The sequence below is a fragment of the Budorcas taxicolor genome, chromosome 13, assembly GCF_023091745.1.
Source record: "Budorcas taxicolor isolate Tak-1 chromosome 13, Takin1.1, whole genome shotgun sequence".
Lineage (NCBI taxonomy): Eukaryota > Metazoa > Chordata > Mammalia > Artiodactyla > Bovidae > Budorcas > Budorcas taxicolor.
Genome location: NC_068922.1, coordinates 61,876,868 through 61,947,682, shown reverse-complemented (window position 1 = coordinate 61,947,682; position 70,815 = coordinate 61,876,868). Strand labels below are relative to the sequence as shown.

The 70,815-nt window shown below is 46.7% G+C and overlaps 2 protein-coding genes across 2 annotated transcripts in view; one reads left to right on the top strand and one right to left on the bottom strand.

Moving 5' to 3' along the window:
• DNMT3B (DNA methyltransferase 3 beta) overlaps positions 1–13,840 on the bottom strand; it is a 21,117-nt gene extending 7,277 nt beyond the window's left edge. Inside the window, exons 1-15 of the mRNA XM_052650912.1 lie at positions 13,811–13,840; positions 13,483–13,645; positions 12,643–12,704; positions 11,079–11,186; positions 10,065–10,190; positions 9,187–9,396; positions 8,048–8,206; positions 6,236–6,343; positions 5,249–5,393; positions 3,479–3,604; positions 3,308–3,352; positions 2,097–2,176; positions 1,689–1,801; positions 1,111–1,294; positions 569–653 (exon numbers count right to left, since the gene is read on the bottom strand). Of these exons, the coding sequence (XP_052506872.1) occupies positions 569–653; positions 1,111–1,294; positions 1,689–1,801; positions 2,097–2,176; positions 3,308–3,352; positions 3,479–3,604; positions 5,249–5,393; positions 6,236–6,343; positions 8,048–8,206; positions 9,187–9,396; positions 10,065–10,190; positions 11,079–11,186; positions 12,643–12,704; positions 13,483–13,645; positions 13,811–13,840 (1,744 nt within the window). The remainder of the gene's footprint in view (positions 1–568; positions 654–1,110; positions 1,295–1,688; positions 1,802–2,096; positions 2,177–3,307; positions 3,353–3,478; positions 3,605–5,248; positions 5,394–6,235; positions 6,344–8,047; positions 8,207–9,186; positions 9,397–10,064; positions 10,191–11,078; positions 11,187–12,642; positions 12,705–13,482; positions 13,646–13,810) is intronic.
• Positions 13,841–38,077: 24,237 nt separating this feature from the next.
• On the top strand, positions 38,078–63,287 carry COMMD7 (COMM domain containing 7). Its single transcript, XM_052650864.1, has 9 exons — positions 38,078–38,215; positions 47,573–47,626; positions 47,724–47,826; positions 59,271–59,327; positions 59,410–59,447; positions 59,895–59,985; positions 60,302–60,351; positions 61,195–61,243; positions 62,262–63,287. Exons 1-9 carry the CDS (start codon positions 38,132–38,134, stop codon positions 62,336–62,338), a joined length of 603 nt encoding a protein of 200 aa, XP_052506824.1. The 5' UTR covers positions 38,078–38,131; the 3' UTR covers positions 62,339–63,287.
• Positions 63,288–70,815: the final 7,528 nt, after the last annotated feature.

The following is a 70,815-nucleotide window of genomic DNA, read 5'->3' as shown; positions in this document are numbered from 1 at the left end:
TTCCCCAAAGGGAGGGGAAAACAAGCCACTGGTGATAACCTGAGTGTCTTTTAAAGCCGTCATTATTTTTGGCAGGTGGACACTGGTAAACAAAAATACATATTAATACAAATGATGCCAAATGCACAGCCACTGATTCCCACTGCTTCCTATTCTGGTAAAAGGAAAATGTTCCTAACAATATATTATAGGGCACTTCTGAGAGATGAATCAGGCAAAGCCCCCGGAGGCAACACGTTGGCTATGCTAATTCTGTACAGGGGAAACCTGAGGGAAATGGGAAGGAACCAAGACTCGAGATACTGGGTGATGAGTTCAGAATTAATCTCCAGCGTATCTATGATATGAAACAGAAAATAATTTCCCAAGACTCCTACACATTAAAAATAAAATCCACGCCTTTAAAGGAGGACCAGGTGGGTGAAACAATGTAAATGTTCAAGGAGAGAAACAAGAACCAACGGATTTCTCAGAACAGGTGACCAATGGGTAATCCCAGGGGTCTTTCCTAACACTGAAATCAGATACCTGAAGCAGGTAAGCATCCCTAAGTGAGCTCTAAACTCACCTGTTGCAATTCCATCAAACAGCGACAAGACTCGAATAGGCCGCCTTCGGTTTGCAGGAATCGCAGGGTATAACTTGGGGGCTTCCTGACAGGTTAATAAAAAAAGAGGTCATAGAGGTGAAGGTGCAGAGGTGGGGCTGGCCTTCCTGAGGGGCAACAAGCCCTGTGTTTTAACCTTTCTGAGCTGGGATGCCCTGAGGAGCTTCAGCACAGATGACCCTTCTCCCATTAGGACATGGAACAACGAGACTTTGACACTACTCCAGACATGTATTCCTCCATAAACAACATGCAGCCCTGGAAAAGCCACTTTCAGCCAGACCTGAGACTAAGTCAAAGGCTTCTCTTCCCCTGCAGTTCTACTACTAAAACTAAGACTGGGTCAGTTCCATCTTATTTCTTCAGCAGGCCCTTGAAATCCCAAGCCAAGAAGGCGGGGAGGGGAGAACCCCAGAGCTGCCTGAGTCTCCAGCCTGAGGCTCTCAGATGCTCCTTGGACAGCGGAGCTTTGTTTGGCGGACTGGGGCAGATGCCAGGCTTACGTATTCAAGCCCGGGGTCGCTGGTGAAGAAGGCCTGCAGGCGCACACTCCAGTCCTTGCGGCGCCGCAGGATGCCGTGGCAACGCTGCGGGAGACACATGTAGCAACTCCAGGGCTCTTGCAGCTTGGCCTCTGCCGCTGTGCCTGCGCCCACCAGCGCCTCCAGGCACTCCACGCAGAAGCACCTGTGCCAGGCAGCGGGGGGGGGGGGGGGGAGGGTGCCTGTCATCCGCCGGTGCTCCTGTGAACCCACCCTCCCCATGGAGATGGCTCGTGCTGGCTGAAACCTTCTCAGGCTCCTGGCTGCCCCTCCCCACGGGCGGGAAGGCCTGTGTTTGGGGAACAGCAACCTCTTCCTTGGGGACCCATGCCATCCCCAGAATTGGCTGAGCTCTGGGGGTGATGGATCCTCCTCTCTCACGCCCTGAGCCTGTCCGTACATCCCAGTGCTACTGTAGGGATGTACAAGCACTTCAAGGACAGGCCCCCGCAGATAATTCTGGCTCTGTGCCCTGGCTCCCGCTCAGCGAGGAGCCAGTGCCCAGGCCTGGAACCCGTCCAGGGAGCCCTGCGGCTCACCGGCAGCAGCTCGTGTTGCTGCACAGGAGCAGCTCACGGCCCTCGCAGCACACGGTGCAGTACGACTGGTAGCCGTCGTCGTCGTACATGTAGAAGAGCTCGAGGAAGCGGTCCTGGCAGCAGAGAGAGACGCCTGTGAAGTCGGAGGCTGGGCACAGCCAGCCAAGTCCAGCAGGCTCGTCGGCCCTCGGACGCAGCCACACAACAGGTCGCTAGTGGCTTGGTGCTCTTTACAGGGACAACTGGCCTGGGTCTGCAGGCCAGCACCCCTGGGAGGGAAGGGTAGGGTGATCAGCTCCCCTAGGACCTTTCCTGCTGCCTACACTCGGGAGGCTTTTGTTTGAGGAAGTACGGGAAGTCACAGAGCAGGCAAGGGGCGGGAAAGTTCAGGGTGGGGATTGGACTTACCCGGCATGTCTGGCAGAGCCCACCCTCAAACAGAGGATGGAAGGACACGGGGTTTTTCCTACCACAGGACAAACAGCTATCTGTAAGAAAGACAAGGCCACTGCTAAAGCCTTGGGTGTCACTGCGCTTTACTCCATGCTAGGATTATGTAACGATTTGTCTCTGGAACCATCCTCGATCCCACATGGAGATGGCTAAATCAACAGCTCCAAGCAGAAGGTCCCACCAGACAGATAGAGGACTGGCCCAGAAGAAAGCCGCGGGGCTTGGGGCAGGTGGGGGGTGGACCTGGGTGTGCAGGGAGCAAAGAACAAGCAGCTGCACCAGCAGAGCCATATGCTTGGAGAGCCTGGCGTGCAAGTCTTTAGAGACTCTTCACAGACCGGGACTTCTGAGGAATCTGTGGTCGTGCCAATTTGCCGGTTGTCAAGGATAGGACTTGACTGTGACCAATCCCACACACAGCCTATAATCTGTGATTTCAAGAGCCGGGGTCCTTTTCCTATTAGGCTTTCCTGCCTCATGTCCCATCAGCAGGTCTTACAGATCTGACCAAGTGGGCTGGGCCTATCGAATACCAAGGACCCTCACCCCACGCCCATCCAGGAAGCAGACAGATGGCTGAAGGAGTCTTTAGGGCTGGGGAAGATCATGGGTACAGGTCCCGAGGATCGTCAGGGTCTGCCCCAAACGTGGGCTTCCTGCGTCAGCAGCTGTGCCGTCTTCTGACCCTGAAGTGACCAGCCACTTCATATGGTGACTAAAGGACATGGGGGTGAGGATGCAATAGGCAGCCTTCCTCACACATTCCAAGATCCAACAGAAGTGTACTGGGTTCCCAGCCAAGGCAAAGGAACCAGAGCTGGTTCGAGAATGACAGTCTTCCACCTCTGAGCCAGCTGCAGTGCTTGTGCAGGGGGCTTACGAGGCCACATATCGTGGTTTCAAGTTTGTGATGCTTCTGGTCCAAGCGTCACTTCCTTACTGTCCCCAAGCATCCTTCCTGCTCACCGACCTTAGGAATCATCCTCAGTGAAAATCAGACAACTCAATTCTAAGTAGCACCTGAGTAAGGTAGGTGTCCACACCTCACCCTGAGGTCAAAGCAGAGTTTGGGGCTAACCTCTGCAGGGCAGGGCAGACCAGCAGCACTGGAGCACTAGCTGGGAGCACCACCGAGGAAGGGAAGCCAGCAAGGGAGAGGGCGTTACCTTCCAGATTGCCTTTGTTGCTGGCAACATCCGAAGCCATTTGTTCTGTTAAGAAAAGACAAGGTGATGAGAAAAGATAAGGTTAGAGAGCCTTGTGCTGGGCGTTCCTCCCTACCTGCCCACAACCAACTGAGGATGGATGGGCCCCCAGCCTCCCTGCCGCACAGTCACCTCGACTCTGGTCCTCCTCTCCTCGGTCTTTGCCGTTATTATAACAATTTGTCTTGAGGCGCTTGGGTGGGGGGCAGTAGTCAGAGGTGGCTGAGTCGTCAGCTGTGCGTCTCCGTGTCTTATTCTCTGTGAAAGGTGAGGAGAAGGCAGCCGCGGCTGGGTGGGAGGAGGGTGCTGGGAGCGCAGGACCCTGGTGTGCTAGGCCTGGGTGCCAGCTGCATCTGGCTGTAACCGCTGGGTGTCACATGGCCCGTCTATGGACAACTTGGATGAGGATGATGTTATCTGAAACTCACGTGCCTAACCCACGTACAGGGCCTTAAACAGCTATTGGTGCAAAAGCATCCTCTAGATCCAGCACGAGGGAAGTAGACACAGCTCAGTCTACAGATGCAACCAACTCTGCCCAAGATGTCTGATCAGCTGAAAGCCACAGGTAGCTACTGAGAGCTGGCAGTCTCACCAGTGTGGCTGAGGGACTGTGTTTTAATTTAATTCTGATGCAAATTTTAAAACTTTTGATAAATCCCATTAACTAGTCCATTTGGAACAAGTCGGACATTGGTGAAAACACAGATCAACTGATTGTAATGGAAACTCAGTGTCCCAGTTGAGATGTTCTAAGACACTTAAAGCACGATATTGACAAGAGGACCATCATTTTTTTATACTAAATGCTGAAATAGATTAAGTGTATGATCAATATTAATTTAAGCTTTTTGATGTGGCTACTAAAAAACACTGAATTATGTTAGGCGGCTACTGTTTTTATTTCTGTAAATTCTATTTTTATTCAATCTACACAGTATTATCTATTAAGGGACATGGTTTAATTTGACTATCCCTAGGAGAGAAAATTACACAGCCATTAATATCATGAGGACACTTTAGTGAAAAAATGACATTTAACAGTGCTTATACCATAAATATTGAGAAATGAAGGGAAAAGTAGAAATCCAACCAGTGTACAGAAAGAGCTGGAAGGACGTGCACACCCAACCAGTCACCTGGAAGGCAGTTGTGAGGGTTGGAGGGAAGGGGGAGGTGAAAGTTCAGGGTGACTTTTAAACATATTTGATTCTTTTCAGAGTACTTTATGTGCAAACAGATTGAAAGAAAGTGCAGAGAAAAGAGTGCATAGTCAAAAGATGGTGAAGGAATACCGTGTTTCCTGGCTTCTAAGTTCCTACTGCCTGTACGACGAACCTTCGACTTATTAACCACTTTTTTGGGGGGAGGGACAAAACAGAACAGAAAACACGGCGTTAAATGGAAGGATGAGAAGACATCCTGGATTTCTGGAGAGAAACAGGAAAGCAGCTGCCTAAACATGGAGGCACTGCGATATTGGTCAACTTGAGGATGGATGGTGCCCCTTTCTAAATGGAGGTGACCTAGATTTAGGGTGTTTTGAGGGGTTTTTTTAAAACACTTTCCTAGTTTTCTCCAATATGCAAAACTTAATTTTTTCCCCTTAAAAAAAATAAATAAATAAGGTGCTAGTGTACATTCCACCTTGACTCTGTTTACTGAAGCTTTCAGAACAGATTCAATCTCAATTATCTGTACTTGACCATCTAGCAGGGAAAGTGGCCAGTGAAACTAGAAATGTTTGGGCTGTTTTGGGGGAAAAAAACGAACTTAGTCAGCCAGGGACAACTGACTGCTGGAAAGCCGGGGTGAAGTGAGAGGCAGCAGGCATGACTGTGCCACCCAAGGGTGCTCTCACCAGCAGTGTGGCAGGGGTGTGCCACAGGGCGTCATTCCTACCTGGTTGCTTGTTGTTAGGTTTGAGACCCTCGACCCCTGTGGGCTTAAAGCCTCCATGGGCCCACTCCAACATGGGCTTCAGCTGATCTTCCAGTGAGTCTCCAGGGCTGCTGGGGAACGTCTTGCCAGCCCGGATCCTGGCTTTCTGCCGAGACAGAGATAGAATCTGATAAATAGGCGGGGTGGGTATTTGCCTGGCTTACCCCACCCTGGGACTCCCCTTGCTGGGGCCTCATTCCCCTTCACACCGGGCCCTTTCATAGCCAGACAGCTGTCCTGAGCTGTGGTATGTGACAGGGAGGGAGGAGCAGGGACAGGCCACGAAGGAGCGTTCAGTCTCCCTGCAGAGGCACCAAACATGATCTCCTCCCTGTAGAGAACTGGAGTGGTCAGGTCAGAGTCAGCTGGGCCACTCTTAGCTACAGGAGAAGTATCAGTCAGCGTTGTTTCATGGTCTCTGAGAAAGGTGTGGAGGTGAAGCCTTAATGTCTAATTAAGCCTAGTGCTTGGTCTCACACATGCTGGACAGATGACACTGATCACTGCAAATCCAAGAGAAGGTAGAGGAAGGACAGAGCCTGACGGTTCCCATGGACAAGGGGAGGAAGCAGCTGACCTCAGCAGCTGCATAATCTTGGCCTTTTGAACAAGCTCTGGAAAAGCTTGCTCACTAATGCTAATATCGCCACTCACTAAAGCTGATATTGCCTCTTACTTCCCAGGGGTCCTCCTTCCTCATTCAGAGGGCAATTCAGACAGACATCAGCGGGACACGGGGGCAGCACTGGGAAATTATGGACAGTCTCAGACCCTTTCCTTCCCTTCTCAGCATGCCCCTTTAGACTGCTATCTTTTAACCTCTTCCGCTGGTTGCCCAGGTCCCCTCCAAGTCATTCTTGGCCACACTGTGGATTGAGTTGGCTTTCTGTATGTTCCTTGCTTTAATCCCATTCTTGGGGCCAGGCTAGCCACCCACTGCCAAGTTACCTCCAGAGCATGGTACATGGCCTTCCTGTAAGAGACCAGCTTATTGAAGGTCGCCAGGTTAAAGTGCTGGCTGAACAATCCCAACGCCACCAACTTATCTGCTGGAATCTAGAAGAGAAAGTTGTCATCAACATCCACCCACAGCCTATATCTGGGGTGCCCTGGACTTCTCATGAGTTTATCTCTGAGGATCAAGTTCACCGATATTTTAAGAGCAAATGACCTAAATAGTCCCTGGTGTGGCCCCCTTGCAGCTCAGTTTTACAATTTTCCATGGATGCTCCAACTTTTAAAGGGTTTGGTACATGTTCTAACCTCCTTCCTAAGCATAACAAATAGCTATGATTACTATTTACTATTTATTTCAGCCATTTATTAAGTGAGCTAAGGGATGGGATTAGAGAATAGTACATGGCACAGAGTTAAGCTCTTTTTAGTAATTATGATTTGTTGATACATGAATTCAACTGGGGCTAATGATCTAAAAGTCTCATTCCCACGTCCCCAGGTCATGCATGAACCATTCAGGCTGCCAATGAGATGAAACCAGGCATTCAGGTTTCAGAGCTCAAGAGACACGTAATGTCTCATTCTCCCCAGTGATGGCACTCATGATCACCTCTATTTACATTTCTAAGCCTGATCACCCATAGGGGTGTCATCACCACTGATGAAAAGAAACTGCAGTTCAACCACTGTGCATGGAAATTCAGGTGCCACCGCAAGGCCAAACTGTTTCAATACAGCCTACAGCCTACAGCCTAAGCACCAGGCCTCATATTGCAATTACACCCTGTAATGCTAAGACAACAGCATCTTACTAGAATCAGATATGGTTGTGCTAAGCACATTTTATGTCTCACTCGCCAAAGAAATTAGAAACCCTCCATGTTTCTTTTCATTTCATTTCACACAAGTCATTGCCCACTTTCTGGCAATTAGATGCTTCAAGGCACAGGCCCCAGATATTTGTCGTTTGGCTCCCCCTGCTGGCCAGGGAGGAACTCTACATGTGAACTTTCCCTATCAGGGAGACTATTGTTACCCATTGAGAACAATGTTGCTACTGGGAAAGATTCAATGAGAAAACCAGAGTCTCAACTTACTAGCTGGTTCTTCATTCTCACACCTGTCTCCTCGCTGCCAACCTGCCCACTTGTTCTTCAGCTAACCTCTGGACACACTGGATGTTCCTCACCTAACCTCTGGACACACTTTAGCTCTGGATGAGCTAAAGACAACATCACAGGAAAAGCATTGTTCCTTGCGTTCTAGTCAAAACCTAGAGTCTAAGAAGATGTCTTAAAAGGTGGAAGAATCGGATCAACCTGATTCATCCCTAACACAGATTCTCAATAAGAAAGATGAGCTTTAAATGGCTAATATCAAAATCAAGAAACGCTGAAATCTCCAAAGAACTTTCCCATAACTGTCACCAAGCGACCCTGGATTCATCTCTAAGCCCAGCCAGGGATGTCCTGGCCCCCAGGGCTAAATGATAAGTCAGAGACCTCCCTCCTTGCTATCTTTTTCCGGCTTCTCAAATGGAATACTTAGAGAGTATTTTCCCAGGTGGCCACTCTTGCCCCTCAGAACCTATACTGGTGACTCTGCCACAGAGAAATAAACCGGAGGCCAAGTGGCCATGAATCAGAGCTCTGGGCTGGTGTGAGCCCCTGGACACACGGAGTCACTGAGCCACATCCATCGCAGAGAGCAGGCTGTTATGTCAAAGGGCAACTGGGAAAGGGAAGGAAACCCTGGCTCTGTCCACAAGCCCATTAAGTAAGGCCCATCTCATCCTAGACTCACCTCGGAGAACTTGCCATCACCAAACCACTGGACCCACCGCATGCCAGACATCGCCTGCCGCTTGGAGGTGGCCTTCCAGGACACCACCATGGCAGGCCACCAGGAGAAACCCTTGATCTTTCCCCACACAAGATCTCCTATTCCAAACTCTTTCCCATCCTGCAAGAAGAAAAACCACAGGAACGAAATCGCAGTGAGATCGACTGGCTGGACTGAGAAAAAGCCTTCCCTGGCCCACCAGCCCTGATGGGCATTGCCTTAGAGTCCAGCACAGGGCTTCCGGCAAGTGCAGGCAGAGTTCCTCAGGAAGTTCCCTACCCCTCCAACACTTCCTGGTTGAAAACTCAGGAGAATTGCTTGAAAATAAGCAGCAGAGGATGGGCAGGTTTGGTTGCATGACAAGAACATGAGCTTTTATAGGTTGGACCTACAGTATGTCACGTGTAATATCTGACCTAGTCTCTGGGAAACACGTTAAACTGCAAAGTCAAAGAAACAAAAAACAAAACTGAAAACTCACACGAAGAATCGAGTAAAAACCCTGGATATTCCCACAGGCCATAAAATGGGATAGTACAAGTCATTAGAATGTGTAAAAAAAAAAAAAATTGGCCATTTGCACGTAAAAAGCTTGCCGTAAAAGGGGAGATGCCCATGGAATCATGCAAGCTATTAAAATGCATTAAGATCTACTCTGAAGTCATGTACTTGGAAAACAGATTTCTACACGGTATGTGTACATAGAGTAACACACATGTAGCAAAGCCTGAGTGGAGCCAGCAAGCTCAACTGGTTGGTGATGAACAAAACCTGATGGAGTAGACATGGAAGTGAGGCAACTTCAGTTCTTAAGTTAAAGAAGCCAATCAAAAATCGTGTGTATATGCACACCTGATGAATATAATTATGGATTATCTGTGTATATACATTTCTAAGTACAAAGATATAATGTTCAGAAAAACTTCGGAGGCAAACTAATCTGGTGTCTGAGTCAATGTCGAGATAAGGATACAGGAAGGGCCACTTGACAAATGGGAAATGCACTTGGAGAATGAATCAATTATTGTGATGAAAGTGACAAAAAGTCTTAAGTCACCTCTGGGTAACTTTTCGCTGTACTCAGCCCTTCCCAGCGGTACCTGATACTCGGTGCTGTCTGCATCTCTGCCCTCTACGTCCAGCTGCGAGGACTCCATGCTCTCCTGCTGGCTGTCCTGGGCCAGGCGGGCGTAGGGCGTGCTGCTGCCCTGCGGCACCACATCCTCGTCTGTGAGGTCGATGGTGAGGTAGGGGCTGGCAGGGGACGGCCACGGCGTGCCTGCAGAGGATCCTGTCCTTCGCCTCAGGGACTGTGAACATAAGGACGCAGAGCATGGGCCACAGCAGACCGGGGCGGGGTCGGGGGCGGGGGGGCAGTGGCCAGAGCCAGAGGTGCACCCAACTGCTTCTCAGTCAAGCAGGAGTGAAGCAGAGTGAAGACATAAGTTAACAGAACAGAGACCAACAGGGACAGTTTTCCAGGAACAAGTAAGTGTCCCTTAAGTGGGGAGAGAAACAACTTCCGGAAGAACAAGGACAGAATTAAGGACCAAGACAGGATAACAAGTGATGCTCAGAGCGGGCTTCCTGGTGCCTAGCCCTGACGTAGGAGTTGAGAGTTGCTGTAACCCATGGGGTTGCCTCTAGAAGAGTCACTGAAGATAGTAAGGAGACAAGACAGTTCTGAAATCAGTGGTTTCAGCTTATTGTTAGGAAGTGTAACGACCCAGTCCACAGGGAATTCTTGCACTTCCCACCAGGGTTCTGTCTAGGGATTAGGCCAGGAAAGAAGTCTTCAGCCTTAGGAAGAGCTTAGCCAGCTCCCAGGAGAGAAAGGAAAGGCAGGAACCTGAAAGGGAGAGGAGTGAGAAAGGAAGCAGGTTATATAAATAGCAGCCACTTGGTGTGCTGAGAGGGGCAGAGTTTCCAGTTAAGAGCCTGGGCGGGGGGTAGGGATCTGAGCATCCGGGGAACCAACCCTGGTAGTTGAGAACTCCACGGGGGATTCGTCCACGTGGCTGCGGCCCTGCCGGCCTCGGGTGGAACGTGGGGAGGGCCTGTGCCTCTCCCGGTTGGAGGTACTGCTGTTATTTCGGGTTCGGACCTGGAAGCGAGAGGATAAGCACAAGGCCTTTGGTGAATGGAGGCTGGAGGCTCAGCCCGGGGGCCCAGAGCACTAGACTTGAGAGGCCACCTCAGGCCAACAGGAGTGAAGGCGGTGATTGATTCACTCTGGTCTGCTAACTTCCCACCCCTGAATTCCCTAGTGAGAGAGGAGTAAGGGGGCAGCATGGCGGGCAGGGCTGCCTGACAATCCACAGCAGGTCCTACTTGGCCTCGTACAGCTGAAACTGGCACCTGCAAACTGAACTGACAAAATCCACATTTATTCCCAAAGACTTCTTTCCTGCAAGCATTATTATCATTGTTACATTCTTCAAGATAGATGTGAACTCCCTTAGGCTTTCTTCTCAAAAAGGCATGAACTTGAGTGTTGCAGACCGTGTTCAAATCCTGCACACAAGAGTGAATGCTTAACCGTGGGTAAACTACTGGCATTTTCTGTCATCTGTGAAAACAGGCCGATAGACATCATGTGCTGGATAGGATTATCAATGGCACACGCCGTGGTTACCAAGAGTCAGTCTGCTTCCTAACAGCAGGCTGGGTGACCATAAGCAATAACTGCCTTCCCATTTCCAGACTTTTTAGTCATAGAATCCACCTACAAAAGCAACTTGGTCCCAAAGGTAACTGGCTGGCACTGGAATCATCCACCTGTAAACTATACCCCTGGGCACTTCTTAGAATGCTCGCCAGAAAAGTAGAGACCTGCCATGTGAAAACCATCTCAATCATAATTAATGAGGTTTGCTGTCACTTTCTAATTTCAGAACATTTGTTCCAAGTTCCTCCAGGGAGATCCTAGACAAGGCATTTAATGCAGGCATGTGTGTGTTTGAAGTGCCTCAGCTCAGGGGTAGACACTTACAGCTGGGCTTTCAGACCGAGTCCTGGTTTCCCGGAAGAGCTTTGGCATCACTGGAGTGTCGGAGCCATCCCCGTCTTCTCCCTCGCCATCTCCATCACCCGTCAGGTCCTTTATAAATGAGAAATTATGAATTTTAGATGTCATATAACCAAGATAGTTTAAAAATGAAGAGTCAGTCATATTGAAAACAATATTGGTCTGAGTAGACTTTAAAAAATCTGCAGCCTCATATTGTTCAAAAGATTTTACAGGTATGGGCACAAAAGGCTTCACGATGCCCTTTGCATTGACACCTTTTCTTTGGTTTTCTAATTCCACTGGGGTTTCTCCTGAATTCAAAAATCATCATTTCATGGTTAGACTAACTGCTATGCCCAGCAGGGAGACCCGGTCAGTTTCCACAATCAACAGCATCTGGGGGAAACAGGCTTGAGGAAGATGCTTCCTGACATAATGGCCAAGAAGAAATGGCACGAGTCCTGTGTCAAGTACACATCCCGAGCTGCCCACCGAACTCAACAAAAACTCAGCACAAGAGTCAGAGAGGCGGGGAGCAGTCCGATGTCTGGCCAGAGTGTTAAGAACTTGACTTTTTCCCTTGTGAACTAAGGTCTTGAGTGGGTCCAGTCCTCTCTTTAAAACTGGCACAATGGTTCTTCCCCTATAGCACAACAGAGTTATAGTGAGAATCAAGTAATGCATGCTTGCCAAGGCAGGGCACAGAGGAAGTTCCAAGAGGTCAGAACAGCTGTTCTGAGTCTCTGTTCCAGTGCTGTCCCTACCAGGTCCCCTCAGCTCCTGATCCTCATTATCTGGGTGCTCACGCGTGGTCCTCCATGAGGACAAGACAAGCCGTATGAGGGGGAGTTCTCATTGTCTACAACTTTCAACCGTAACTCTGTCCCCAGTGCCTGATACGGACCTGAATTAGCAAAACTCTAGTATGATTCATAGGGAAACAGAAGGCATAAATAGTGTCATGAGTTTAAAAAAAAAAAACATGGAAGAGCTACAACTTGGAAAAAACTAATCAAGTAGAAACCTTGACATTGCCCATTGGTAAAAGATATTTCAATGATTGTTGAAAATCCCCTAATAAGGCAGGCAAGTTCTTTCCAAAAGGAAAAAATAAAATCCTTGAGGCCACAGGGCCATACAATCTTACTGTCAAACCACACACAGGTATATTACAAGAAATAAAATCATACATTCATTTTACTCATGAATAGATGTTAAATTCTAAAGTAGGTCCAATTTAAAACATACCATGAGCAAGCTGGATTCCTTTCAGGGGTAAAAAAAAATCTTGTTACAATAGAAATTTATCAGTTCAATTGATCATCCAGATTGAGAAAAACATTCATTTCTAAAACTCAGCATGTGACAGCAGCAAACGTCACTTTACCTGAGGTTGTTCTAAGTCTTCTGTGTACCTGGCAGTGTTCAAATTCCTCATCAGCAAGTACTTGCTGGCCATCAGTTTAAGTGGGCCTCAGGTTCCCTACTTAATATGCAAACTATAGAGTTCCCCTGAATCCCAGAAATGTGACCACAGAACCAGTACCTGAGTATAACTTAGCAGGCTGGAGACCTCCCTCTTGGACAGTCGTGAGCTTGATCTGCGGCCTGGAAGAAGGCGGAACCAGAGTCTCCTGTGAAGAAGGGGCTCCCCTCGTCTCCCTAAACCCAGTGACATCCTCAGGGGTTAAATCCTAGCCCTTGAACAGTTCCTTCCTATGCTGCCCAAATCAGTGGCCACTAACTCCACTAAAGGAGCAAGCCAGTGCCTGCCAGCGCAGCCACATTAAGTGCTCGCATGTGGCTCCTTGCGGTCATGTGAACGGTGCAGAAAGAGAACACTTTCACCCTCTAGAAAGTTCTATGGGAAGGCCTAACTTGAAGAGTTCTCTTGACAGCAGGATGAGACAATACAGGGGTTTCTAAACCAGCTGGGCCAGAAAATCTCAGCAGGGAGGATCCCAGGTGATGCGATCTCGGCGCAGCAGAGAGAAGGGGAAGAGAGAGAGGCTGGGACTGGCAACAAGCCTGAGATGCTCACTGCCTCTTCTTTTCTTCCCAGAAAAATGACAGGCCCAGGTCCAGGGGGAGAAGGCTGTCCCCATAGGAGTGTCAAACACCCCAGTCTACCTATGCTGTGTCCACCCCCTTATCCGGAACAGAAGGGCTCATTGGCTTCGGGTCACCTATTCTGTCCCAGTGGAGGTGACAGGAGAAAGGGAGCAGCTCTTCCCTGCCCTGGGGCTGGGGCAGGGGTCGTCAGAGCCCAGACTCCCACAGCCCGCCTTGCGCCTGCTCGGGGGCTTTGTCCCAGCTGTGGTCCACCGTGACCGCCCTCCTCACCCCTCCTCCCCACAGGCCACGCCACCTCTGCCACCTCTGCCACCTCGGATCTCAGGGGTGCTGATGGCCTCCAGGATCGGGGGTGAGGGCGCATCCTTGGAGTCCGAAGACTGGTCGCTGCAGCCCCCGTTGGTGAGGATAGAGTCTTCCCTCCTGCTGGCGTCCTCCTCTCCATTGAGTTGTCTGGTGTCTGCCTTCATTGTTTCCTGTAGGAAGGCCAGAGTGAGGAGGGCAGCAGAGATGCAAGGGTGGAAGGGCGCAGTGTGCCCCTAAACCTCTGCCAATGTCAGCAAGTCCTCAGGCCAAGAGAGGGCCTGGGAGTGGTTCTCAGGACCCCACCCAGGCCGCCCCCCATAGCCTGCCCCCCTCACCAAACTCGGAGGCTCAGGACTTGGTTCCATGTGGCCACTCGACCCGAAGGCTCAGCAGCCAGCACCCAGGACAGAGGAGGGGGCTGGGCCGTGGTCTGAGGCTCAGGCTGCTCTGTGCAATTAGCCGGCCACTTCAAACAATGCCATCTAAGGCCGGCCTGCCTGCCGCCAGCCTTGGTCCCCTCTGCCCCTGGCGCGCTCTCCCTGCCCAGTCTCTGCAGGGCCTCGGGAAGTCAGTGCATTATTTTCCCTCCTGACCCCTTTGTTTGCTCTCTCCCTTCCCCTCAATCTCCAGGTCCTCTTCCCACCGTCCCCTCCTCCCCCACAGAACAGCTTCTCTCCTCTCCATGGCAGCACAAGCCCCGCCCCATCACAACCTCGGGGGCCCATTGGTCTGCTGGCCTGTCGCTCACTCTCCTCCTCCCTTACCAGCTGGGGCTCAGAGTCCCAAGTTCCCAAGAAGGGAAGGAATGGAGGAGACACAGGGGGAAGGACTAGGATGGGTTAACCAGGGACATGTTACCCATCTGCTCCAACCCCACCCCACCTCTGGGCCTTTGCCTCCCCACCCCTGCCCACCCTGGTAACTGCATCATCACTAGGCTATTAAGCTAAGACCAGCTCCAGCCAGGTCTTCAGGCATGCATTGGAGGGCTGTGTGACCTTTGACCTGGCCCTACTGCCTGCAACATGTTGGCCTCAAGAACATGTACCTTACTCTCATTTATTCCTCTTAATGTGATTGTGGGCCCATTTTGTAGAACAGGAAAACTGACCCACAGACCTTGTCAATCTTCAACATCAAAAATAAAAACCTCACATGTAACAGGAAGGGTGAAGCCCCAAATGGAGGTGAAGTATTTGGTGCCACAGGAACCCTGCTTGTGAAGTTTCCCCAGCAAACAGCTGCCTATGGGCGCTGAGCCCTCCTGGCCCGTATTCCCTTTCTTGGAGACAGACTCACCACATAGTACCCAAAAACCCTAACAAGCCTCCCAGGTGACCTTCCAGAAGCGTCATCTAGGCTACAGAGCTGTGAGCTGCAGTGGGGATGCTGCCAGCACACCACCAGGGGGCGCTGTGGGGCTCAGTGGTCAACTTCTTAGTGCACCACCACCACCCCACCCCCCCGACCCCCGCACCACCCCGGCAGGTATGCAATGTCCTATGGATTCTTAATTCCACCCTGGGCATCAGTCCATCCCCCAGGTGTGGGTAGACCTCTGATGCTCCTGCAGAATTCTCAGGCACCTACTAAATTAGGATCCACATTTTCACAGGATCCCTGGGTAGTCAATACCCAAGTTAAAGAAACCCTGCCTTGGAATTCCCTGGCAGTCCAGTGGTTAATTCTTTCACTGTGGAGCTTGGGGTTTGACCAAGATTCTTCAAGCTGGATTCTGAGCAGTTCAATGAAAAGGGAAAAAAAAAAATACTGCCTGGGTCACAAATGCATACACTGACACAGAGCATTTAACTAACCCATGCGGTCCAGAGTGTGCAGGTTCACAGTTCCTGGTGTTATTTTCTCTCAATACATATTAAGGAATCTCACCAGCCCCAAGGAAAAGGAGGAATGCCTAACCCAGCCTGATTAGCAGCTTCTCTAGCCCTTTTACTCTCAAGCCCTGACCCGGAAGAACAGGTTGTCTGACCCCATGGCCAGTTCCTGTGAGTCCAAGTGGCCAGTATCTCAGGAAAACTGCTGGAGAGTGGTTCAGAGTAATCATTAATTTCCAGTGTTTTGCCTCAGGCCAAACCAGTGAACTAAGTAACCTGGATGGCCTGGCAGAGGGTGGGAAACTTGGCCATGGGGTGGTTCCACAGGGAGCTCTGGGGAGAGGGGAGGGCAGACTGAAGACAGTGCTTCAGTCAGGAGCGGGTAGCAGGTCAGAGGCTGAAATCAAGGGACAAGGCTTCCTTCCCTCTTATGAGAGGCTCAGAGTTCCCTCAGACAGTCCCCACCTGGGTCAACAGGAATCTCTCTCCTAGACAGACCCATTTAGAGCCTGCAGCCCAGAGCAGATAAAGATTAACTATGATTAACCACCTCAGGATTCCCTGGGGCCTCAGCAGTGCCAACTTGTCTGCCAGCCCGCTAGAGGGATGGACAGGTGAGCAGAGCTCCTTCCCAAAGCCAGATCTCAACAGTCAGGAAAAATTCTGCCCCTAGAACCAAACCCACAGGGACTGGAGGAAGATTTCAGGGAAGGAAACCAACCTGCTCTATGACCAACTACCTGGGTGCCCTGGGGTGAGCTAGGCAGGTAAAATATTCTTACTTCCAGTGGCATCATTCAATGTGATTTCATTAAAAGTTCCTTCCCTGTAGTTTTCACCACCCAGAATTTGCAATGACAGTAGATTCCTGGGTTGGGAAGATCAGCTGGAGAAGGGCTAGGCTGCCCATTCCAGTATTCTTGGGCTTCCCTGGTGGCTCAGCTGCTAAAGAATCCACCTGCAATGTGGGAGCCCTGGGTTCAATCCCTGGGTTGGGAAGATCTCCTGGAGTAGGGAGCCTGCTACCCACGCCAGTATTCTGACCCGGAGGACTCTATGGACTGTATAATCCACGGGGTCGCAAAGAGTCGGACACGGCTGTGCAACTTTCACTTTCACTTCACTAGTTACAACACACACACACACACACCAGAGTCCAGAACTGGCCAGATTTAAAGATGCCCAGCTCGGTTCCTCGACATTTTACACACATTATATATCTCCTCCACATTACACACATGACCCGAACAGCTGCAGGCATGTGCTACTGTTAGGCCCTCAACCTAGAAGCCCTATCACATATTCAGATTTCAGAAACCACAGGTCAAAACAAGGAAGGCTTCTCTCAAAGGCGTCCATAAGTAATCATCTGGCCTTCATGAAGATCCACAAATCTTGATCACTTTTCTCAGTATTTACTCCCATATGCCAGGCACCCTTGTGCTTTTCCTGTATGAATTCACTTAATCCTTACATACCATTAATGTTATCCCTGCATAACAGATGAGCAAACTGAGGTTAGGCAACATAATACGTACTCACTCAAAACAATGTTCCCAGGGAACTTAAACAAGAAGGCATGGATTTTAACTACCTGCTTTTGGCAACAGGAAGATATTAGCACCAGGGATTGGTTTGTAACGGTAGATAATACATCTCCCTCATGAAGTTGTTTGGCTTCTAATGAGTCAAAATTGGCATTTCCCAGATAATGTGGCCCCCAACACAAGCCAGCTCTTTTATCTAGAGGGATCCCAATCCTGAGTGGTGGCAGCTTCCCCAGGGATTTTCCCAGAGGGGCTGACATACCAGCTCCAGGACACTTGCCACTTGGCTGTTAGCATGTCCCAGGCCCCTCCTGTCTGCTAAGGGTGGAACTGACACCTCTTAACCCCCACCCCAACCCGAGGCAAGTCCTCTCATCAACCTGCTCTCAACAGACTCAAATAAATTAAGTCACCCAGCAAAGTGGCAGTGCCAAACTCATGCCCAGGCAATCCAGGGCACGTGCCTGGAACTGTTGTGCCTGAGATGAGTTATGAACAATGCACCATTCGTTCCAGGAGCTTCGGGAGCTGTATGGCTGAGGGACTTACACCAGCTGAGTATTCACCATCACAGGAGGTGGTGGTCCAGCCTCGAGATGCAGGTGAACTCTGACCCTTTCCCAGAGGCTGGGGTCCAGCATGTGACTTCGGGATGGTCAGCGGTGCTGGGTGGGCTCACAGGCAAGGTTCCCCCTGCAAGACCCTGCCTCATTAGTGCAGGATGCTTGTGTCCTGACTGAACCAGGTCAGACGTGTCCAAATGCAATGTGGCAGACAGAAGGGTGGGTGGGACCCCCAATTAGACTCAGGGAGGAGGAGGCCCAGGGACTCCCCGCAACCCAGCTATAAACCCGAGAAGTGATGTCATTCATTTCCTCCAGGCTGGTACCAGCAGCAGAGCTATTTCCTGGCACTCTGTAAATGTTAACTGCATTAATTAAACTTACAGTGCAGGAAGGGGGTGATGGTGGGCTTGATGGCAAGGTTAGCGGGGGAGGACCTTGGGCATCCCTGACCGACTCTGTCCACCCAGGGTTTAGAGATTTGTAAAGCAAAAAAGGGAAAGGGTGAAAGACATTCCCACCTCCCCTATTTAAAAAGTTCCTCCTTGGCCTGTGGGAGGGAAATCGACTCCTGACTCCTCCCCTTGAACTGCTCAAGTATTCTTCGCTGTTTCCCAAAATGGCTGAGATAGAGCACTCAGCATGTACCGCAAAAGAGTTAGTTACTCTTATGATCCCCATTCTGTAGATGAGGAAGCAAGCTCAGAGGAAACAGATAAGCAGTTTCCTTGATGAGGTTCCCAGAGTGACTGAGTGATGGAGACGGAGGCCTTAGTCCAGGAGGCAGATCTTAAAGACATCATGAAACAATGCAGTAAGCAGTTTTTAAGTTTAAACAGTTTAAAAAGTTTAAGGCCAGGGAGGGACAGCTCACCCAGGTGAGTGGGGAGAAGGGAGGCAGTGGAGACAGTACAGACAAAGTCAAAGAGGACAGAAACAGCTGTCCCCCTGGCTGGGGACAGAGCACAGGGTCCCAGTTCCCTATGCCTAATCAGGAATCTCCAGTAAATTTCATAAAAAAGATCAGGTTCACCGGGAAACAGGAAGAAAATGTCCTCACTGTCCTTCCTTCTCAAGCCTCATTCATACAGCCTAGGCAATGAAGTGACCTCATCTGATTCCGTAGATGGTTGGTGCTACAGATCCCAAAGCAGATGGCAAAACCTTAAAACCTGGAGATTACGCAGTCTCGTGTGCTGTTGTGCCAGATTTCCCGGCTTAGGCTCGCAAGGGGATGCATCCCTTCATCCATGATGACTCAAGTTTGGAGAATTTGTCAGTGCCTCCGGGTCAAGGCTGCATGCACCACTGTCATTGTACGATAATAGTTGGGCCTGGGCATATTTTTCAGAATGATCATAAGGACTGACTCCAGTAGTCAGTCTGGGCAAGTATGAGAAAAGCTGGCTATGAAGATGTTCCAGTAGTCAGTCTGGGCAAGTATGAGAAAAGCTGGCTATGAAGATGTTCCTTGCAACATTGCTCATTAATAGCAAAACTACAGAGAAACATCAGTACATCTGGATATTTGTCAATAGACTGTAATAAAATTATATACCATTACCCTCGAGATAATTTACAGGAAAACCTAGGAACTTACAGAAAGATCTGAAATGAGAGCTTCAACTGGAGTTTGGAGCCAAACTTTTTACCCTATGGAAACAAGTTGCAAGCAACTAGCCCCTTCCGCCTACAAGTTATTTGAGAAACCCTAGGAAGGTCATGCAGATGAAGACAGGGAACCCATGGGTCACCCAGAATGCCACGTGGGGCATCCTAAGGCCGAGGATTTGGGAGCTGCTACACCCACTCCTGTGGCCTTGTTCCCCTAGGCAAAATCCAGCCGAAGTGTCCTCTGTCCTCTTCCCAGGGGAATGGAGAAAGGAGACCACTATCCTCAAAGTCACTCCCTCAGCTCTGGCCCTCGCAGCAGCCTGCACCTGCTACTACTGCCATTGCCTAAAACCTCAGCCCATCTACACACCAGTGCTGAGGGGATATTGATTCAGTATTGAAGATGGCAATCTGACAGTATGACCTCAAGTGCCAAGTGTCCATATCCTGTTATACAGGAATTCTACTGCTAGGAATCCACTCAGCGCAAAGTTCTTCCCAAAACCTGTGGAAAGACTGGCACTGCCTTCATTGTCGAAGTAAAAGCTACCAACAAATGATCAATGGGAGACTGTCTAGATTACATGCAGCCACACTGGGGAGACCACTGAGAGGCAAAGAATAGGGCAGCTGTTTCTAGATGAAACCATGTAAAGTGAAAAGGTCCACCTAACAATACAATCGCATTTAATCAGTTACTGTGTACATTAAGCCATGTTCCTCCAGCGTTTTTTCTTTAACTTCTCAGCAAGGTAGCCTGTGGAAGAACAGACAACCATATCTATCTCCATGTGACTTTTACAATCAAAAAGCCAACTTTAAAATGTCACTTTTGAAAACGACCATTTAAGTTTAGTCAATCTGAAGTTTTTTTGAATGGTATAAGGTAGAGCTCTCAATTTTCTCTATAAGGAAAGTCAGACATACAATGACTAGTATGACCCAACTCCACCTCTTCTATATGGTTCCCCTATATACCTGGGATGTTTCTGGTTTCACTTCTCTTTTTGGTATTTAGCCCCTGCCACCTCTTTTAATCATGATACATTTACAATAAATGCTCGTATCTGCTTGGACAAGCCTGCCAACCTTAAAGTTTCATTGATTTTCTCGATTTCACCCATACCTGTATGTACATTTGCTCAGAACTGTCCATATCCTATTGTGCAGGTACATGCTGCCTCCCTGGTAACCTAGAAAATCCCTGAGGACAGTACCTGCCCATCCAGGCATCCCACCTAACACTGCACATCTGTGTCCCAGGTGAGGTTTCCTTCCGCTCACCTGCAGTATCTCCTCCGGTTCCAGTGCTTCAGCTACAGGACACCCAGGCTTGCCCAGGGCCTCCTTTGGGTGTTACCCAGCACACATTCACGTGCCCCAGGACCATGCTGGCTGCTGGGAACATCCACCAGGAAGGCACCATCCCTTCTCCAGGAGCTGAAGGGCAGTGGAAGGCCCTGGCTCTGGCCCCAGCAGGCCCATTTGCAACTGGAAGCAAATGCAACTGGAAATAAATGCTGCTTAGGAAGCCCCATTAACCTCAGAAGGTGGAAGTACAGGAAAGGATGAAGAAATAGGTAGGTAATGACTTCTCCACCCAGGCTGCAACATAAGAGACCTGACTCGGGAAAAATTAATGCCAGACTGAGAACTCCCCGGTCCCTTTTCTAGTTGCCAGATCTGTACCACTGGGCAGGGCATTGGACAATCCCTCTCCTCCAGGGAATGGGGAATAAGACATACCAATATCAGAGAGCTACCTTCAGATTTTGGGAGACCCAGAGACAAGTTCCAGTCCATGTCCCACACAGTAAGCCTCCAGTTTTAAATCCTTCTGAACACAGTTCAAAACTAAAATATGAAAAACAAAAACAGCAACAACAACAAAAAGACACTCAGAAATACTGGATGGAGCTCTACACACTAAAATTAAAACAAGGGGATAAAGGATGTGTCCAAAAACAAGATGAAGACACCATTACAAATGAAATTCTTAAGACAGGAACTCTTCAAAACACAAAAAAGCTGAGGACACCAGAAAGCAGAACTAAGGACAAATGGCCAAAATACCACCAGGCCAGGAGGGGCCGCATCTGATGAGTTGTAACAGAGCACAAAAAACAAGGAGTGTGATAGCTCAAGGAAATGTATTCCCTCGACTTTAGGATAGGAGCCCTCAGTGACACTGAGCCCTTCTCCTCCCGTACCAGCTCCTCATACACACCTGGTCAGCATCATCTGTCCCCGAGAGGAAATTAATTGGTTAAGAACATTTCCCCATGACCTCTCCCACCCATCAGTTCTTAACAATGCATTTCTAATTTCCTGCTCATAATTTCGCAATGACTAATGCTCTACCCACAAATTTCATAGACTATCAAAGGCCATTTTCTAGAAGATCTAAGTATGTCCCCTGTGTCAAAAAACTGAAAGGCTGTGGAGGGGGGCAGGGAGGACAACACAACAGGCAACGGCTTGCCTAGGGCATAGTCCAGAGACCGCGTCCTTTGAATGGAAAAATCTCTGCAGGGCTTCCCTGGTGGCTCAGTGGTAAAGAATCTGCCTGCCAATGCAGGAGACTCAGGTTCAATCACTGGTCTGGGAAGATCCCACGGGGCAACTAAGCCCATTGTGCCCCAACTATTGAGTCTGTGCTTGAGTCACAAGCCCTACTACTACTACTAAAGTCCGCCCTCTAGAGCCACTGTAATGAGAAACCCACACACCACCAACTAGAGAAGAGTGCCCACTTGCCACAATAGAGAGCAGCCCACACAGCAAGGACCCAGAACAACCAAAAATAAAATATTATTTATATATATATATATATGAAGGAGAAAAAACTACTCTGAAAAAAGAGAAAAACCTCTGCAGGTGAAGTTATTTAGAAAAACTTGGTCAGGCTGAGCTGAGAAATGAGCAGAGGCCAATGGTTCTCTAAAAGGTCCTCCCATCCACTTGGGGAGCTCGCCCCCAAGATGACCACAGTGCGCTGGGAAACCTCGCCAATAGACGGCCTTTCCTCACCACACTGCACTTGCCCTGGGTTCTTGTCTTTTTGCTTAGGATGGACTGTTGCTCCTCTCTACGCTTTCTCCACTTCTAGAAGAAACTGAGAGGGCCCCCAAATGAAAGTAAAACATTGATTACCTTGGGACTGTGAGATTACAGGCCATCATCTGTTTTTTCTTTGCATCTGAAGATAGCAAATTTGATTTTCATTTGTATCAAACATGATGAAAATCCTTTTGATGAAATATTCTAATTCCCTACGCAAAACAGATCCTCCTCACTTTTTGCTTATTTGTTCAGGAATGCCATCTAGGACTGTTTCTCTCAGCAAGTAAATTACGACCACTAGCCATCATCTCAATATTGACTACACAATGTGACATTTATTAAATCCTCATTATGTACACTTTTTAATAGGATCTCAACTGACTTCAACATCCCCTTAACTGGCCAACAATGCATCCCCATTTTACAGATGGAGCAACTGAGGCTCAGGTCACTAGCTTATAAATGTAGTGAGTTGGATATAAATCCTGATTTGATTTGGCAGCCCACACTGCATGTATGTAGATTCTAATGACTAACATGACCTACAACATACCAGACTTATTATAATATCTCGGGGCCCCCACCTAACTTATTTTGAAAATGGCCTAAGGCCTAAAAGGATCCCATTTCATCCTCCTACCAACTCTACTGGGGTGTGTATACCTTCACTCACTTTACATACAGGTATTAATCAGCACAGGGGCTCCACGTGCGGGCTCCCTCTGCATTCACCAGGCCACTTCCCTCCATCCACAGCCAGATACATCTGAACACCTGGACTTGGCTTTTCCCCTTCTGGAGGATCACTCTTGTCCTGGGATAGTGGCAGACGTTAAAGTTCTGTAAAGCACTAATCAGCAGGCTGCCGAAGTACCTGCATCTCTCCATCAGTGGCAGATTTTTGACCCTGTGAGAACGTGAGCCCATTGCTTTACAAAGAGGGTGCTGACATGAGGAATTCTGTACTCCTGCAGCCCTGATCTGCCATGAAACTGAAAAAAAAAAAAAAACACCCTAAGTTCATGATTTTAAAACTCAACACCAAGAGTGTGCCTGTACTTCTGGAGGATTGGGGTGAAGCACTTGCCATGGTGTCACACCAAGCAGCCTTTCAGATTTAGTGCGATCATCTCAGGTGAAATGGAAAAGTATCTGAGCCTGGAGGGACAGCAGGCAGGAGAGCTGGTCTGAGACAAAGGAGTTAGTCCCGGAGAAGTTTTTCTGGGAAGAACTTACCCAAACCCTCCATCAAGGAGCTTGGGACTGCAGTATGAGAAAGGGAGACAGGCCCCTCTGGGTTGCAGGCTCCACATGGCAGGAGGAAAGGAAGGAGGGCAAGCAGCCTCTGGCAGCCCCACCTCCCTGGCTCCTCCCCTTCACCCCCTGCAGCTCCCAAATACCCTCCTACCCTCCCTGCAAACTGCAGGGGTTGGAGGTACCGCTTATGGCTTTAAGGAGCACGATGGAGCCAGCCCTAACCCTAGCCCTTTTGTCTCAGCCTTCTCCACCCTAACAGAGAAAAGTAAAGGGTCTCCCTTAGTTCTGCACCCTCAAGGCAGGTCCCAAACTTGGGTGGGGGTGTAAAAATGACCCCAATCCATAAAACAAAAACCTCTTCCTTTCAAAAAGGAACAAAGGCACCCTTTCCTGCCAACTCCCAAATCGAGGACAATGATTTGGAAAATCTTCCATAGTTGAGAGGAGTACCTTGGTGGGAGGGAGGAAAGGAGAGGATGGCAGAGTTGGCCTGCATCCTCCCCAATTCTCATTAATGGCCACCCTAAAAAGAGGGGCTAATGGTTACTACAGTACCATTCACTACCTGCTATACCAAGCACTAAAGTACTGAGTCCTAACCCAAGCCTAATGTGATAGGAATTATCACATCATCTGAGGAACACAGAGGGTTAGAGTTTAAATTGTGTAAAACTGGTTTCCTTCTTACCCAGCTTGGAGTTTTAGTATGACTGTTCCTATTTCACAGATGTAATAATGCAGAGGGCCACAGATTAACATGGACAGACTTAAACACATGCCAAAGATCTATGCATCCCCTTTAAAGGAAGCAGCCTATTTATCCCACATGATAGATAAGGAGTGGCAAGACTTTATTGGGGGATTACTGTATGCCAGCCCTATAAAATAGGTAGCATCTCAAAGCTGGAAAAACCAAGCCTGCACCTGGGGATTCCAATGGCTGGGGTGCAAGAAGTCACAGCAGTCCTGGTGGAGAACAGAGGCAGGTCAGTGTCCTGGATCCTGGAAATGTGGGCCCCGGCAGGGATCTGGCTCCCTAAAACAACTGCCACCAGTTCGCCAAAACTCACAGCATCCAGAAATCAGGAGGCAGAAAAATCACACATCATAACCTTGTCCTTAATTCTCTTTAATGCATACGCCTCTCAGCTCGGGGTGGGGAAGCAGTAGGGCCCAGCCAGCCTCTTTCAGCCTGGGGGTAAGTGAAGGAGGCAGCGTGGACAACCTGGCCTGGGCCCAGAACTCCTGCAGCCCTTCCCTGCCACAGGTGAGTGGCTCCAGCAGGAAAACCCAGGCCGAAGAGCAACTCTGTTGCTAACTTGCTACCTCTGCCGGCTCTTCCCCAACTTCCACTTTCTCTTCTTGAAAGTGGGACTCAAAACCCACCCACCCGCGGCAAACAATCCCACTGGGCACCGAGGTAGCGCTGGAGGTTTTCAGGCCTCAGTTTGCAAGTTTACGAAGTGGGACCAGCCTGACTCTTGGAAGAGGGGGAAAAATGGAAAGTGAGGCCCCAGGGCAGGCAGCGTGGCTGGGCAGGGAGGCGCCGCACCGGGTCGGCTCCTTCCCAACCAGGTGTGCACAAGCGTGAAGGCAGCCTCTCCTGAGGGCATCCCCGCAAACCAGCCGCACCTCGGTCTCCATAGGTACCCTAGGGAGGACCCCGCGAGCCCGCCCCTCTGGCACACGCCCCTGGGAAGCGCACATATACCGGTCCACCTGCTCTCCCGCGCCCATCCACTACCTCTCCCCTGTCCTCGGGAGGGAGAAAGAAAAAAAAAAAAAAGGCCCCCTCGGCTGAACCCCCAGGTCCAAGTCGTAAAGGACGGACGCTCGTCTCCTCGATAGAACTCTCTTCTGCTCTGTCCCCCTTCCCAAGTAGGCTCCCTCTCTAACCGAGGCCAGGTAAGAATACCCCTGTTTCACTAACTCCAGTTCTCTCCAGTAGGAGACCTCCTCCCCTCGGCTCTAGACCCCGGGAAGGCCGCCCGGCGCCCTCCCTGGGGACGATCCTCTCTCCTCTGGGTCTCCTGAGCACCTCAAGTATCCCTTCAACTCGTATCCCTGTAAGACACATGCCTTCCCCGTCGCCAATTTTATCCTCATTGCCCATTTCCCCGCAGTAAGATCAGAGACTTCTCCTCCCCAACCATGCCCGGTCTCCAGCCGCACGGGAGCCGCCTCCCCAGGACGTCCCGGAATGGGATTCCCTCCCTGCGGTGGCGGGACCCCTCCACGGTCCCTTCCCCCACCAGCCCACGGAGCCCTCGGGCTGGCAAGCCTCCCCGGGGGCCACGGGGCGCTCACCTGCCGAGAGCCTGGCTCGGGCGCGGCTCCGCGGGTCGAGCCGCGGGTTCGGACAGGCGGGCGGGAGGCCGGCGGGCGGCCGCGCAGGGCGCTCGGCTCGCGAATCTCCGGCGCCGATCGCCGAGCTACGTTTACTTGGGTCACTTAACCCCCGCGCTGCCGGCCGGGCGCGGCCGCCCGCTCGTCTGCCTGCCTGCCTGCCTGCCTGCCAGTGAGCCGGTGGCGTCCGTCGGGGGGCGCTCGGGGCGTCCACGCGGGCTGCGGCAGCCGGGCTAGGGAGGGGGTGCGGCTGCTGCGAGGAAGCGGCACGGGCAGGACCCGGCAGCTGGAGTGGGTGGGGAGGGGGCGGTGCCGAGTCCCCTTGTAACCCCGGCCCGGCACTCGCCCCGCCCCCGCCCGGGGGCGCCCCTGCCGCAGCCACTCAGAGCAGGGCCTCGGGCGCGGGGGGCGGGGGGCGGGGACGAGGGAAATTTGAAATCGCTCTGGAGCCTCCCCTCCGCCCCTCCTCCACAGGCGCCGCCTCCCGGCCCCACCCCCACCCCCACACAGACCCTGGTCGGTTAAATCTCCCCCCGGATAACAGGCCCGTCTTGGGGACCCCGCAGACGTCCCCCAACTCTCGAGACTCCTCCCGGGGCCCCTCTTCCCCGATCCCCACCCCGACCCCGGACACGCGGGCTGGTCTGGATGCCGGGGGCCCAGGGAAGGAAGAACCCCGCCCCCCTCCCCCTCACACAGCAGCCGGGTCTCCCCTTTACCCCAACTCCCAGCCGCAAGGCCACCTGGGCGCTGCGGTGCCCCCGCGGGTCAGTCAACCCGCTCTGGACCCTCGGACTAGTCCCTTCTCCCTTCCTCCCACCCTGCTGGGCCTTTGTCGGCCATCTTGAGAGGATGGGAGGGAGAGCGGAGGAGCCAAGGTAGTTAGGTCCCTCGCTGGCTTCTGGGTTACAGTTGGCATTACTTGAAGAAGCCCCACTCTGTTAGCAGGTCTTGATGGCCTCTCCCCTTGAAGGGACATTATGTGTCAGTCGCTCAGTCCTGTCCGACTCTGTGTGACCCCATGGACTGTAGCCCGCCTGGCTCCTCTGTCCAAGGGATTCTCCAGGCAAGAGTACTGGAGTGGGTTCCCGTTTCTTTCTCCAAAAGGGGCATTGAACTGTTGGAAAACAGCACTTACTAATATTTCCCATACCTGACATCTACACTTACTTATCTGCCTATTTTTGTGTCAGTCTGCAATGCAGGAGGCCTGGGTTGGGAAGATCCCCTAGAGGAGGGTATGGCAACCCACTCCAGTATTCTTGCCTGGAGAATCCCCATGGACAGAGGAGCCTAGTGGGCTACAGTACATGGGGTCACAAACAGACGGACATGACTGAGCGAATAAGCACAGCACATTGTGTGTCTGTGTGACTGTGAGGGCAGTGTCTCAGTATGTCTTAGCACACAGTAGATGCCAAATAAATGTTGAATGAATGAGAGAGCAAATGAATGATGACACGATGGGCTGCAAAGGCCCTAGGTCAGCTGGTTCCCGCCTGCCTTCCCAGGTATCTCCTATTCTCACCCCTCCCTCACTTCACTCTAATCTAATCTTTGCTGTTCCTCAAATGCATCAAGCTTGGTTCTGGGTGTTCTTTGTCCAGATCTCTGTATCATTCAGTTTTCTCCCAAAATTTCGCCTTCTGGACAGACTTTTCTGACCAAGCAACCTGAATAGTCCCCTCCTTCACCCCTATTTCATTCTCTCTGTAGCACGTATAGCTATTTGATGTTGGAAGTGTGAAAGTGAGGTGGGCTCAGTGACCAGGCAAGCCTCATGTAAATGAGTGGCAGGAACTCCTTGACCTTCTGGCACAAGCATCCAAAACTGGGTTCCAGTCAGTTGGTGCAAGAAGATCTCTGAAGAGGGCCTGTCGCTTCTGGGGTAAGTCTTCAGAGGAAAGAAATTATATATGAAGCTGGTGGGTCTGTGGGGAGTGACTGCTGGGTCTCTGTTTTCTGATGCATAAGGTCTAAGACCTCCATGTGTCAAAGGATGTCTGTATACCACCAGGAATGCCTGGAAGGTATAGTTAAGATGACAAAGAGTAGGGTTCGGGGGGACATGGCAGACATTTCTGGGGACATCATAGTGCCTAACTCCAGGAAGAAACCAGACAAGGTCTGAATAAGCAAGTGGTCTCTGTCCTGTCATTTGGAAAGAAAGTGAAACAAAGATGTCATGTTTCCCTGTGGCACAGAACTTTACAGTTTGCAAAGCTCATTGGTCATATTCACTGCCTCCTTTGAGCCTCTCAGCCACTCCATGAGAAATCAGGGCAGGGAGAATTGGGTGCTCATTTCAGAGTAGGTGACTGAGGCCCAGAGAATAGAAGGACTTGTGTGAAGTGAGTCAGCCATGCAGCCTGACTTTGAGCACCCGCTATGTGGCATCTACCTGACTAGGAATTCAGAAGGGAAGGTTCAGAGCTTACCTGATGGTTGGGGTGGGTGGCTAAATCTGGGAAGAAGATAAAATGGAGGCTGGAATGATGTAGCCAGGGGAAGACCCAGGTCAGGATCCAGCTTGGCATGTGGGAGGGACAGCCAGGAAGCCAGTGTGGCCAGGGCACAGGGAGTAAGGAGGGAAAAAGTAACAGGGGCCAAGCCATGGTGGATATGTCCCCATTTTAAGCCATGTTCTGACTCATGTTTAAAACACACCTGAGTAGGATTTCAGGTTTTCCTCTGGTTGCATACTGGTGCAACAGTGTTTACTTAAAAATTTACTGTGACACATCACAATCATTATAATCATGATGCCAATCAATATTTATTAAGGATACAACAAAAATTCTGTGATTAAAGTACATTTGTTATAAAAAAGATATATAGATAGATAGATAAGAGGAAGTACTCTGGTGGTCCAGTGGTTAGAAAGCCAGGCTTCCAGTGCCTTGGCCTGGGTTCAATCCCTGCTCCTAGAACTGAGATCCTGCAAGCCAAGAGGCATGGTCAAAAAAATAAACAACAACAAAACAACATAGAGAAGAGAATACTCTTAGGAAATAAACAGGAAAGTATTGAAGCATAAACGGGCACAATATTATCACCAATTTGCCTATAAAATGGTTCAGAAACAATAATATGCATATATATGGCAGAGGGAGAATGGACAGAAAATGGGGTAAAAATGTAAACAAATGGAAAATCTGGTTAAAAAGACATTCTTGAGTTCCTTATGCTAGTCTTACAAGTTGTCTGTAAATTAGGAACTACCTCAAATTTTAAAACCCTCCTCCTAAAAAAATTAACATTAAAAAGAAAAAAAACACACATACATTACACCCTTAATGCCCTCTTGCTAATAAATCAACCGATGATGGATTTTTGCCTGTGTTGAGATTAAATATTATGTATGTATGGAATTATATCATCCTCTTTTCAGCTCTTAGAGCAGCTGCAGCTTTTCAATAACACATGAAAGTATCTGATGCCCAGTAGGCTCTCTGTATATGGTCGGTATTTTTTTTAATATTATTTTTATTTATTTAACTATTTGGCTGCACCAGGTCTTAGTTGCGGCATGCGGGATCTAGTTCCCTGATGAAGGATGGAACCCGGGCCCTCTGTATTGGGAGCTTGAGGTCTTAGCCATTGGGCCACCAAGGAAGTCCCTATGGTTGGTGTTTTTTTATGAGCAAGTAACTTCATCTCTGTGTGCCTCAATTTCTTCACCTGTAAAATGAAAGTAGTAATTCCTTCACAGGGTTGTTGGGAGATCTGAGTGGGTTAATACATGGGAGGCATTTTGAACATATAAATACCATAAAAGTGCTTGTTAAATTAAAAAACCACCTTGTTATTAATGATGGGTATGTGCTACACTGGGCCCCTGGCTGGTACAGAGATGAACATCCACCCTTCCTCCTCAGGGTAACACAACCCAGTCCCTTAGGCTCCTAGCTGCTGAGGCCAGCCCAGTTCACCTCTACGAGCGGAGTCTAGTAGGATGAACTCCATCTTACAGACAAAACTCTGCGTAGTGAGGCAGTTAGGCTGAGCCACAGCTGGTGGGTGGCAGCTCAGGACTAGACTCCCAGCTCAACCCCCACTCACTGTGACCCGCCCCGCCCCCCCCCCCCCCCCGCCCCCGCCGCCACTCCTCGAGTGCTATGCTAAGGAGTTTGAGCCTCAGTCTTCTTCCCCTTCTAATTGGAATAATAATAATAGTGATGCCTACTTCCAGGAGTGACTGCGGGGATTTCGCGGAGCCCATGTATGTGAAAGAACCCCATTGTAAAGTACTCAGTCTTAATTGCAGTGTCATTAGAGGCCACGTTCATTTGCAAAGTGGGTTCCTCACCTTCCCTTTTCAACAGGAACACCCAGACTTCTGCCCTGGTTGACTTACTACCAGGGAGCTCCTAGACATTTTCAGTTTTAAGAATTACTGTTAAATTGTCACAGGTGACTGACTATATAACAATTTATTAATTATTTTTATAATGTTCCAACATTTTATTATGAAAACGTTCAAGTATTCAATGAAGTTGAAAGAGGTTATGAAGAACACTCTTATACCCACCGAGCTTCCCTTGTGTCTCAGCTGGTAAAGGATCTGCCTGCAATGCGAAGACCTGGGTTCAGTCCCTGGGTTAGGAAGATCCCCTGGAGAAGGGAAAGGCTACCTCCTCCAGTATTCTGGCCTGGAATATTCCCTTGACTGTATAGTCTATGGGGGTTGCAAAGAGTCAGACCAGACTGAGTGACTTTCACTTTCACTTATATCCACCACCCAGCTTACACATCTATACTTTTATCATCTTACTTTTAGAAGCATTTCAAAATATAAGTTGCAGACATCGGTGTACCTCCTCTAAACATTTCAACCTGCATATCACTAACTGGAGTTTATTTTTGTTTACAGTTGCTTTGTCTCCAAGGTAAATTTTACACACACTGATACACACAAATCTCAATTGTACATTTGCTGAACGTTCATATACACGCACACATGCCTGTGTAACCCATCCCCTATCAAGATATAGAACATCACCATCTGACATGTAGTAACAATAACAATTGTTGATGCTGAGGGATTGAAAAGGAAGGATTCTACGTCCTGAGTTTGCTCCGGATCTGGACTCTGCCTCCTCTTTTATTTCAGGATAAGCATAGAAGGGATGGAATCCCCTTGTCCAGACCTGCCCTTATCTCTTCTGGGCAGGCCCTCTCCCTCCAATCTGCAGGAAGTCCATATACACAGGGTGGCGATAACTCTGCCTGCAGGCTGGACTTTGGAAAGTGACTGTGAGTTGTGGAGTAGCGGGAAAAGACTGGGTGACCTGCTTAGGGCCCCAGGACTTCCACCGGGTTGTTTAAGTCATATGTTCAAGGCCTGAGGACTCTGCTTAACTTTCATTTGTCTGCTCAGGCCTGGCTTCTTCTACCCCTATCCTCACTGAACCTGCCCACACGTTCCTACTCTCTTCCTGGCATTTATCCAGGAAGTGACTCTTGGATAAGTGACTCTTCAATAAAAAGTGACTCTTCAAAAATATAGCACGTCTCCTCCATCAGATTGGGAGCTGCACGGAGGCAGTGCAGTAGCCTGTCTTGTTCACTGCTATGTCCGGGGCACCTAACACAGGGCCTGGCAGAGTAGGTGCTCACTAAGTATCTGCTGCCTTGGGGGAGAATGGATACATGTATATGTATGGCTGAGTCCCTTAGCTATCCACCTGAAACTAACACAACATTGTTAATGGGCTATACTCCAATATAAAATAAAAAGTTAAAAGAAAGAAAAGAGTATGCTGCTAAGTCACTTCAGTCATGTCCAACTTTGTGTGACCCCATAGACGGGAGCCCACCAGGCTTCCCTGTCCCTGAGATTCTCCAGGCAAGAATACTGGAGTGGCTTGCCATTTTCTTCTCCTATGCATGAAAGTGAAAAGTGAAAGTGAAGTCGCTCAGTCATGTCCTACTCTTCACGACCCCATGGACTGCAGCCTACCAGGCTCCTCCGTCCATGGGATTTTCCAGGCAAGAGTACTGGAGTAGGGTGCCATTGCCTTCTCCAAAAAGAGTATATGCTACTTCAAAGAATCAGTAGGCTCCTCCAGGTTTCAGGTAATCAAAGTGGTCTAGAAGAGAAAGTTCCCCAGGGACTCCTCCAAGGTTACACCCAGGTTGTGTTCACAACATTCAGCAGCAATTTGCATTGCAGTCCTAAATTGGGGCCCAAGCCAGGCATTCACTTTATAATCATCCTGAGGAGAAAAACAAAGCAGACAATAGGGATCCAAGGCCTCATTTTCTCAGGCAAAGTGAATCCCACCTTGAATTTGAAATACGCGGTGAGATTCCGAAAGGGTAGAGGCATTATCACCCCCACCCTCAAAACTAGAAAGTGCCAAAGGGCCCTTTAAGAAGCAAATTTCTGGAGGGGACAGTGTAAATGTCCACTGGAGCTAATGCCAAGGATCTTAAACAGGTTTAAACTTTACCCCAGGAATTCCACTTCTCAAATTTGTCTCAAGGGAAAATCTTGAGATTTATTAGAGAAATATTATTGAACAAACAAATAAGTATTAATACATCACCACATCCTATATAAAAGTAAAAAAACTGGAACTGTCCTGGGAGTCTAATAGTAGAGTATTGTTTACATTCATTTACATGCAGAAGGATAAACTAAAAGTGGAACGACTCTTCTTCCTTGGCTTTCTTGGTCCACAGGATCGCAGAGACAGACAACTCAAGTAACTTAGCAAGCACGCATGCACCCCTGGCTTCCAGTGAACTCAGAGCCCATTTAAAACCTAATCAATAATGCCTCCACTGCCCCATGTGTTCGTGTTACCTGGTCCTGATTTACTATCTTTCTATTTTTTTTTAATCTTCCTATTTTAAGCTCTTCATTTCTTCTGCCCTTAATAGCCACCCAACCAGGGCATTTTTGTCTAGCTCACTTGTCCCAGCATCCAGCACCATGCTGCATAATAGGTGTTCAATAAAGACGTGTCCCATGAGTGGACAAACGTATTCACAAAACTGACTCCAAATCTTCCTGGGCGTTTGGCAAATCCTTCCCAAATGGAAGCTACTGACTCAGTGAGAATTCCCTAGTCGTCCAGTGGGTAGGGCTTGGCCCTTTCACTGCCAGGGCCCAGGTTCAATCCCTGGTCACAGGGATTGAGTGGCCTGACCAAAAAAGAAAAAAAAAAGGTACCAACCCAGCAATTCCATTCATTAGAAAACAACTATCTGTATGTGTAGAAATGTCCCCTCTAGCTTTGTTCGTAAGTTTGTAATAGTGCAAACATGGATAAACCCTAAGTGTCCATCAGTAGGAGCCTGGTTAGATCCAGTGGGATTTATCCAGGCTATACAGCTGTTATAAAGGAAATAGCAAGTCTGTAAATGCTGATGTGGAGGGAACTGAAAGATATACTGCTAAGTGAAAAGGCAAGATGCTAAGTGCTGTAAACTCTGTGTGTGTGTGTGTTTAGTCACTAAGCTGTGACTCTTTTGTGATCCCATGGACTATATAGCCCACAAGGCTCTTCTGCTCTGGGATCCATGGCATTTCTCAGGCCAGAATACCGGAGTGGGTTGCTGTTTCCTTCTCCAGACTATGAGACCTGCATCTCTTGTTTGGTAGGCAGATTCTTTACCACTGCACCACCTAGCAAGCTCTGTATATATGAGTCCATGGTTCAAAAAATATATATGGAGAAACAAGTCTATTAGGCCATTCCAGAAGGATCCTGAGAACACCTTTGGGAGGTTTCAACCTCAGCCCTACCCTTAACCAGCAATGTCCTTGATTAGCTCCTTTCTTCCCTAAGTGTATCCCCCCTTCTACAAAAAAAAAAAAGACCAAGGTTAAGACCTCCTGGTGGGGTTACTGAGAGGATTAAGGAAGAAAATGCATAAATACCAGACACCTCTCCCAGAAGGAGTACTCAAAGATATATTAGTAAAAATATAAAATAATTTTTAAAAAAAAGAAAATAATTTATCATGTGACAGGATGTGAGAAAAATTTCCTTAAAATATTTTCTGTAAATAAACTGAAATTTACAAAACAGTTGCAAGCATAATACAAAGAATCCATGTATATTCTTACCCAGTCACCAGCTATTAACATTTGACATATTTGCACTATCCCCTCCTCATTTAAGTCACTTTATCCCTCTTTACCTTAATACATTCAGCTTGTATTTCTTAAGAAAAAAAAAAAAGACATTCTCTTACATAAAGCAAACACAAAGATCAAATACAGGAAATTAAACATTGATACAATATTATTATCCAATCTATAAGTTGTATTCAAATGTTATCAATTGTCCCAATAATGTCATTTTTTAAAACTGTGGTTAAAAGAAAAGCACATCACATAACATTTACCGTCTTATTTCATTCTTTTAAAATATTTTTTGGCTGTGCCATTCAGCTTGTGGGATCTTAGTTCCCCAACCAGGGACTGACCCCAGGCCCTTGGCAGTGAAAGCTTGGAGTCCTAACAACGGGAGCACCAGGAAACTCCCTTAGCCATTTCTATGTGTACAGTTCAGCAGTGTTACGTATATTCACATTGTTGTGTCAATAATATCTTTTATAGCAATCGTTTACCTCCATCCAGGATCTTACATTGCATTTATGTAGTCACTTTGTCTTTTTCAGTGTCTTTTAATATGCAAAAATTCCTTCACGTTCCTTTGTTGATGACTTTCATAACATAGGTGTTTTGAAGAGTCTAGGGTAACTGTAATCTTGTGGCATTTGTTACATGTTTTTATAATAAAGAAGATAATACTGAAAGTATGATGAAGATAATCACCAATGGAAACATAAAAATATCCATAGTATTTTCCCCCTAGGTTTTGGTAAAAGGAGGATCTGGAGTTTGTTCCTTCTGTTAAAATGCAGGATCCCTGTGGTGATGGAGATGTTCTGTACCTTTGTGCCAACATCAGTATCCGGCTTGGGAGATTTCACTCTAGCTTTGCAAGATTGGATCTGTGCACAGAAAGAAACTCGAAAAAGAGTACAGTGGTCTCTCTCTATGATTTCTTACAAGTGCAAATAAATCTACAATTATCTCAAAATAAAAAGTTTAATTTTTTTAAAAAAGATGCCTTTTGGGATATCAGAGCCTGAAGTGTCAACCATTCTCCTGGGGAGTAGCCCCTTGGTGAAATTCCCAGCAGGAATCCTCTAGCCTGAGAAAGGACTTCTTAATGAACCCCTTTCACTTGCAGGGGTGGGGGTTGGGAGCCTCCTTTGCCCTCCGCGGGGACATTTTAAAGTGAATGGAGGGAGCAAGGTCCCTCATTAAGGCTGAAATGGGAGCTGCTGAGGGCGGGGGTTCTCTAGAACGAGGCTTGGCCCCAGGTCTGCATTTCCTGCTACAAACTTTTTAACAGTGATCACCGCTCCTTTCTGTCTGAGTGGGTTGTGAAGGATACCATTGGAAAGATAATTTTTATCTATTGTCTTTGTTAGTTGCCAAGTTCTTAATAAAATTGAAAAATTGTAAAGACCTGAACGGGCAACCAATGGGGATTCGTTACAAGCATCATTATATTCTCACTCAGTAGAATATTATGCTGCATTTTATGGTGATGTTTTTGTAGCATTTATAATTGAAACCAAGATGCTGTTGTGTGAGATTTTGAGGTTTCTCTTAGAGGACTTGGAATTCTCAGGGCTGAGAGATGTGGGTTAGGGAAGCAGGGTCCTCTTCAGGGAAATGAGCCTGCTGCCAGGTTTCTGTTCAGGCTGAAATGCTAATTTCTGGGTGTTCTCATTGTCTAGCCTGTCCCTTACTTGAAAGTTTGTCATCCTAGCACTCTATGGGGTCGCACAGAGTCGGACAGGACTGAAGCGACGCAGCAGCAGAGCCCTGAACGTCTGAACATAATATCCCTTGACCTTCTAGGAATTTCTCCTCAAGGAATAATCAGATGTGAAAAATGAATTGTGTACCAGGATGCTTATTGCCAAGTTCTTTTTAAAAGATTTAAAAGTTGGAATACTATTCCTAACAAGCTTTTGCTGAGCACTTACTGTGGGCCAGTTCCTGTGCTAAGTGTTTTACAAGCATTATCTCATTTCATCTTTTCTAGTAGGTTCTACTATTGTCTCCATTTGTACAAAAAAAAAAAAGAAATGGGAGCGCAGAAAGGTTAGTAATTTGCTCAAGACAACATAATTAGTAAACAGAGGAGACAGATGTGTAAATGACAGCAGAAACACAATGTGATAAATATTAAAACAAATAAAATGAGGGACAAGACATAGACAATTGAAAGTATGATGGAAAGTATTTGAAGTAATTGAAAGTATGATTAATATCATACAAGGTATATCTTTGGGTGCTTAAAATAAAGCCCAGCATGTGGTGGGCATTTTAAAACAGTGATAATTTGTACCTCAAACTTCAATGTGATCATGAGTCACCTGGGGATTTAGTTTAAAATGCTGGATCAGCAGGTCTGGGGTAAGCCTGGGAATCTGCATTGCCACCATGCTCCGGGTAATGTCCTAGCTGCTGGTGCAAGGACCACACTCTGAGTACCAGAGATTAAATAGCTTGGCAAAGTGGGAGAGCCCCAAATATGTAAAAACGAAACAAATCACAGAAGCCCCAGTGACCTGTGAAATAGAAAAAGACTGGAAAACAATACAATTACTATTTCACCTACGGTATTGGGCTGCAATTTCAAGTGAATTTCTTTCCGTTTATCTATTTTCTGTCACAATCAATTCCACAAATATTTATTGAGTGCCTCAGCACCAGCCACTGTGAGAGCAGAAATGAAGGAAATCTAGTGGTTTCCGCAAGGTTCCTTTTTTTTTTTTTCAAGTTAAAAATAATTTAAAGAAACATACTTAAAATGGGAGCATTTCCTTGTATATAAATTATACCTGAACAAAGTTGATTTAGTACTCAAAAATATGAATAAATATAAGGCCCTGACATGGATCGTTTTTAATAGGTTAAGACTATTTTAAAATTAAAATTCCTGGATGGTGAGTCAGGGGGTCTGAGCTCAGTCCCTGTCTGTCAGTAACTTGAAGGTTTACTCTCTTCCAGGTACTTCGGACTTGGACAGGTGCCCTGTATACATTCTCAAAGCACTTTGTACCTCTTGGCATCAGTTAATAATTTCACACATGTGTGATTTTTCACGTGTGTGTCTATCTCCCAGATCACACTCTGACTTCTTCTAGACCATGCACTACAACTGATTTTGTCACTGTGGAGTCCCAGCACCTGTCAGGACATGTGCCCTAGGGGTGGCACTCACTCGGATTATCTGTTGAATGAATGCATGAAGGAGTGTTGTTCATACCTTTCCAGAAGGGATTTTTTGGGGAAGGGTAGAGGAATGCCAGTCTTCCCCACACTCCCCCACCCAGGTTTCTAGGCACCCACTCCCTACTCTCAAGTCTGAGCTAAGAGGCAGGTGAAGATGCTTTTGGGCTTTGGTGTCAGGACCTAGATTCCAGGGAGCATGTCTTGGTTTTCTCATCTGTCCAATGGGGATCAGGTAATATCTGGGACTTCAAGGGATTCTTGGGAAGAGAACATGGGGGTTACAGTGTTTCAAGGCCTGCAGTGCTTGTCACTGGCCCCCAAATCTCCCCTCCACCAATCTGACCACCTTCCTCTTCTGTGAGGCAGTTTCTTGCACGCCAGAGTTTCCCCAAGTGCAGTCTTTGGGAAGCTGTTGGAAAATTCTCTGGATCCATCCCAGGCTTTTCTAAGCAGAGCCTTTGGAGGTGGGTCCCAGCAATTGGCATTATAGCAAGCCCTCCAGATGACACTGGTGCAAGCCCAAGTTTGAGATTTTATTGCTTTGCTCTGCTCTGACCCAAGCTCGCTCACGGACACTGGGCCTGTCTGTTCACTTTTCTGTCGCCAGTGCCTGGCATCTAGGAGGAGGCAAGCACTGAATACATGCCGAATGCATCATAACGGTGATGATGATAGCAGCTAGCTATTGACTGAGGACCTTCTGTGTGCTGTGTGCTGGGCTATCTTCTGAATATTTTGGGAGGGTTAGCTCATTTAAGGTGCCACCCCCGCGATCGTTTACAAGGAGAGTGAAGCAAGTTCCGAGCGGGCAAGCGCAGTGCCCAGGGGTCATCCAGCGGCGGCGGGAGACCCCGCTGGGAGTCCAGGTCTCACCGCTTTGCTGCTCAGGGTCCTGGCCTGGGCACAGCGATTGCTGATATCCTGGGCTTCCCCAGGGAGCCCCTGCCCCGCCCCACCCAGGGTCCGCGCGCGAGTGCGCGGCTCGGCCAGGGCGCCCCTGGGGACCCGCCCGGGAGGAGTGCGGCGGCGGCGGCGGCGGCGCCCGCGGCCGGTGGCGAAAGTGCGGCTGCGGAAGCGCCGCCACGGCGGCCGCGCGAAGGAGGAAGTCGGGGGAGGCGCGGGAGCGTGGGGCCTGCGGGGCCGGGCGGACGCCATGGGCCGGCTGCACTGCACACAGGACCCCGTGCCCGAGGCCGTGGGCGGCGACATGCAGCAGCTGAACCAGCTGGGCGCGCAGGTGGGCCGGGCGGCCGCGGCGCGGGGCCGGGGCGGTTCCCGGGGAGGGGTGGAGGGTTAGGCCGCGGCAGGCCGCTGTGCGAGCCTGGCTCGGGGAAGGTGGATTCGGAGAGGGGCTGAGGGGAGTTAGGGTCTCAGGCCAGTTTTGAGGGCCGGGCGATTAAGGGAGGCCTGAGGCCAAGCTGAAGGGCCCCAGGGAAACCTCGGCGGCCAAGAAATGGTACTAGGAGACTTCCCAGGGTCCTGGGGACGAGGAGAGTTTGCAGGATCCCGGAAGAACGGCTGAAGGGAGTCTTAATGTGGCTGAACGGAGTTTAGAGTAACGCACTGAGGGCTTTGGGAGGCCAATGGAGTTTGGGGGAGCCGTGGGATTTGGTGGGTCAGGTGAGGGACTGAGACGTTTAGTAGGAAGACGCCGGGGGGGGGGGGGGGGCGCGTCTTGGGGAAGACTGAGGAGGGTCTTAGCATCTCAACGGGGCAGAAGCTGCCTGGAATGGGGCTCGGCGTCTGGGAATGGGATGTGGGTGCAGATAATGGCCAAGCCAGAGCGGCTCTGTGGGCAGGCTGGTGATGACATCCTCTCCTCATCCCCACCCCCACCCCACCCCACCCCCCAGTTAAGGGAGATACGGGTAGTCCATGGCAGCTCTCTCCAGTATTCTTGCCTGGAGAATCCCCATGGACAGAGGAGACTGGCGGGGGCTACCGTCCGTGGGCTTGCAAAGAGTCTGGCGCGACTAAGCACAGCACCGAACAGCACTTGTAGTCCCCAAGAACCGTGTACCCTGTCCAGTGGAGGGCAGGCCCTTGACGGTGTGGAGCTGTCGAAGGCTTTTTCTCACTCTTCAGGCTGCAGGTGCCAGCCAGTCAACCTTGAAGGCTTCCTGCTCCTGTGTCGTTTGGGATGTCCCTTTCCTACCACCAAGGCAGCCAAATTAAGCAAGTTAAAATGACAGGTCTCAGGATCACCGCAAAGGTACATCTGTTCCCCCCACCGTGTTGTAACTTCCCAGGAGGGGGGGCCACTCTGTTATCTCAGCATCCTCACAACTTGGTGTTTTCTCATAAAGGAACACTAACTGTGATGGCAGGCGTGTTCTACTGCCGTGGCGTCCAAGAGAAATAAACTACAAGCCACAGGTCTACTTTTACATTTTCGAGTAGCCACATTTAAAAACTAAAAAGAAAGAGGAAATGAATTCAATGTGTTTTCTTTAACCCACTCTATCAAAGTATTATCATTTCCATGTGTGACCCACATAAAATAGCGATGAGATGTTTCACTTTGTTTTGGTATAAGGTTTTTGATTCTAGTCTGTATTTTGAAGCACCTCTCAAATTGGATTAGCTTTTTTTTTGGATTAGCCTTTTTCAAGTGCTCAATATGGTTAGTGACCATTGTACTGCATAGCACAGTTTTAAGTGCTTTTATGTGTATTGAGTCACTGAGTTCTTGCAACTACCCTAGGAGTCAGGTACTATTACCATTCCCATTTTACAGATAAGGAAAAATGGTTTAGGAAAATAATTTGACCAGTTTGAGGCAGTTTAAGTGTGCTGTGAAAGTGCTGCACTCAATATGCCAGCAAATCTGGAAAACTCAGCAGTGGCCATAGGACTGGAAAAGATCAGTTTTCATTCCAATCCCAAAGAAAGGCAATGCCAAAGAATGCTCAAACTACCTCACAATTGCACTCATCTCACACACTAGCAAAATAATGCTCAAAATTCTCCAAGCCAGGCTTCAGCAATACGTGAACCGTGAACTTCCAGATGTTCAGGCTGGTTTTAGAAAAGGCAGAGGAACAAGAGATCAAATTGCAACATCCGCTGGATCATCAAAAAAGCAAGAGAGTTCCAGAAAAACATCTATTTCTGCTTTATTGACTATGCCAAAGCATTTGACTGTGTGGATCACAATAAACTGTGGAAAATTCTGAAAGAGATGGGAATACCAGACCACCTGACTGACCTGCCTCTTGAGAAACCTATATGCAGGTCAGGAAGCAACAGTTGGAACTGGACATGGAACAACGGACTGGTTCCAAATAGGAAAAGGAGTACGTCAAGGCTGTATTGTCACCCTCCTTATTTAACTCATATGCAGAGTACATCATGAGAAACACTGGGCTGGAGGAAGCACAAGCTGAAATCAAGACTGTTGGGAGAAATATCAATAACGTCAGATATGCAGATAATACCACCCTTATGGCAGAAAGTGAAGAAGAACTAAAGAGGCTCTTGATGAAAGTGAAAGAGGAGAGTGAAAAAGTTGGCTTAAAGCTCAACATTCAGAAAAGATCATGGCATCCAGTCCCATCACTTCATGGCAAATAGATGGGGAAACAGTGTCAGACTTTATTTTTCTGGGCTCCAGAATCACTGCAGATGGTGATTGCAGCCATGAAATTAAAAGACACTTACTCCTTGGAAGGAAAGTTATGACCAACCTAGACAGCATATTAAAAAGCAGAGACATTACTTTGTCAACAAAAGTCCGTCTAGTCAAGGCTATGGTTTTTCCAGCAGTCGAGTATGGATGTGAGAGTTGGACTATAAAGAAAGCTGAGTGCCGAAGAATTGATGCTTTTGAACTGTGGTGTTGAAGAAGACTCTTGAGAGTCCCTTGGACTGTAAGGAGATCCAACCAGTCCATCCTAAAGGAGATCAGTCCTGGGTGTTCATTGGTAGGACTGATTTTGAAGCTGAAACTCCAGTACTTTGGCCACCTGATGTGAAGAGCTGACTCATTTGAAAAGACCCTGATGCTGGGAAAGATTGAGGGCAGGTGGAGAAGGGGACGACAGAGGATGAGATGGTTGGATGGCATCACCGACTCAATGAACATGAGTTTGGGTGAACTCCGGGAGTTGGTGATAGACGGCGGGGCCTGGCGTGCTGTGGTTTATGGGGTCACAAAGAGTTGGACACAACTGAGCGAATGAACTGAGCTAAACTGAACTTAAGGGCAGGCAGTCTTTATCGAAGTCCTTTGGGCCATTTTCGCCCCTTTTCTTGGGTGATCAGACTTCTCTGAGTAGCCACTCTATTAGCTGGCTTTCATTAGCCAGCTATTCTGGCTATTTCTATTAGCTATTGCTGCTGCTGCTAAGTCGCTTCAGTCGCGTCCAACTCTGTGCGACCCCATAGACGGCAGCCCACCAGGCTCCCCCGTCCCTGGGATTCTCCAGGCAAGAACACTGGAGTGGGTTGCCATTTCCTTCTCCAATGCATGAAAGTGAAAAGTGAAAGTGAAGTTCCTCAGTCGTGTCCGACTCTCAGTGACCCCATGGACTACAGCCTTCCAGGCTCCTCCGTCCATGGGATTTTCCAGGTAAGAGTATTGGAATGGGGTGCCATTGCCTTCTCTGTCTATTAGCTATTAGCTATTTCTATTAGTTATTACTTTCATTAACCTTTTACTTGAGACCTAGGCCTCAAGGAGGAGAAGAATCATTGTGTTAATGTCGGCATGACTATTGCTTATTTGATACATATTTATCTGAATGCCTACTATGCACCAAATAGCCGCTAAACCCAGTAAAGTTTACAGTCTTGATGAATGAGGCCTGTTGTGCTGGGGAGGTTGTGATCTGCTGCGGCAGGTCAGAAAATGGAGACACGGCACATTACTACATGAATCTGCATGTTTTCTGTGATGCTGTGATCAGTTCTAGGTAACATGGAGCCTTGAGAGTAGGTAGGATTAAAAGAATCGTTTTTAGTGTGGTTATCAGAGGAAATTCAGAAAAAATATAAAGAAGGAAACAAATGGTCGACAGTCTCTCACCTAGCAGCATACAAGTTTAGAAAATTCAGGCAGTACTGAAAGATACAAAGTAAAAATACCTATTTCTCTGTCTCCAGAAATCATCATTTTAATAGTTTCTCATATATCTTTATAGAAAAAAATTGCATCTGCCATCACATTTATGGGTATCCTTTAAAAGCTTTTTTTTTTTGACAGTAAAGGCATTTTGTGATATTCCTTGAAACAGATATAGCATAATTTAACCAGTCCCCTGTTAATAGACACTTCAGTTGCTTTCAGTTTTTTATTTTTCTTTGTTGATGTCAACAAACTGCCTTGTTTATGTCTGGGTTTACTTTTTGGGACATCTCTGAAGGGTATGCTTCAAGCAGTGGAATTACCAGGTCAAAGGGTTTGATCGTTTGAAAAATTAGACATGGATTGCCAAATTGTAATCCAGAAAGTTTGCCCCAGTTTATCTTCTCAACAGTGTGCAGTCACATCTGTTACTTTCCAACCCTGGTGCCGTCAGACAATTAGTTTTGAAGATCTGACAAATGAAAAATGGTATCTCCTTGTTCTGCTGATTTGCATTTCTCATCTGGAATAATCTTGGGCATCTTTTCATATGTTTAACTGGTGAGAATTCGTTAAAGTTTTGATTTCATGGCTAGTCAAGAGCAGGTAAGCATTCCAGGGAGAGAGAGCTATGCAGGTACAAAGGCAAAGAATGGGGAAAGTGTTTAGGGAAGATTTGTTCAACAGATACTTAACTCTGCACTTACAATAATTAAGGTGCTGTGACCCTAAGAAGCTGGAGGAGAAACCTCTGTTAAGACAGGTTTGTACTCCTTATCAAGATTGAAATTTCTAAGTGCCCCCAGGTGAGGTTCCAAGAGGGAGCCTCAGAAGTTAAGAATCTGGGTAGGTCCCTTTCTTGTTGGGAGAGTCCTGATATCTGGGCAGGGCTTTGAAGGATAAGGAGGGTTTGGAAAAGTGGAGATAGGGGTGGGGGTTGATAACAGCCTACAGATCAGAGTAGCTTGAGGCTGTTCATGGGAGGAAAGTCGGGGATGAGGCTGCACAAGGAGCTCCATCCTGAGTGTTAGGCTGAGGCCTGGAAATGAAAGAGCAGCTGGAGGCCCTCTCAGCCACCCCATTTTTTTTTTTAAGGCCCTAGTGGCATAGGAAACATTTTTGGCCAAAGATGTGACAGTTCCCAGATCTGTAGCAAAAAAAAATTAAAGGAATAGAGGAAAACTCAGTTTGAGGACCCATTCTCAAGCTAGTCTTGACTATTCTGTTTTTACTCTGTCAACATTTGTGCAAGACTGATACCCAATGTCATAAATATCGCAGAAAGAAAAACCCTGGACCAGCAAAGCTAGAGTGTTTCTGTGTGATATCCATGGAGTTTTGAGAAAGCAGAGACTTCTAAGATACCATTAGCTGGTGGGAGTGTAAATCCATGCAACTTCTCTACAAGGCAATTTGGCAATATTTTCTCAGAATTTAAAATGCACATATCTTAGAGAATAAACTAGTGGTTTCCAGTGGGGAGAGGGGAGTGGGGAGGGAGATAGGGATAGAAGGTTAAGAGACACAAACTATTATGTAAAAAATAAATAAGCTATCGTTAGGATGGGCTTCCCTCTTGCCTCAGTGGTAAAGAATCCGCCTGCTAATCCAGGATATACAGGTTCGATCCCTGGGTCGGGAGAATCCCCCAGAGATGAAAACGGCAAGCCACTCCAGTATTCTTGCCTGGGAAATCCCATGAACAGGGCAGCCTGGCGGGCTACAGTCCATGGGGTTGCAAAAGAGTCAGACACGAATTAGCAACTAAACAACAACAATAACTATAAGGATATAATGTATAGTACAGGGAATAAAGCCAATATTTTATAATAACTATAAATGGAAATGACCTTTAAAAGTTAGCAATTATTGTGTTGTATACTTGAAACTTATATAATACTTTACATCAACTATACCTCAATTTTTAAAATGTATATAGGACTTCCCCAGCAGTCAGTCCAGTGGTTAAGACTCTGTGCTTCCACCGCAGTGGGCACAGGTTTGATCCCTGATGGGGGAACTAAGATTTCACCTGCCACATGGCATGGCGCGGCCAAAAAAACCAATTTTTTAAAAAGCGTATCCTTTCACCTAGAATACATTTTAAGAATACATCTTATAGACATACACATACATATTTCACAAAGAAGTATGTTCATTGCAGCATCGTTAACATAAGATCAACACATACACACACTATAATGTTCATTTCTAGGGAGCTAAATTCTGCTGTCTTAACTGTTGAATGCCATACGGTTGTTAAAAGAACTGGGTGGATCATATCTGCTGATATGATTGATCTCAAAAATGTAATTAAGTGGGGAAAAAAAGGTGAGATGCAGGGAGTGGGTTCAGTATGATCCCACTTCTATTTAAAAGAAACTAAAAAAAAATGAAATGATGGGAAGGCCACAGAGGTGTTAGCATAATTACCTATAGGTAGTGGGACTGAGGTGGGAGGGGGCAAGGAGAGAGTAAGAGATTTTATTTTATATTCTGTGGGATATCCATTTATGCTAGCTGGGTGGGTCTTTTTTAAAACTTTGCATGTATATTACTTTTATATTTTCATATAAGACTAGTTTTATATTTTAAAATAGAATACATTTTAGAATAAAATAGTACAGAACCTTGCCGGGGTTTGTGTAAAGTTTATGTATCATGGAAAAAGGGGCAAATGCATTTGACAGTCACATGTACAGTTTGGGGGGCTTGGAGCCGCAATATCTGCCTGTTGTCTTTTTTGTTTAAATGTTAAAGCTGTATCTAATGGCATAGTGACTTTAATTGTGGCTGTGGTAACTGCTACACATACATACATACATACTAGAGGCTTGTTGAGCCTCTAGTCTGACACTGTACTAGAGGCTTTGTATGAGCCGATTAGTACTGTTCTGGAAGCTATGTATTATTACCTCTGTCTTTCTGATGGCGACTGAGACGCAGTGAGGCTAAGTGACTTGCCCAGGGTCACCCGGACGATCAGAAGAACAGTGATTCACATCTGGGTCTTTTAAACTGTTGTGTCTTGGTTTCCTTCACTGTGCCACACACACTGTGTCCATCAGGAGAGGATATGGGAAAATAATGCTAAATGTCTCAGTCTGTGCGAGCTGCTGTAACAAAATACCACACCCTGGGTGGCTTGGACAACAGAAATTTATTCCTCATAGTTCCAGAGGCTGGAAGTCCAAGATTAGGGTGCCCACAGATTGATTTCCTAGTGAAAGCTCTCTTCCTGGCTTGCCTTCTTCACGCTGTGTCTTTGCAACGTGTGCCTCACAGAAAGAGCTCTGGGGCAACTTCCTCAGAACTTCCTGGTGCTTATAAGCGCACCAGCCCTATCAGATTAGGGCCCCACCATTATGACCTCTTTTAACCTTGTCACCTCTCCACAGGCATTTTCTTCAAATATAGTAGTGTTGGGGTTAGGACGTAAACCTATGAATTTTGGGGTGCACAGATATTCAGTTCTTAGTAATATAGTGCTGATAAAGACGTTCACGTGCACAAAGGAATAAGTGACTGGCAACCCACTCCAGTATTCTCGCCTGGAGAGTTCCATGGACAAAGGAGCCTGGCGGGCTACAGTGCACAGAATCTCAAAGACTCAGACATGACTGAGTGACTCACTCACTAAGATAATGTATAAATGATGTGTTAAAATTTGCTACTCTGTCACATACTCAGCAAGATGTTTATTGTGGGGGAGAGAAACCCAGAGAACATGGATAGACAAAACAGAAGAAAATAAAAATCACCTAAAGTCTTGCCACACAGAAGTAACTGCTTTCAAAAGCAAGATAGAGGGACTTCCCTCTTCCCTGGTGGTACCAGTAGTTAAGACTCATGCTTCCAGTGCATGGGGCTCACGTTCAATCCCTAGTCAGAGTGAACATCCCACATGCCACATGCAGTACCCCCCTCAAAAAAAAGTAAGGTAGAGAAAAAGTTCATGTAGTATGTTACCATTTATGAGAGTGAAAATGGGGAAAATTATATATTTGGATTGATTTATGTTTGAGTAATAAATATGTGGAAGTATAAGCAAAAAGAGTGAGTATGTGCGTGCTTAGTCGCTCAGACGTGTCTGACTCTTTGTGACCCCATGGACTGTAGATTGACAGGCTTCTCTGTCCACAGGATTTCCCAGGCAAGAATATTGGAGTAGGTTGCCATTTCCTCCTCCAGGGAATCTTCTTGACCCAGGGGTCAAACCCACGTCTCTTATGTCTCCTGCATAAAGGGTAGATTCTTTACCACTTGAGCCACCTGGGCCTTACAAAACAAAGGGAAGGAAAAAAAGAAAAAAAAGACTATTTCAGTGATTTTCCCTTTTCAGATCTTATTTTGGAGGGGGGGTGTTAGAAGGTATTTGACCCCTTGAGATTTATGTGTAACGTGTGTGCACACAGTCAGTCTCTCAATATGTATCTGGTAAGCATCCCAACAAAATATGAGTTTTTTAGACAATCAAGTGGTATAGTTAGATGGGCACTGGTGGTGGGTGTTGTGAATATTTGTAATTGTTTTTTTTTTCTTTTTTACTGAAATATAGTTGACATAGACTATGTTAGTGTCAGGTGAACTACACAGTGACTTGACATTTGCGTGCGTCATGAAATGATCGCCATGCTAAGTCTAGTAACCATCTGTCACTATGCCAACTTTTTACAGTTTTATTGACCATATTCCTTATGCTGTATATTACATCCCTATGGCTAATGTATAAACCTGTCAATCCCCTTAGCCTGTTTCATACCCCACCCCCTCCCCTCTGTATCTGTGAGTCTATTTTTGTTTTATTTGGTTTTTCAGAGTCTGTGTATGAGATCATATGGCATTTGTCTTTCTCTGGCTTACTTCACTTAGCATAATACCTTCTAGATCCATCCATGCTGCTGCCACTGGCAAGATTTCATTCTTTTCATGGCTGAGTGATATTCCATTGTATGTATGGAGCATATCTTTATCCACTCATCCGTTGATAGACACCTAGGTTGCTTCAGTATCTCAGCTATTGTGCATAGTGCTGCAGTGAATATTACTGTGCTTATATCTTTTCAAATTACAAATGTTTGTAGCTCTAAGATAATCAAAACTGATATCAACATCTATGTTCTCTTCACTTCTCTCTTTTTTACTTGGCTTTGCTGAGTCTTTGCTGCCAAGCAGGCCTTTCTCTAGTTGTGATGAACAGTGGCTGCTTTCTGTAGTTGCAGTCTGCAGGCTTCTCGTTACGGTGGCTTCTCTTGCTCTTGAGAGGGCTTCAGTGGAGGCAGCACACGGGCTCGGTAGTTTTGGCTCCTGGACTCTAGAGCACAGGCTCGGCAGTTGCGGTACACGGGCCTGGCTGCTCCATGGCATGTGGGATCCTCTCAGTTCAAGGATCATTTTCAGGCAGACTCTTTTCCACTGAGCCACCATGGAAGCCCCCTCTTCTCTCTTAAGGGGCTGTAGTTGGATGGAACTGGGGAACCCTGATCCAGGAGTAGACTTTTCTGATGTTCTGTGTTCTTCTCTTCACAGCAATTCTCAGCCCTGACTGAAGTGCTCTTCCATTTCCTAACTGAGCCAAAAGAGGTAAAGTATCTTGTGATAAGGAGAGTTCCCGAGGGTAGGTCTGCGGTCCTGAGGTGCTTGAGGTGAAGGCCTGCTTTGTGCTGTCCCCCGTCTGCAGGTGGAAAGGTTTCTGGCTCAGCTCTCCGAATTTGCCACCACCAACCAGATCAGTCTTGGCCCCCTGAGAAGCATTGTGAAGAGCCTCCTCCTGGTTCCAAATGGTGAGTAGCCCCTCCCAGCAGCCGAGGCCAGAGACATTGTTTGAACATTCCCTCAATCCACGGAGTTGGCAGGCATGCTCTGGGCACTGAGCCAGAGCGTTTGGTAGGGAACCAGACATGGGCGGGACTGCAGTCTAGGCAGGGAAGCCAGGTAAACAGACAGCCGTGGGAGAGCATAATTGCAGTCTGCATCCCCACTTTGGTCCCCAGACTTACTTTTCCTCCACGTGGTAGGTGCAAGATTGAGAGTAAGGGTTTGTAAACTTTTATAGCAACTTGACAAAGTTTCTCTCTTTTTAAAATATCTATTTATTTTTATTTTTTATTTGGCTGTCTTGGGTCTGAGTTGCGGCACGCAGAATCTTCGTTTTGGCACAGACTCACTAGCTGTGGTGCACAAGCTTAGTTGCTATGTGGCACCTGGGATCTTAGTTTCCCGACAGAGGACGGAACCCTCGTCCTCTGCATTGCAAGGCAGATTCTTAACCACTGAACCATCGGGGCAGTCCCTTGAGGAAGTTTCTTGAATCTACTAATTTTAAAAAATGGGACTTGCATTTTTTTTTTAATGTGGTAGAATATATGTAACATATAATTGACCATTGTAACCATTAGGAGCTTTTTTTTCCCCCTAGATTGTAAACATTAATCAGTACATGTTTTGTGGCAAGTTTTGGATACATAAATTTTTTTCTAGCAGGGTAGCATGCCTGCTAAACAAAAATAAAGTTAAATGCAGCTCAGGAAAAACTTGAACTAATGAGAGTCTCACAATTTTTTTAATGATTTATTAGGGTAATCATAGCATAGAAATTTATCTGAATTTAAAAAAATTTTTGATCCAGTTATTGGATGAATCTTTAGCTCACTTATCCTCACCCTTATCCTTGCTAAGACTTAGTACTATTAGTACTTAGTACAAGAACAAGAACAAGTACTAAGAACAAGAACATTTTCTTTCATAACTATAGTGCAGTTATCAAAAGCAAGAAGTTTACACTGATTTAACACTTTAATCTGTGATGTGTATTCACATTTCACTAAGAGTTATTTGGGGCTTACATTTTGTAAGCATTTTTTCATTTCATAGTTCTAGGAATTAATTTTCATTGTATTGTACAAAAATATCAGTCCATGGTAGATTGAAAATTTTTTAAGTAGGTCTTTTGATGAAGATAGTTTGAGAAGTGGGGTTTGCTTTAGAGCAGTCAGGGAAAGATTCTAGCCAGGAGGGAGGTGATCACAAAGTTTGAGCTGCAGGGTTATCTGTCATAGCACTGTTTATCACAGAAAAATTAGAAGCAATCCAGTTACCCAGCTGTTGAAAATTGGTGTGATGTGCTGTGGTCCAGTTTTGCAGAGGAGTATGGTGGTGGTGCTTGTAGTAAAGAACCTGCCAGTCAGTGCAGGAGATGTAAGAGATGTGGGTTTAATCCCTGGGTCCGGAAGATCCTCTGAAGGACACAGCAGCCCACTCCAGTCTTCCTGCCTGGAGAATCCCATGGACAGAGGAGCCTGGTGGGCTGTAGTCCATAGGGTCACAAAGAGTTGGACATGACTGAAGCAACTTAGCACATACGCATGGTAGTGATCAAGACTTCAGTCTGAGTTAGTAGGAACAGGGTGTGAATCCCAGTCTGACCCTTGGTAAGTAGTGTGGCTTTGGTACCCAGTCTCTTTCAATCCCTAGTAATAACCCTCCCCCAGCAGTTGTTCCACTCCATCTAAGCTTGTTTTTGGTGTGTGCGTGGGATGGTTTTGAAGATTAATTAAGATAATATAAACAAAATGCTGAATAAATTATTAATAAATAAATGTCCATTGACTCAATAGACCTGAGTTTGAGCAAGCTCCAGGAGTTGGTGATGGACAGGGAAGCCTGGCATGCTGCAGTCCATGGGGTTGCAAAGAGTCGGACATGACTGAGCAACTGAACTGAACTGAAATAAAACACTTAGCACAGTTTCTCCGCAAAAGGTTCTTATTTTTCATGTTATGTATTAATATTAATTTTTTAACATGTTGTTGAGAAAAATATAATGATACGGAAAACCTTTCACAATATTCTGTTTAGTTCTGTCTGCCACGGTCCTGTTTTTGTGTTAAAAAAGTTAACTATGGTTCTGTCTGGGTGATAAGACAGCAGGTTATTTTACTTGTTTATTTTTAGCTAAATATTGTCTTAAAAGTTGCTAGAATTAATTTGGCAATTTAATTAAAAGTTAATTTTAGTTAAAGAGAGGTGACATTTGAGCCCAGGCTTAAAGAATGAATAAATGTTGAGTGGGCTGAGAGGAGGTAAACAGCATCCCCAGTTTGCATATTTTAAAAATTAGTAAAAAGCTGATCTTCCCAGTATCTCAGCCTAATGGTACATTAAAAGTTGGGAACTTGATTGTTTGTACCTTCTGATATATTCTTCATGCAGATCCTTTTCTTTGCCCTGTCTTGTGCTCCTGAGGGTTCGGGTTGTGAATCAGAAGATCCCTGAGGTTTCCAGCTGTGGAATTTTATGATCCTCTTTTTGTGAGATTCTTGCCTTCTTTGCTCTCATGGCGGGTTAAAAGCATCAGAACCACAAGGCTGGATGAGAATTGCAGTCTTCCCTGGTGACTCAGATGGTAAAGAATCTGCCTGCAGTGTTGGAGACCTGGGTTCGATCCCTAGGTTGGGAAGATCCCCTGGAGGAGGGAAAGGCTACTCCCTCCAGTATTCTGGCCTGGAGAATTCCATGGACAGAAAGTCACAAAGAGTCAGACACAACTGAGTGACTTTCACTTTCACTTAACACAAGAATTAATTTTCATTGCAAACTTAAAACTGTAGAGCTCTGGACAGTCAAAAGAGAAATTTCCTTTTTACTCTCATCTGACTCTTATCTCTAGAAATAATCATGGTATAATTTTGGCATGTATCCTTTTCTATGTTTATGTACACCGACAGACAGAGCCATATACATTCATATAGTTTTGTTTTTCATCAGTGGTGATAAACCACAGAATTGCTCTGCGGCTTGCATTTTTCCATACCTAGTACATCGTGAAGATTTCCCCACATCAACTTCATTCTTCTGGTGACTGCAGTGGACTTTGAACTGAATTAATCTTCTTTTACTTAATCCATTTCCTGTTGCTGGACATTTTAGTTCTGATCCTTCACTCTTAGAAAGTGTACCGTACCACAGTGAACATCCTTAGGAAATCTGTGTATTTAGTGTATGTGAGCATTTCTGTAGGACAGGTGTCCAGCTTATAGAACCAGGAGTTTTTATCCTCTTTATTCTCATTGTCCAGCCTACACCTGTGGGAATGAGGAAACCTGTGAGCTATTGTGGGCACTGATTTTTCAGGAGACCTCTGTCTGTTGTCCCTGCCTCCATTCTTCCCAGTCTTTATCATCTCTGCTCCCTGCCCCCGTTGAGTCCTGCCAGACGGCCTTAAGTCTGCTCAGTCCTGTGCTCCAGCCCCAGTACTACCTCTGCAGAAAGTCTTCCCAAGCCATCTCCATCCATGGTGACCTCCCCTTCCACTCCGCAACTGAGATGGATTCTTTTATCTGCAGCCCTTTTTGGAGCATAATCATTTAGTCTTCTGTTGATCATGCTGTTTTGTATGTATCCATCTCGTGGTCCTAACAGATAGTTCCTTGAAGTCGTGGGCGGGTCTCCTTGAAGTCATGGGCGGGTCTGTACTACTTTCCTAAGCCACAGTTACAAGTAAAATGATGACATAGAACAAGAGCTTTTGATTCATGCTGGGTGACTTGAGCTGAACTTGGGAGAGCCTGTGACCCTCCCAGGGGATGTTGGGTGTATATTCTTCAAGCAGGATTGATGAACAGTGTTTATAGCAGACCGTTTTCTGTAGGTCCAGAGAACGCTGAGGTGTGCTGAGTTCCAGGGACGGGCTTTGCAAGCTCACTTGGATTTGAGTCTTGGGCATATCACTTTAAGTAGCTATTTGGCCTTGGACAAATCAGCCTCTTGGGGCCTTAGTTTCTATCTGAAAAACAGAGTAGTAAGAACAGTTTATGGTGATGGCTTTAGGAATAAATGAGTTAGTATCCATAAAGCACTTAATACCATGCCTGCGGAACTTTACATTGCTGATTTATTTGTTTTTGGCTGTGCTGGATCTTCGTTGCTGTATGAGCTTTCTCTAGTTGGGGTGAGCAGGGGCTCCCCTCTAGTTGCAGCATATGGGTTTCTCATTGTCGTGGCTTCTGCGGTTGTGGAGCACAGGCTCTAGGTGCACAGGCTTCAGGAGTTTCAGCACCCAGGCTAAGTAGCTATGGTTCCCGGCTCTAGGGCACAGGCTTAATAGTTGTGGCTCACGGGGTTAGTTGCTCCACAGCATGTGGGATCTTCCCGGACCAGGGATGAAACTGGTGTCTCCTGCGCTGACAGGCAAACTCTTCACCACTGAGCCACCAGGAAAGCCCTACATTGTTTATTGATAGTTCAGTTAGTTTCTCTTATGTGCCTCGATGTCAAAGCATCAAATAAAACATCCCTTCCCTCAATGGAGAGGATATGAATTCTCTTGATTGTTTAATTCAGTTCAGTTTAGTTCATTCAAGCAGACATGTCCAACTCTTTGAAACCCCATGAACTGTAGCACACCAGACTTCCTTGTCCATCACCAACTCCTGGAGCTTGTTCAAACTCATGTCCTTCCAATTGGTGATGTCATGCCCCAAAGCTTTTCAAGCTTTTCCAAGTTCTAGAGTTGAAGTCTCAGGTTTGCCGAACTCCTCAGTAGCTCTCAACAATTTCTGTTTGTTTTACTCTTTTTTGTTGTTTTTATGCAATCTGACTTTTCCCTTCCTACAGAGTTCAAGAGTTCTGCATTTCTTCCAGAGCATCTGCTAATCATCTGAGGTAGTTTGTAAGTCTCTTGGCCTCTTCTTCATCCCTTGCCCTGATGAGGGATTATTTTTTCAGTCCCAAAGGCTGCCATCCCAGAACAAATTCCCAGCCCTTCATGCCTTGTTATGGCAGCAGCCTCTCCACTTCTGTTCTCCCATCCAGATTCTAGTTTGCCCTGGAATACAGAACAACTTGGACCCTGCTGCTCCTCTCAACTGTTTACTTTGCCTAATGAACTCTGTAGTCCTTAACTTGGCCTTCAAGGCCTTCCCCTGTCTAGTCTGAAAGCGCCCTCATTGCCTTCTCCTTCCTTCATCCTGGTATGGCTTGTTGGAGTTCAAGGGACCCCAAAGACCTTCCAGATCAGTCTTCCCCAAATTGGTCTTTTCATCCAGAAAAGACTTCAGTGGCCAGGCAGGGTCATAAAGTTCTGTCCCTGCACCTCCCAGCCTTGGAATCTTGGAGATTCACACACACATTAACATATCTCAGTCTCTGAAAAGCCCTGCAGTAAACTGGTTAACCTGCTTAACCAGTATCTGCGAAACAGTTAACCCTGGAACTCTTCTTTTTGGGGGCAGGAGTGAGTGCACAGAGGGAGGGTTAAGTAAAAGCTTTGTAAAGTGCTGATCTAGTCTGATCTTTGTCTTGGAGATAAAGAAACAGAGCCCTAGAGAGGGGAAGTGACTTGCTTTAGATCTTATAGATGAAAAGCTATTGCTGCACCCTCCTTGATTAGCTCAAAGCTTGTGGGTTTGTTGGGTTTTTTTTTTTTAACATTTTTCTTTTACTATTTAGTATGTAATTCTTAAAAGCACCTGAGGGCTTTCCTTGTGGCTCAATGGTAAAGAATCCACCTGACAGTGCAGGAGACGTGGGTTCGATTCCTGGTTTGGGAAGATCCCTTATGCAGTGGAGCAGCTAAGCCTGTGCCCATCACTACTGAGCCTGGGCTTTAGTGCCTGGTAACTGCCACTGCTGAGCTCACGTGCCACAACTACTGAAGCCATCTGCCCCTAGAGCGCATGCTCTGCAGCAAGAGAAGCCACCGCAACGAGAAGCCCAAGCACCGCAACTAGAAAGGGTATCCCCTGCTCGCTGCAACTAGAGAAAAGCCCTCACAGCAACAAAGACCCAGCACAACTAGAATAAATAAATAAAAATAAGTCCACGAAGAATTGTTCTCAAAAAAAAAACCTGATTTCACCCTTTGTCAACTCATGTCTGGATTGCTTCACCTGTGCCCTGCCTACTGCAACTCATTGCTCTCCAAACTGGATTATTTTTAAACAAATCTCAGACATCATATCATTTCATTCAATTCCTAGTTATGTATCGCTAAACCATAAAGGACTGTCTTTTCTTTATCAAACCACTATGCAATAATCATATCTAAAATTAAAATATAAACGCAGAGTTCAAACTTCCCCATTGTCTCATCCATTTTGTTTGTAAGTGTTCTCATTAAGATCCAGATAAGGCTCCCACCTGGCATTTGGTTGCTCCCCGGCCCTTGTATGCTTACTTCGCTCCGGGACCTTGAGCCAAGTCATGTAACCACTCTGAGAATCAGTTTCTTCAGGAATAAAATGGAGCTAATACTAGTAGCTCATACATTGTTTCAAGAGTGGAGAAAGATGGCAATCCAGTAGTTAAATTTGGCACTTTCAGGACAGGGGTTCCTTTCAGTCTGTGGTCAGGGAACTAAGATCCCACAAGCTATGCAGTGCAGCCAAAAAAATAAAAATAATTTTTAAAGAATTTCTTTTTAAAAAATGGAGAAAGATAATAAATGTAAAGTGCTTGTTTCAATAGTAAGTGGTAGTAGCTACATTGCTGTTAGTATTGATTGTCATTATTATTATGAGTTGTCACCTAGAAAAGATTACAGATAACTTTGCAGTAGGGACATAATTTAAGTTGGTTTTTACTTTAATATCTGGCCCTTGTGGGTACCCAGTAGTTGGTTGTTATTTATTCATTTATTTGTTTGGCTACGTCAGGTCTTAGTTTCATCATGCGAACAGATTTTCTTGTGGTGCACAGGCTTATTTGCTCCTCAACATGTGGAATCTTCCCAGACCAGGGATCAAACCCGTGTTCCCTGCATTGCAGGAGGACTCTTAACCACTGGGTCACCAGGGAAGTCTCCACTAGTTGGTGGTTTTTGTTGTCTTTTTTTTTGTTTGTTTTAAAGAAAAAGCGATAATTCCCTTTCCCCACTTAAAGGAGTCTGTCTGTCTGGGCCAAAAAAGGAATAATGAGCTTTGAACAATAATCGCAAATGGTATTTAATCAAATGCTGGACTAAGTTCCCTAGGGGTTCCCAACCTTACCCTGCTCTATTTTCTATGTGGCACTTTTCAGTAATCGTCTACCTGGAATAATACTCTATATAATAGAATCCACTGCAATGCAGGAGGCCTGGGCTCGATCCCTGGGTTGGGAAGAGTCCCTGGAGAAGGGCATGGCAACCCACTCCAGTATTCTTGCCTGGAGAATCCCATGGACAGAGGAGCCCAGTGGGCTGTAGACCGAGGGATCGTGAAGAGTCGGACATGACTGAGGGACTAACACTTTCGCTATACGACTTATCTACTTGTTACATTATTGTTATAATGTATTATATGTGTTTATTGTTATATCCCAAAAGATTGTGAGCCTCAGGAGGATAGAGACTGTTGCCTGTTTAGTTTTTGATGCATTCTGACATCCAGCTCAGTGCTGGCACATGGCAGTCTCAGGACACCTGTATACAGTGACTGTGACCTCTGTTTGCACGTGAACCTTGCAGGGGTGGGTTCAGCTAGTGAGCCTTCAGGGTCAGTAATCACTGAATGAATGGGGCTCACATGCTCTCCCATCTGATTCACCAAGGCTTAGTTCTGTTCCTTGGACTTCCTTACTACTCTGAATAAGCTTGGGAAGGTTTTGGCTAGAAGAATAATGTTTGCTAACTTTCCAGCCGTTTCCTGAAACCCTCTTCTTTGTCACCCACACTATTTGATGGCAGTGAGGGTTTGCCTAAAGCAGCTGTTCCAGTGAAAAGTGGAGCTCAAGGACTTATAAACCATCCCAGATGGTTATCTGTATTTAAAGGACATTCTCAGATTTACCCTAGTGACATGTTCTAATGACTGCAGTCCTGGAGTTGAGATTTTTCTGACATGGGGTCAAGGCTGCAGCCCTGTCTTGTGCTAACAAGACAGAGGAATCACCAAAGGAAAAAGCTGAAAAAGAAGCTAAGGGCTTGAGGCCTAACAATGCAAATATGTGTATTTCTCTTTTTTTAAGGTCATGTTTGTTTGTTTGTTTTAACATTTATTCATCTGTTTGGCTGCCCTGGGTTGTAGTTGCAGCATGCAAACTCTTAGTTGAGATGTTGGATATAGTTCCCTGAGCGAGGTTTGAATCCAGGGCCGCTGCGTTGGGAGTGTGAGTCTTAGCCACTGGACCACCTGGGGAGTCCCTCTATGTATGTTTCTGAAGTATGGCTCCTGCCTGTCTCAGGTAGTGAGGTGCCATCAGGACAGAGCGCGGCCCCTGCAGCTCAGTAGCCTCAGCTGTCAGTCACTGTCCTGTTGTGGCCTAGTCTTACTCCCCGACAGCATCTCAGAATGACCTGGAATGGAAAGGGCCTGAATTTGGGGGTCAACTGCCCCATAAGCTACTTTCTCTGCTACTTGGCCTGCTGTGTGGCCCTGGGCAATACGTTTAACCTTTTTTCTTGGAAGGGAGGGGCTGCTTTTTTTTAAATTATAGAGAAGCACAAGAAAGAAAACAAAAATGACTCACAATTTTACTGCCTTCCTATTAAAAAAGAAGTGACATGCAGCTAGGATGTTTTTAAATGACACCAAGGAAAGAAAGTCCCACCCAGTCCCTTTCCTCAAAGGTATCCTCTGTTTTGTGGTTATGTTCACCAAAAATGTACCTTACATCTCTCAATTTAGCCATAAGATAAGCATATAATTAAAGCTGTCAGTACCGACTCAATGGACATGAGTTTGAGTGAACTCCGGGAGTTGGTGATGGAGAGGGAGGCCTGGCATGCTGCAATTCATGGGGTCACAAAGAGTCGGACACAACTGAGCGGCTGAACTGAACTGAAGAATAGATAATATACCCTTCTTTATTTATGCGAAAGGGACCACACTAAGCAGACTGTTCATACCTTTTCTTTTCTTTTAACTATGTTTTTCAAATAGGCAGGTCAGGAGCTACCTTATTTTTAAAGGTTGTATAGCATTCCATTGTACAGATTCTTTGATTCAGCATGGGTTTAATGAGTTGAGGGCCAACCAACGAACAGTGCCTGGCATTTTGTTTTAGTAACTTGGGACACAGCAGTGGGCAAAACGGACCAAGTCCTTGTTCTCAACAAACTGACTTGTGAGAAAATTGACAATACGTATGTAGCATGAAGTTGGGTAGTTATAAATTGCCATGCAGAAAAGGACACTTAAAGATTGGTCAGAGACCCTTTCAGAGGAGGTGCAATTCAAGCAGATTCCTGAGGCAAGTGAGGAGTGAGCCTGTGCAGATTTGAGGAAGCGTGTTTCCTGCAGGAGCAACTGCAAGGGTAAACGCATGGAGGTAGGAACCTGCCTAGTAAATAATGGGAAAAACGGAGTAAGCGAGGGAGAGAGCAGAGGGTTCTACAGAAGGACAGATCCACAGGGCACTGTGAGAACTTCGGGATTTACAATAAGTGGAACAGGAGCTATTCGAGGGTTTTGAGCAGAGAGGAGACATGGTCTGACTTAAGTTTTAACAAAATCACCTTGGCACCCCGCTGCTTGTGTGGACACACCAGAATCAGTGTGCTGTTTCTGAGTTTTCATCTCCTGCCCACTGCTAAGGAGCTTTCCTCGCAGATCTCAGTGTATGGAGGGGCAGAGCTGTAGGTGAGCTCTTAGCAGTGAAGTTGTCAACTCTGGATTTGCCAAATCCTCTCCCCACAAACCTGAACCTTTCTCATCTTTAATTTCCTGCTAAATTAAAAGTTACAATGGTATTCTCTACCTCGGAGTATTTGGGGATCATCAGACAGAATGTTGGATTTGAACTGGATATAAACTAAGGAGCTCACCAAGAGTTGATTGGAGTGACTGGACATAACAGCCTTCTTGGAGAGCTTTTATGGCCAAGGTTTCCTGGGGTCTCGCCTTTTTTTTTATTTCCCTTTGGCTTCCTTGCTCAGTCTGATTTTGGAGATAAAAGGTTTCCTCCCTTTGTTGACTCCGTTGATTTTGCAGTGGACAACAGCCTTTCAGATTGTTTCTCTAGAGTGGGATGGGGGTGGGGGCTCGGGTTTAGGGTGTTACTTCAGGGCCCTCCCTGGACCATGGTGGACAACTTCTTATACTTTGATTAGTCATCTTCTGAAGGACTAAAAAGTGGAAAATTTTAAAGCTATTGCCAGATCGTGACTGGAGGCTGTAGCCTGCAGGTTAAATGTTGAGAAGCCTGGATTGCTGGGAGCACTTTATTTTCAGAAGTGGGAGCCTTCGAGCAGAACAAAGGAGGTGGGTGCAGGGCAAGAGTAGGAGGGTGGGGTTTCTCAGGGCTCCTGAGGGGAGGGGCTTGACAGCCCCTCTGCAAGTGACTTGGCAACTGTAGAGGCTGAACAGCTTAGTCCATCTGCGTTTGCTTCCTGAGGGCTGACCTTCTGGGGCAGGCTGTCCCATATGGAGACAAGAATGCTCTGTAATCCGCCCTAACCGGTGCTGTAACCACTGGGCCTGCGTGGCTCCTGAGCGCTTGGAACAGCTGGTGCAGCTGAGGAACAGAACACTACATTTCCTTTCATTTTAGTTCATTAACAGTTAAAGAGGGGAATTCCCTGGAGATCCACTGGTTAGGACTTGGCACTTTCACTGATGAAGGCCTGGGTTCCATCCCTGGTCAAAGAACTAAAATCCCACAATCCACGTGGCAAGGCCAAAAAAGAAAAAGAGCCTCATGTGTTCGGTGGTTACAGATGGCACAGTGTGAGCTTCAGGCTGTTACCCCTGTGCTCACCTGACCTTGAACTCCCCCGCTTGGCTCCAGGAGTCTGTGGCCTTATTTCCTCAGATGAGTCACCCCCTTCCCAAGCCCAGACAGTCTTTCTTTTGTCTGTGACTTCACCTATACTTTCTGGAGGGGCCAATGCTTGTGTGGCACCTAAAGTGAAGTGAAAGTTGCTCAGTTGTGTCAGACTCTTTGCGACCCCATGGACTGTAGCCCACCAGGCTCCTCTGTCCATGGAATTCTCCAGGCAAGAATACTGGAGTGGGTTGCCATGCCCTCTCCAAGGATCTTCCCGACCCAGGGATTGAACCCAGATCTCCCACATTGCAGGCAGATTCTTTGCCGTTATAGCTACTCAGGAATCTGCCCCAAAACACCCCCTAAAACGTGCTGCCTATTCCCCCTCATCTCCTTCCTGCCTGGCTGGACCGAGATCACGCCTAGTGAGCTGAGTCTGTGTGTTCCCTTTATCATCCCTGTCACTTAAGTTGTGCCCATTAAATACTTCCTGCCAGTGGATTGATTGATTTGCTCTTTCTGACTGATTTTTCTCTTCTCCCAGGTGCCTTGAAGAAGGGTCTCACAGCCGAGCAGGTCCGGGCCGACTTCATGACTCTGGGTAGGTGACCACCCCAGGTTGCTCAGGTGACAGGCCCTATGGCCCTTCCCTGTGGTCATGTCTCCCTTCTGTTCTCTTCCAGGTCTCAGTGAGGAGAAAGCCGTCTACTTTTCTGAAAAGGTATCAGAATCCCTCTTAATCAAAGTGAATTTTAAGATTGTTTTTATTTCCTGAAAACATACAAATGGAAAACACCGACCAAAGAAAAACCATCAATCATCATATGTCATTTCCCAGCTTAAAGTTTGTCACTTGGTTTCATGCAGATGACATACATCCATGAAAACACTATTCAGTGCGTCTAATATTTTCCCTCTGATTTGACTAAATATAAATATCCTACAGTTTTTGTTCCAGCCTGGATTAAATCTTGGAATAAAAGAAGATTCCTGCTGCCCCTCTCCACCCGGATCTGTGCACACAGGCCGAGCCCACTGTGCACACAGTGCCTTTGCACTCTGCCCATGTCTGTGTAAAGACTAAACATGCTGTATTGGGGGTGGAATAAAGAGGGTTTTTTTCTTTTTTTTCCATTGTGATGACTTTGGCTTTCTGCTTTTGTTCCAGTGGAAGCAGAATGCCCCCACCCTCGCTCGATGGGCCATAGGTCAGACTCTGATGATTAACCAGCTTGTAGATATGGAATGGAAATTTGGAGGTAACCAGTTAGAGCCAGTCCTGGGTCACTTGGATGATGCAGGGTTGGGTGGCAGAGGCTCTCAGATGACTTCACTGGGGAAGCGGGGTCCTTGGTCCCCTAAGATTGTTGGGTCTAGCAGCTGCTTCCCTGTGTCACTGTCCACATTCAGCAGCTCTTTCTACCCATGGCTGTCTGTGAGTTCACTTCCTGAAAAGCACATTCTGCTGTCTTCATCCTGGCCCCCACATGGCTCCTGCTTTACAACTTGCAAGATTGGGCTCTTCAGAGTTGGTCCTCAACCAGCCACTTACTATTTTTCTCTTTTGTGTCACAGTGACGTCTGGGAGCAGCGAACTGGAAAAAGTAGGAAGTATTTTTTTACAAGTAAGTCTTTTTCTGATCTCTGAAAATTGGGAGATTTTTGACTTGGTTATAAAGTATTAAATACATTTTACAATGAAAAGTGAGAGTGAAGTCGCTCAGTCATGTCCAACTCTTTGCGACCCCGTGGACTGCAGCCCACCAGGCTCCTCCATCCATGGGATTCTCCAGGCAAGAATACTGGAGTGGGTTGTCATTTCCTTCTCCAGGGGATCTTCCTGACCCAGGGATCGAACCTAGGTCTCCTGCACTGCAGACAGATGCTTTCACCTCTGAGCTACCAGGGAAGCCCTCACATTCTACAATATTCTAATGCAGTTACTCACTCAGTCATGTCCAGCTCTTTGCAACCCCATGGACTGTAGCCCTCCAGGCTCCTTTATCCTTGGAATTTCCCAGGCAGGAATACTGGAATGGGTTGCCATTCCCTCCTCCAGGGGATCTTCCCAACCTGGGGATTGAACCTGGGTCTCCTGCATTGCAGGCAGATTCTTTACCATCTAAGCCACCAAATCTACCTTGGGTTTCTTTAATATACAATTAAACCATGTTCCACTGAAGTGCCTTGTGTATTTCAGAGCAATGTGGTCAGCCAAAGATGTGGTTACTAACACGCTTACTTTCAGATGAATAGGATCTGGATGTTCTTGAAAGTTTTGATTGTTCCTGTCATCATGGGAATTGTTAGAAGTTTTGCTGTTGGACAATTTAAACAGCTCTCGAGTAACTCTCAAGACACTGGATGGTTTAATGTTTCCGTGAAAGTTCGGGTTTCAGGAATTTCTTTGCCCAGTTGTTATCGTTTTAATTTAAATATTTTATTTCTTTTTTCCTTTTTTGGCTCAGTTAAAGTTGGTCGTTAAGAAAGGAAATCAAACAGAAAATGTATACATAGGTGAGTCCAAATTCCCATTTGAATACTTCCACTTTTTCCATGTTTTCTTCAGTCATTAGGCTCCTGAGTGTGTGTTAGTCGCTCAGTCATGCCCGACTCTTTGCGACCCCGTGGACTGCAGCCCACCAGGCTCCTGTGTCCATGAGATGGTCCAGGCAAGGATACTGGAGTGGGTTGCCATTTTCCTTCTCTTTAGGCTCCTGAAGCCCACCACTAATCATTTTTCCATAAAAAAAAGCCATAATCGGACTATGGAATCTCCATTCTTCCACCTTTGCTCTTGTAAATGATAAGCCATTAGCAAGTTGGAGACCCCACAGTCAATGAACTTTTTGCTAAAGGGAAAGGGTGGGGTAGGAATGTGAGTGAAAGTCGCTCAGTTGAGTCCGACTCTTTGCGACCCCATGAACTATACAGTCCATGGAATTCTCCAGTCCAGAATACTGGAGTGGGTAGCCTTTCCCTTCTCCAGGGGATCTTCCCAACCCAGGGATCGAACCCAGGTCTCCCACATTGCAGGCGGATTCTTTACCAGCTAAACCACAAGAGAAGCCCAAGAATACTGGAGTGGGTAGCCTATCCCTTCTCCAGCAGAACAATGGGTAGCCTATCCCTTCTCCAGCAGATCTTCTGACCCAGGAATCAAACTGGGGTCTCCTGCATTGCCGGCGGATTCTTTTCCAACTGAGCTATCAGGGAAGCTTGGGGTAGGAATGGTGAATATCTAAGAGCAAGAAGCTCTGGGGCTATGGGAATCATATCAGCTGTCCTGAATGGCTTTGTGTTGGGGAGTTGATGCCATTTAAAATCCCCCCCTCCACTTTTTTTTTTTTTTATGGAGCTGAGAACTTTCTGTGTTCAAGGCTTCAGTTCTTTATTATGATCAATTACCCATCCAGAACTGCTTAGAGGTATGAAGTCAAAAAATAAAAAGGAAGTCGCTGGGTGTAAATTCGTTTTCTTGGATGATTCTGTGGAGTTGGAAACATTTACCTGAAGCCACGTTTTCTCTCCCCAGAATTAACCTTGCCTCAGTTCTACAGCTTCCTGCACGAGATGGAGCGAGTCAGAACCAGCATGGAGTGTTTCAGCTGATTTCTGTCCCCGCCTTGCATCTCCACCTCGCCCCCTCCCTGTCCCCTCCTCCTCTTTCCCGGTGACCTGCTCTGAGAGGCTACTGGGCTCCCAGGCCTGTGGCCTCTCCTCTGGGCCTGCCTGCCTCTTGGGAGCCCAGGTGCAAAGTTTCTGAAAAACAAAGGATTAAGTGCTTTAGGAGCCCGGACAGGATGACCCTGAAGAGTCTTCATGAGGCACCCTCCACCACCTATCTCCCAGGTCACTGTTTAGATATTCAGAAAGGTGATTGCATCTCAGATGCAGGGAGGAGGTAAGTCAAGTCACCTCCCCTTCAAAGCTCCAGAGTACACAAATGGTCTGTTGCTCAAGATATCAACACTGATGACCTTCTCCACAAGACAGCAAGGGCTTATTTATGACTAAGGAAGAGGTGGATTTCATGAATGACCCAAAGGGAGCTCCCAGCAGAGTTCCTACAGGAGTTTGTGGTGGTGGAGCCTTGCTGATCGGTCTTTAGTGGACACCTGTGTAAAAGTATGGGCTGGGTCTGCTCTGAAAAAAAAAAAACAGGCTTCACTTCAGGTTTTGCCCCGTTGTGTGTAATGAGGCGGGCCTTTTGAGGTTACTTCAGCTTGTTTTGGTTCAAGCTGACCTTCTGTGGTGGTTAGATGAAGAATAAAGAAGATTCTGAAGAACAGGTCTGCATCTGGTTGTCTGCGTGCATGGATTAAAGAGTCATTTCCCTTGCAGAGAACTAGTGCTCTCATCTTCAAAAATTATCTTCCTGGTTTTAGTGAGGGCTCTGGGTCTTCAGTGAAATTCACTGTAGTCCCAAGTAGGCATTTGTAAGAGCAGTTCAGGGGAAACTCAGGTCAAAAATATGAAAAGTAGAGTAGATGAATACTTTGTGTTCAGATAACTTTAGTACCAACCTGTCATGGACTTCTCCTCCTCCTACCTCTCCCCTCCGCCTCAGAAATTTTTTTAATTCTGAATGGATAATACATGCCCATGATGGGAAAAATACAGTGTGAAGTAATTCCTTCTCCTGCCCACTCCCCACTTACCTAGTTCCGCTCCCTGTAGAGAAGCCCTGTCTAGTTTATTCTGTGACCATGCCTTTACAAATATATAGGCATAGAATTTGACTTTGCTTCCCACACAAATGGTAGCATCCTATACAGGCAGCATCCTGCATCTTGCTCTTTCCCACTTCATTTGGAAATGACATCAGAACAAAGAGAGCAGCCTCATTCTTTGTAACAAATGGATGATTTATTTAACCGCTTTCCTGCTGATGGGTATTTAGGTGCTTTCCATTCTTCTCTTATGAACGATGCTACAACTGAATTTTTTAAAAATATTTATTTTTGTTTTATTTGTTTGGCTGCACTGGGTCTTAGTTGTGGCACTCAGGATCCTTTGCATCATGTGAGATCTATTAATAGTTCCCTGAAACCAGGGGTCAAATCTGGGTCTCCTGCATTGGGATTGTGGATTCTCAGCCACTGGACCACCAAGGAAATCCCCTGGATGTTTTTTTCTAATATATATCATACCATTTTGCATGAGGGGAAGTGTATTTATAAGGTAAACATGAAAATGAAAGTGAAAGTCACTCAGTCTCCTCCAACTCTTTGCGACCCCATGGACTATATAGTGCATGGAATTCTCCAAGTCAAAATACTGGAGTGAGTAGCCTTTCCCTTCTCTAGGGAATCTTCCCAACCCAGTGATCAAACCCAGGTCTCCCACATTGCAGGCAGATTCTTTACCAACTGAGCCACCAACATATGGATGTAGAATTGCTGGGTCAAAGAATATGTTCATTTATCAAAGGATATAGAAAGAATAAAGCAAAAAGCCCCTCCGCCTACTTTCCCATTACTCGGTTACCCCACTGCCCTCCCCCAACAGGTAACCCTGCTGTTAGTTTCTTAGCTATCCTTCCAGAGTTCCCCCCAACACACATGTAAGCAAGAGGAAGTTTAATATTTTTGTTGTTTGCACACTGTACACATTATTCTTCATATATCTTGGAGATCCTTCCATATCAGTACATAAATAGACTGCATCGTTTTCTGTGACTACCGCATATTCTGATATGTGGCTGGGTTATGACCGGCATTTGCAACTTTGATAAATAGTGCAAGTATTAGTCAGTGTTCTCCAGAGAGCAGAACCAGCTGTGTGTGTGTGAGAGAGAGAGAGGAAGAGAAGGAGAGGATTGATTTAAGAACTGGCTCACAGGATTGTGGAGGTTTGGTAAATCCAAAACCTGTAGGGTAGGCTGGCTGGCTCAAGACCCAGGGAGAAGTTGCAGACCCAGTGCAGAGGCAGTCTGCTGACAGAATTCCTTCTTGGTGGGAGGAGGCATTGGAGTCAGTCTTTGGTCTAATAAGACCTTCAGCTGATTGGATGAGGCCCACCCACATTATGCAAGGGAATCTACTTTACTCTGATTTTAAGTCCACAAATTTAAATGTTAATCTCATCCCCAAAACACCTTTATAGAAACATCCAGAATAATGTTTGGCCAAATACCTGGGCACAGAGGCTCAGCCAAGTTAACACACAAACCAAACCATCACAGTGCCAAACTCACCTCTTTAGTATGTGTGTGACTCGCTCAGTTGTGTCCGACTCTTTGCGACCCCATGGACTGTATGTATCCTGCCAGGCTCTTCTGTCCATGGAATTCTCCAGGCAAGAATGCTGGAGTGGCCTGCCATTCCCTTCTCCAGGGGATCTTCCTGACCCAGGGATTGAACCCAGGTCTCCTGTGATGTAGGCAGATTCTTTACAGCTGAATTACCAGGGAAACCATGTTCCAGTTTATGGAAGATCACTGCCCACAGGTCCCAAAGAAGAGCAAGTCAGTGCCTTTGAACAGAACTTACAAATGTGTCCATGAGGTTTCATGTACCTGACACCATAGGAATCTAATGTAAAAAGAATTCACAGAATGTCAGAACAGGAAGTTACCTCAAGTGCAGTCTAATTAAATCCATTCATATTACTGAAGGGGAAACAGACTAGAGAGCGAAATTGGTTGCTGGCCAGTGGTCTAGGCTGCCCTGTGAACCATGGGGTCTGCCTGGTTCAGAAACAGCAGAATCCTGAGAGACCCAAGAGGATCAACCCAGTGAACTACCCAGGGCTGGTTTGCATCAGATGCTCTGTGAGACCTGAACCTGGCTCCACTGGGTGGATTCTGACCAAGGAGATCCTGGCCCTGTCCAGTTCAGGCTCTCCTACCCACCTGCACCACCGCAGTGGCTTCCTGTTGGCTCCACCCCAGTTCTCAGCTTTCCAGCTTCCATAGCCTGGCCTGTCCCTACGTGAGCATTCTCCTGGGCAAGACTCACATCAACCGACAGATCCAAAGGCTCGTGGCTCTGCCGGGGTCCTGGATAAAGTGCGAAAGCCTGGCAGTCTGGCCCTGCTTGTGTCTCCCACAGCCCTACCTCCACTGCCTCTTGGCAAGGTCCTATACCGGAGGGTCTGGTCCACCATGAGGCCATCGGCCTCTCCTGCCCTTGGGATCCAGTGCTTCCCCGCATCTCTAGATGTAGCATCCTTGACAGGTCTGAGAGCCTCCCCTGACAGCTCCAGGCCTCGGCTCCCTATAGCTGGGCTACAGGAGCCAGGAGTGCGATCCTGGAGTCACATCTCTCGGGTTCCTTTCCCAGCCCCTCTACTCACTGCCTGTGTGACCTCAAGCTCCTAACCTCTCAGAACCTTAGTTTCCTCTTTTTAAAATGGGCATATGGGACTTCCTTGGTGGTCCAGTGGCTAAGACTCTGAGCTCCTAATGCAGGGGGCCCAGGTTCGATCCCTGGTTGGGAAACTAGATCCCATATGCAGCAACGAAGACACAGTGCAGCCAAATTAAAAAAATAATAAAATGGGTACAGTTCTTGGACTTTCTGGGAGGTCCAGTGGTTAAGACTGTGCTTCCACAGCAAGGGGCATGGGTTCGATCTGTGGTCAGGGAGCTAAGACCTTGCAAGCCACCCAGCATGGCCAAAAATTTTTGAAAAATAAAATGGGTATGGTTCTTACCTCTCAACGTTATTGGACAGGCCACTTAGCACAATGTCTGCTTGGCTATCGGTCAGCTCTAGATTATCAAATTAATATCATTGTTTCCAGAATTCTCTTCCCCACTAGTGTGTAAACTTCTTGACAAGAGGTTTGCTTTTCAGCTCAATCATGCCAACACCTGATATCAGTCAACTGTACTCCCTCCTACCCCTGTCTGATAATGGGGTAACAGGCCCTGTTGTTAGTTGTTGTTTTTTTTTACTTATATTAGAGTGTCATTTTTATTTTTCTAATTTAGTTTTGGCTGCTCTGGGTCTTCATTGCTTTGCGCCGGCTTTCTCCAGTTGCACTGAGCAGGGCCAGTCTTCGTTGCCAGGTGCAGGCTTCTCATTGCTGTGGCCTCTCCTGCTGCAGAGCGCAGGCTCTAGGTTCTCGGGCTTCAGTAGTTGTGACACACAGGCTCAGCAGTCGTGGCTCCGAGGCCCCAGGGCTCGAGCTCAGTAGTGTGGTGTCTGGCCTTAGTGGCTCTTAGGTATGTGGAATCTTCCTGGACCAGGGATCAAACCTACCCCCCTGCCTTGGCAGGTGGATTCCCATCCACTGTGCCACCAGGGAAGTCCCTGGAGTATAGTTGATTAACAGTGGTGTCGTTAGCTTCAGGAGTACAGCAAAAATGATTCAGTTATACATATACATGTATCTGTTCCTTTTTTCAAATTCTTTTCCCATTAAGATTGTTACGTAACAGTCTAACGGTTGCGTAGAATAGGAACTTACGTCATAAGGCACAGTTCCCTACCTTATACAGTAGGTCCTCCATTGTTTATCCATTTTAAATATAGCAGTATGTACATGTCAATCCCAAACTCCCTGTGTCCCACCCCTCTCCTGTTGTTAGTTGAAATGAGGCTGTGTAGCCCCTCCACGGCAGACTGTTAACAAACCTGCATGGCTTTATTTTTTATTTTTTGGCTGTACTGCAGCATGTGGGATCTTGGTTCCCTGATCAGGGATCAAACCCACACCCGCTGCCGTGGGAGCATGGCATCTTAACCCCTGGACCATGCAATTCCCTGCATGGCTTTGGAATAAATCAGGGGAAACCAGTTTGATTGTCGATCATTTTTAACATGGATCGTAGATGAGTCTTTACCGTGAAGCGGCTGGGTTGAGCACCCTTCTTCCAGGGGCCATCTTCCGATGCCTTGTTCCCTGACTCCACAAACATTCTTGGAGCGCCTCCTATGGGCCAGAGTTCCACTGGGCCCTGTGCATACAGAGAACTGACCCTTTGTTTTCAGCAACCTTATTTCTCTGAAAGAGATTATATCCTCACTTCCATTTGTAGTTCAGATTCCATCATGAACTCCAGGAACTACTTCAATCCCTTGGTTGTATTGGAATTTCATCACAAATACAAGCTATTGGATCAGGCTCATTGATCAGGGCCGCAGACTGCAGGGCAGGGGTTTCACCGAAGTACTGTGAGCAGATTATTTTTTCACTGTTAGCACTTCATCTTTGCATTGATCCCCTCTTGTTCCTATTCTTATTAGAAATCTGCTACAGTGTTGTAAAGCAAAATAAAGTAAAAATAAAAACATAACACGAATTTTTTTAAAAAAGGAATCTGCTATCTGTTAGGGTGGTTTTGGGCTGCAGGTTATTCTTGTTTATATTTTATTTACTTTTGGAGCATGGTGTTCATTAAGATGGCAGTGGTCAGGCCAAGAGAAGATCAATCAGAAACACCTGTATTCTCTCCCTGAAGGGGAAAGGCTGTCCTGGTTGGGGTGGAAGGGGGCGTTTCCTATTCTTTCAGTTCTGACACTGTTGTTTCTTTTTCCTCTAGTGATGTTAAAAAAAAAACAAAAACAGGTGATGACAAGGAGAATCCCCAAATAGTCCAAATGGTCGGCTGTTCCCCGGTGAGACCAGCTGCTCAACCATGAGCATTTGTTAGAATGTAGAAGTGAGCTTTCCAAAAGGCAACCCAGTAACACTTATTTTGCTGAGCATGTTTGGTCTTCTCGAGATTGTATTTTTTACATTTGCCATGTTTCACAAATATATTTCAGAGTTTCTATGAAAAGTACTATAGATAGTGCCTGATGGATAATACTTTATACTTGAGGAGCACTAGACCTTTTTTAAAATTTTTTTGGCCGCACTCCGTGACTTGTAGGATTTTAGTTACCTGACCAGGGATTGAACCCAGGCCCTCAGCAGTAAAGTGCAGATTCTTAACCGCTAGACTGCCAGGGAATTCCCTAAACAGTGTTTTTTGTTTTTTTGAGGGGAGTCAAAGTTACTAAGACATAATTTACATACAGTAAAATTCACCCTTTTTAAGGGTACAGTTCAATGAGTTTTGAAAACTGTAACCGCCACTGCAATCAACATGTAAAATACTTCCACCACCCCGGAAAGTCCCCTTGTGGGCCTTTTCTTAAGATTTGTTTTTTCATTTTAATTTTGGCTGTGCTGGGTCTTCACTGCTGTGCAGGGGCTTTGTCTGATTGTGGCGCCTGGGCCTCTGATTGTTGTGGAGCACCAGCTCTAGGCACAGGGCCTCAGTAGTTGTGGCGCGTGGGCTTAGCTGCCCTGAAGCATGTGGGATCTTCCCCGAGCAGGGATCGCATGCATGTCCCCTGCATTGGCAGGTGGAAGCCCCCCTCAGGAGTTTTTACAGTCAGTCCCCTTCCCTCACTCCTAGCCCTGGTAACTACTGTCCCCTCAGTTTACCTTTTCCAGAATGTTGTATAAATGAAATAACTCAGTTCATAGCCTTGTGTGACTCACTTCTTCCACTTAGCATAATGTATTTCAGATTCCTCTATATTATTGACATGTCAGTAGTTTTTTCCTTTTTATCTCTGACTTAAGGCTACATCCCAGTTTTTAAAATCTGGAATAGCTTATTTCTTGCTTTAGTGATTATGAATAGAGAACAGCATTCATTCCTTCAGATACATCATCTTGTTTGAACCTCAGGACACTCTGAGAGTTGCATATTGTTACACGAGTGTCTGAGAAAAAGGACACACCAAGGGTTACACCACATGAGGTCACGTGGCAACAGTTGGAATTTTAGTCTTCTACCTCCCAACTAGAAAGGATTTTTGTTTTTTTACCAACATACAATTCACATTCCATAGAATTACAACTAGAAAGGTTTTAACTGAACTTAACGTAAATTAAGAAGTATTATAAAATCAAACCCACACTGAAACATCTCCATGAATATTTCATTTCTCACTCTGTGTTATCTCTTGATCCAATGGGGCTCTTTTAAACCATGGGTTACCCAAAAATGAATGAAGTGTACTAGTGCAAAATAAACTAAAATTGATAGAACAAATAATGGAAACAATCTAATATCAGGCAATAGATTGGGTATATCCATTATGGTGTATGTATGTAATGGACGAGCATGCAGCCATTGAAATGGATATTGAAGAAGACAGTAAAAGGACCTTGGTCATGATACACAGCTAAAAAAAATCAGGTTACAAAACAGTAAGATCAAGGTGAACCTACTCTTGTAAAGTTTACATAGAAATAAATTAGTAAGTTGATAAAGTGAATATAAAGGAAAATATTGTCAGTGGTGATTTCTGGGCCATGGAATAACAGGTTTTGAATTTTTTCTTTTGGGTATCTGTAATATCTAAATTTTTCAATGTAAGCATCAATTTGTGATGTTTAGTCACCAAGTCATGTATGACTGTGAGTCCACAGACTGTAGCCCACCAGGCTCCTCTGCCCATGGGATTTCCCAGGCAAGAATACTGGAGTGGGTTGTAATTTGCTTCTCCAGGGGATCTTCCTGACCCAGGGATTGAACCTGCATCTCCTGAGTTGGCAGGCAGATTCTTTACCATTGAGCCACCGGGGAAGCCCAGTTAGTGTGATCTATTTGTAGAGATAATACATGAAAGGTGCACAGTGACAAATTCAAAGAGAACTCCTTCCCTACCCCCTAGATTGCTAAAAAGAACATCTTTTTTTTTTTTTTTAAGTTTTTTCAACCAAAACAACTACACTTCCTCCACCCCACCTACCTGAATTATTTCTAGACACCTCGCCTCTGATGAGGTCGGGTGACGCCCTGGGGCTGATCTGGGCCCTTAACCTGGGCCTTGTCTTCAGTCCTCTGGCAGGTGATCCCACTTCTCCCCCATAGCCCCTCTGGGACCAGCTTCTCCCTACTGCTTTTCATTTCTGCTCCCCTGGGTCAGACCCTGAACCCTGACGGGAGACTCAGAGAAGCTTTAGTCAGATCACTACTTTCATAGAGAAAAGAAAGCCATAGAGAGAGGAAGAGGGGGGTGGGGGTGGCAGCGGAGGAAGGAGGGAGAGAAAAACTTCAGTCCTTCCCGCCCCAGACCTTCCATAACCTCCTTCAGCACTTCCTGCTAGTGTGGTGGAATGAGTCTGAGCTTTGG

What these genes read in the sequence shown, in the direction of transcription:
- COMMD7 (XM_052650864.1), top strand. Translation starts at nt 38,132, where the DNA reads ATGGGCCGGCTGCACTGCACACAGGACCCCGTGCCCGAGGCCGTGGGC. An exon ending in TCCTAACTGAGCCAAAAGAG is followed by an intron (nt 47,627 to 47,723) that starts GTAAAGTATCTT and finishes CCCCGTCTGCAG; the next exon opens with GTGGAAAGGTTTCTGGCTCA. An exon ending in CCTCCTCCTGGTTCCAAATG is followed by an intron (nt 47,827 to 59,270) that starts GTGAGTAGCCCC and finishes CTCTTCTCCCAG; the next exon opens with GTGCCTTGAAGAAGGGTCTC.